The 72,089-nt window shown below is 47.3% G+C and overlaps 1 protein-coding gene and 1 long non-coding RNA gene across 4 annotated transcripts; one reads left to right on the forward strand and one right to left on the reverse strand.

Annotated features, from left to right (window-relative positions):
• The first annotated feature begins 34,318 nt into the window (after positions 1–34,318).
• On the forward strand, positions 34,319–56,670 carry LOC144116314 (uncharacterized). 3 transcript variants are annotated; one of them, XR_013311837.1, is made up of 6 exons: positions 34,319–34,669; positions 41,613–41,733; positions 47,664–47,823; positions 50,501–50,657; positions 51,948–52,105; positions 56,494–56,670. It is a non-coding gene; the product is annotated as an uncharacterized LOC144116314 (long non-coding RNA). The 3 variants fall into 3 exon arrangements; XR_013311838.1 differs by lacking the exon at positions 34,319–34,669 and adding an exon at positions 40,855–41,262; XR_013311839.1 differs by lacking the exon at positions 41,613–41,733.
• On the reverse strand, positions 36,406–39,116 carry LOC144108024 (uncharacterized). Its single transcript, XM_077641297.1, has one exon. The coding sequence runs from the start codon at positions 37,120–37,122 to the stop codon at positions 36,406–36,408; it is 717 nt and encodes a 238-aa protein (XP_077497423.1). The 5' UTR covers positions 37,123–39,116.
• Positions 56,671–72,089: the final 15,419 nt, after the last annotated feature.

The raw sequence follows: 72,089 nt of genomic DNA on the forward strand, positions 1-72,089 counted from the left end.
GTTCTAATCGAAAGAGGCACCGGACACCGGCTAACCAGTTTGGGCGGGCGCTCCCTTCTCCCACGTGACTCTACGTCAGTGCCTTTTTTGTCCCGCGTGGAAACAAAAACGGCGGCGGCGGTGACGGAGTCCGAAGGAGATGCCGAAGGTGCGGTGAAAGTCGTCTGTCCTCTGCTTGAGCGTTGCTTTGCTTGACTATTATCGCAGAAAAAACAGTGTGATCTCGCAAGATATGGCAAAGGCTTGAAGTTAGTCGAATAACTTTGCGCAACTACCAAGTTTTTAAAGCGAAACAACACGCGTACAGTACCAAAGCATATTTATACGAACACTGTAAAAATTATTTCGCTTGACCTTTGGTATAACCATGATTAAACCCCGCCTAAGTTTATTTTTCGTACTGCAAAGTCTATTGATTAGCTTATACTGACTAGCTAGCTTTTTATAAACTTCTTCGCAACAAGGAACCCTCGGAGCAATTTTTTTCTTCAAGCTCTAAGAGATAACGCGAGAAATCCAGACACGCAACAGTGGTTCTGCTTGAGCACAAAAAGAATTGGTTTTGGGGGAAAGAAAATGGCGCAGAATCAGTCTCGCATAACGGCGGACACCTGAACCGCGCAGTTAGGGAAGGGATAACGGAAGGAGTTAAAGAAGAAAGAAAGAGGTGCCGTAGTGGAAGGCTCCTGAATAATTTCTACAACCTGGGGATCTTTAACGTGCACTGACATCGCACAGCATCGCACAGTTCTCCGGTCCCGACCGCGGCGGCCGCGTTTTGATGGAGGCGAAACACAGGAGATGAAAATTCGCTTATCATATATCTTGCGCCCAGTGCAAACCCAAAACTCAGTCAGAGACTCGTTTAGCTGGAACGCCTTGTATATTGCCAAACGAAATAAAACCGTCATCAGCTCTCTGTTCCTTGTCAGCGGGTGCCTTTCGGGGCGCAAGACGCGTGAATCTCCCGAAGGAGAAAAAAATGGTTGTGGTTTAGCTATGGTTAACCATAGTTGAATTGCAAAAGCTTCGTTTTTTCGACGCGTCGTCTACGCAGCGTCTAATTCCGACACTCTCGAGAACTCAAACCGGTCTCTCCCGCAGTTTGAATACCAGCCAGGGAGCCGAGCGGAGCGGACGCGCTTCACAAGGGCTCTGTGAATTTCCTGCTTTATTCTACCAATTACCATTCATAGGGCCAGAAATTCCTACCTCGGGGTTTCGTGAACACCCAAGCGACCTTTACAAGGACTTCTTTGCCCGTGAGTACGCTGTATTCTTCATAAGCAGCTTACGAAGACCTCCGAGGCGGAGTCGCGGCACTAAGCCTAATTTACTTTAGCGGCGCACGAAGGAGCGGAGGGGCGTTCCACGTGAACGCCACCTAGGCGGCGCACGGTGGAGCAGCGTTCCACGTCAACGCATCATATGGTCGACGCAGCTGCCTTGCTATCCAGCCACAGCGGGTCGTGCTCGCTGCTGATGGCACTAGATAGAGTCCACAAACTTGCCGCGATACGTCTACGCGGAGGGTTGACGCTGCTTAAAAACACCGGTAGGTCACTACTTGCTGCTTTGCAATTCAAGCTCAGCCGCCAATTAACACACGATGCCAGGGTCAGAGTCAAGCCGGAGCAAAATATCGCTATTCTGAGCGCCCCAGATCCGGACCGCACTGAACAGATATGTAACATCCAGGCAATCAATCTAGGATTAAAGGAACATTCAATGAATGCCTATGCAGCATCACCAGTCATCTCATGTAGACATCATTACGGGCGCCTTACCGAAGAATTGCTGAACTGCACGGAAACATATCCCCAGCAAATAAAAATCATTCAAGCAAGGCCTTTAGGCACAAAGGGGCCATGTCTATATACCTTTGAAGGCAAAGCAGTACAACGGTTTTTCTACCTCGGCGACATAGAATACAGGTGCAAACAATTCCGACCAGTGATGCAGGTCTGCGGATGCTGCCTAAAAAGAGGACACCGAGCTGACACTTGCCCCACTCCGCAGGAGAAAAGGTGCTACAATTGCGGAATACGCAATCCTCCCCCAGGACATGTCGATTGAAAAAAGCACTGCATCGTCTGTGACACATCCAACCACTCCACCATTGATACGAACTGTCCGGCAAGACAAGAATTACAGCAAAAGAGGAATAAAGACAGCCAAAACTGATGAAACCGCAATCCGACGCCATCCAGATTGAGAAATTGCTGCACAGAGCACTCTTCTAGATGTGCAGAAGAAACAAAAGACTAAGCAGAAGCAAAAGACTGCGCTGAAGCACAAGACTGAGCAGGAGCACAAGACCGAGCATTGACCCAGGAATGAGCATCGGCCCCAATTGAACCAAAGTCCACCGGCCGGGAGAACAGCAAAGATATAGCAGCAGCACCACACTGCCCATGAAAGTGAATCAAACAACCGGTAGAAGCAAGGCGCCCATCGTCCACCCAAAGAAACCTTGGAACCAAAACAGAGAATTATGGCCACCCCTCCCACCGCTGTGGAAGAAGAACCCAGTGGTCACCACGGCCGCCCACACACCTTTGGAGCAGGCCATGGAGATCGAGAACCCAGAACAGTCGCGCGAACATAACAAAAACCAGACGGAAAATCACAGTGTGGACACCGTGAACGCCGGACATAAAGCTTTGGAGCCTAGTGGTACCAAGACGGACGCCACCAAGCCACGGGCTCCTACCTGGAAAGCCAGTGAATCCGCCGCCCGCATCCAGGAGACTAGAGAGGCGCAGTCACTCCGGAACGCTACACTTGAGAAAGGAGCCGGCCCTGCTAAAAAGGATGAGTGGTCCATCCAAGCAGCCTCCCCTAGTACCCCTTATCCAACTCCGGACCACCGTATTAAACCTCAAGAGGCGGTAAAGCAATACATACGTTTGCTGAATTTCGTTCTGAAATCACTAGCATAATCAACACTATAGCTGCTGAACAACTCGGAGCGATGCAGCACCAGCTCATACAAGCCCAGGCACTGCTGATACAGTCCATGACGGAAAGCATAGAAGTTACGATCAACACACGCTTGGAAAAACATGAATCCGGTATCAATAAGCTTTTCGACCCTATACCTCGTGAGGAATTGCCTCGCAAGCAGCGCGCAGTTCTACCCGCTGCCTGTCCTGATTCAGTATCTCCAGACCAGCAACATGGCACAGAACAATAGCACGCGAGAAGGTCGGCGGAGACGCCAGTCCATTACACCAAAAGAAACAATTATACGGCAATGGAACTTTCGCAGCATACGCCGAAAACAAGCGGAACTAGCAGCTTATATCGCAAACTCCCCTAATCCCCCCATGTCATCGCTCTGAAAGAGACGGAAACAAATCGCATCCACATCCGCGGTTATCACACGGCAGCAATAACGCCTCGTACAGCAATCTTGACACTCGCAACCATGCCGGTGCTAGACCGCACACCGACAAACACTCACGCAAGCACGGACACTCAGTATACCGCGATAGAGCTCAGCTCACCCGGCCACACATATAGCCTCACTATTCTTAGCATATACAGCAATCCCAAAGATAAAGGCAGAGTTATTCCGGGCATGCTGGGCTCCTTTCGTTCCTCAAAGCTCCCTGTGGTGGGTGATTTTATTGCACGTCACGCGCATTAGGGATACACCTCGGACACCTTCAAAGGGAACCGCATTTCTACCGCAATGGCTGATTACAACCTTGGCCTGATCACGAACCCCACCTTACCCACTCGCATTCGCACAAATGCCGCCCACGACAGCACACCCGATCTCACATGGGCCACACCGAACATAATCGTTAAATCTCACACGGTGTTCGAAACCAGCCTTGGGAGTGATCACTTTCCAGTCTCCACTACTATTGCTTACGATTCCAAAATTTTCAGCCCTCGTCCACAGCTCCTCACTGACTGGGATAAATTTCGCTCATACTTGGCAGCTGATTCTACCGAACCCCGTACTGTCACCGACTGGACAGACTGTCTGGTGGAGGCTATCCAGGCGAACAGCAAACGCATTAAAAACATCCCTGCGGCACCGCAGGTTGACCCGCATCTGGCTCATCTATGGGAGGCCCGACAGGCACTTCTCAAGCGCTGGCGTCACCAACGACACAATCGTAAATTGAGACTCCGCGTAGCCGCTCTCACTCGTGAGGCAAAAGAATACGCCGACACCCTAGCCCGCGCAAACTGGGCAACCTTTTGTAACGACCTCAAGGGTACATTAAGCAATAAATGCATGTGGTCCCTCCTACGCGCTCTGTAAGATCCAAAAACTACTAAATCTGACACACAAGTAAGCACATAACGTCTAATACAACTAGAGCTTCAAAAGGGCACAGACGTAATTGGCCAATTACGGGACACTTATATACCCCCATGCCTTCAGTCAATAGATCGACCCAATCATTCTCCACCTAACCCGGAACTTGATGCCGACATTATCTTAACGGAAGACCACCGAGCACTTTTTAGTACTCACCGCTTTACGGCGTCGGGGCCGGATGGCATAACATACACGGTACTACTAAATCTGAACGAAGTCTCGCTTCAGGAACTCACGGAGCTCTTTAATAACCACTGGCACGCTGGCACGCTCCCGCAAGCTTGGACACGTGCCAGCATGCGATTTATACCCAAATCGGGCAAACCCCTCACCCTTCAAAATTTGCGCCCCATCTCCTTAACGAGCTGTGTCGGCAAGCTCTTCGACCACGTGATTCTCAATCACCTGCAACCGTTCCTGGAAACAACAGGCTTCCTCCCAAACGTTCAATTTGGCTTCCGTCCAAACATCTCGGCGCAAAGCGTACTTCTCGCCCTTAAAGAGTGTCTCTTTAACACTAAGCGCCGTACAGCCGCTACGTGAGCCATACTGGCCCTGGATATTCATAAGCCATTCGACACAATAAGCCATGACAATATACTGACATTAGCCACCACCAGCTGTGGAACCCGCAATAGGCAATACGTTGAGGCCTTTCTTCAGGGACGCACGGCAAAACTATCTTGGGGATGTCGCCTCTCAGCCTTTCCCCCTGCCTAACCGGGGATCCCCACAATGGGCTGTCCTATCACCTTTACTTTTTAACATTGCCTTAGCACCACTGGAAAAGGCCCTTGCTGCTATCCCAGGGCTCCACACAGCCATATACGCACATGATATAACCCTCTGGACAAAGGGAGGATCCATTGAAACAGCCCAGGATATCCTGCAATATGCCATTGACATCACCACCACCCAATTAGCAAGTACAGGCCTCTGTTGCTCTCCAAATAAATCGGAACTCTTGCAGCTGAAACCCCTGCCCAGTGACCCATCCCATTGAACTGCATAATAATTGGTTTTTTGGGGAAAGGAAATGGCGCAGTATCTGTCTCATATATCGTTGGACACCTGAACCGCGCCGTAAGGGAAGGGATAAGAGAAAGGAAGAATTAGGTGCCGTAGTGGAGGGCTCCGGAATAATTTCGACCACCTGGGGATCTTTAACGTGCACTGACATCGCACAGCACACGGGCGCCTTAGCGTTTTTCCTCCATAAATTGAACTGCACATGTACGGGAATCCAGTGCCCATTGTGTCTCAGGTGAAGACTCTCGGCCTTCTAATTATGAAGGGCCGCATACGGGAGGCCCACGCATTGCTGAAAAGAACTAACCCGGCGAACAGTGCCCAATACATTTTCCTGCCTTCAAATTTATCGACCCAGACATGTCGGCGAGGAGGGAGGTGGGGAATGCGACGGGAGATGCAGAAGACAGACGTGCAAAGACAGCCAGACGGCTAAAGAGGAGAAGCTCCGCGCAGTGCCGACGCAACCGCAGTCTTCCCAGGCTGCTTCGGCTATCCTGTGATCTGCCTCTCTTCCCGGCGTTTCCGCTGGCGGCGCTGTGATGGGTCGAGGCCACAGGGATCTTGGGCGTTTAGGCTGGCGGTGCTGTGATGGGTCGAGACCACATGACTCTTGGTCGTTTCGGCTGGCGGTGCTGTGACGGGGCGAAGCCATAGGACTCTTGGGCGTTTCGGCTGGCGGCCAGTTTGCTGCGGATGCTGAGATCTGGCCTCGCTGACTGTAGACCAGCGCGATCTTGCGTCCGTTCGCCTCGCCTGTCTCTGTTCGACTCTTTTCCTTTGTCTCCGCTGCCGCTTCCGCGTCTCTCCGGAGATTCCCTTTCTCTCTCTCTCTCTGGGTAATCTTCGCCCAATGGTTTTTCGTCGTCGCTGCTCACACAGCCGACCAAGGGCACCCGCCAAATTTCTAGGAACCCGCGGTCGTTACGACGGGAAGGCCGATGGTCTCGTTGGGGATGGGTCGAATGGGATAACGTGTCCCTCGGAGGGTAACGCTTCTGTGCAGTCAGTCTCCTCTCCTCTGCCGACAGCCCGTCTGGTGCCAGCCGCCGACCTCCTCCAACACCTCGATCCGTTACGCAGCCTGTCGTGTCCGCTGCTAGTAAGGTCGCCTGTCGGCTGCACACACAAACGCACAAACGTACCCGTCTGCGCGCCGGTAGGGGGGAGCGGGGGGAGCACCGCACAAACCGCAGGGAAGACGGGGGTTGCGTCGGCACCACGCGCAGCCTCTCCTCTTTACCCGTCTGGCTGTCTTTCCACGTCTGTTTTCTGCATCGCCCGCCACATTCCCCACCACCGTCCTCGCCGACATGTCTGGGTTGATAAATTTGAAGGCAGGCAAAATGTCTTGAGCTCTGGTCGCCGGGTTAGTTCTTTCCAGCAATGCCTGGGCCTCCCGTATGCGGCCCTTCACATCATTAACAATACGCTCGATGCCACTGCCACCCTTCAGCTCTTGTCAAGACAGAACAAACAGGTGGCTGCACTAATCAAGCTGGTGGCAGCACGCAATCGTGGGCTGTCTGAACGCGCGATTCTCAATATGACAAATGCTTTAATCACCAGCCGCATTACATACCACCTCTCATACCACATACTCACTCAGCACCAAACACAAGATGCAGACATGCTAATACGCACGGCTTTCACCCACCTCCGCCCTACGTCTTCCACGGACGGTAAGCACGAAACGCTTCCTGGCCACCGGTACCCACAATACCGTGATGGAATTAATAGAGGCGCAACGCACCAACTAATTATTCCACCTGAGTCGCACGGAAACAGGACAATGACTACTGCGACAGCTCCGTCTCAATCCACCCATTCCCACTCCAACAAGTCCTACACCTTACATGATTTCTCTGCGCACGCAGGATCACATATATCAGAAGTCCCTACCGCGCAATATGAGCGCTAGCCTCCATCAGGGTAGGCGGCAGGCTCGAGCGAGCTATTACACCAAAACATACAGCAACCGCTCCGATATCTTTTATGTCGACGTGGCAGAAAATTCTAAACTAGGATTCTTCACGGCCGTCGCAGCCTATGAAGACGGCACTGTTGGGGCCGCCGCCACTATCCAAACTAATTCACTTGCAGAGGCGGAAAGAGCCGCCATCTCACTTGCGCTGGCCCACTCCACCATTGACAAAAACATAACCGAAATTTGCTGATTCCCAGGCCGCATACCGCCGCTACCTAAAGGGCATGGCGACGCCGGCCACAATCGTATTCTTGCCACGGCCACCTCTCTCGACCGAACAGTTACTCTGTCGTGGATCCCTGGGCATGCGTCGATCCCCGGTAATGAGCGCGTTCATGCGCTGGCCCGAGAACCCTCCTCCTGGACCCCAGACGATCAGGCACCCAACCCTGCGCAAAGGGCCCCATCGGTCCTTTATACATATAATCAAATCATCGCATTCTGCAGACTCAGCCGCATGACATTACCACCTCCCCACAGTACTTTGTCGCCCTTATCCAGCGCCACATGGCGAAAATTACAGACGGGCTGATTTATTTCACCCTACCGTCTCTCATGCTTTCACCCCACCTTTCCACCTCATTGTAACACCTGTGGCGTGCCCAGATCCACACTTTTCCACAACATTCGGGAATGTCCTTCTCCATCGGCAGTACCCCCGTCCCCAATCCCACTCATTCTTCCTGGGAGGCTGCTTTACGGACCGCTCAACCCGCCGGCCAGAAATGGCTGGTGGATCGGGCCTTATGTGAGGCACAAGCCCGTGGACTCCTGGACCAGTAGGAGACCACCCTGGAAGATTTTTTCCTTTCCTTTTTTCTAATAAAAGTTGTTTACATCCATCCATCCCGCAGTTGAACAGTCACTCCGGGACGTGGCACGACTTCTAGCTGAATCTTCGTTACGATGCTTCTCGAGTCGTGCGGCGCGTTCTTCTAGCATCTCTTGTGCGCGTTGTCTCTTCCTCGCTTCTTTCTGTCGTGGTTGTGTCTCTTTCGCTCTCTCCATAACGACTACAATACACTGAGGCGAAGCGCATATATATATATATATACCACCGCGAGGCGAACACTCCTCTCCCTCTACACCAGCGGAGCACATCTGGTGGAGCGAACGGCGATGGCAGCGGCGTTGACGGTGGCGCCATCTGTTGGAGCGCGGCCACGCCATGCGGCATACGACATACGGCATACGGCGCGACGAGCCGATATGGCTCGCTGGTTGGTGTAGTAAAGCTTTCGCTTTAAAAAAGAGGGGGGGGGGGCTTCTTTTTGTAGCGGGAGCTACACTAGGCTACCAGTCAAGCATTTCGCGGTACACGCGAGAGACCAGTTGTGCGCATGCGCCGTTTTCATGGTACATGGGAGAGGTCAGTTTTGCGCATGCGCCGTTACCATGAAAACCGGGGAGGAGTGGGTGCGCCGCGCGCTTCGTCGCCGCCGTTGCCGCTTTCTTCCGGAGTCTCTCCTTTATCCCTTCCTTTATGGAGCGGTTCAGGTGACCGCTGATATGCGAGACAGATACTGTGCCATTTCCTTTCCCAAAAGACCAATTTAACCTTACGGCCGCGGTCCGCGGTGTCGGTCTCCATGGCAGGCGTCGCATGGATCACACCTACCTTGCCGCTGAACGCAGTAAAGTGCACCGGCGTTTAATAATAATAATAATAATAATAATAATAATAATAATAATAATAATAATAATAATAATAATAATAATAATAATAATAATAATAATAATAATAATAATAATAATAATAATAATAATAATAATATAATAATAATAATAATAATAATAATAAAAATAATAATAATAACTGGTTTTTGAGGAAAGAAAATGGCGCAGTATCTGGCTCATATATCGGCGGACACCTGAACCGCGCCGTAAGGGAAGGGATAAAGAAGGTAGTCAAAGAATAAGAAAGGAAGAAAGAGGTGCTGCAGTGGAGGGCTCCGGAATAATTTCGACCACCTGGGGATCTTTAACATGCACTGACATCGCTCAGCGCACGGGTGCCCTAGCGTTTCGCCTCCACATAAACGCACCCGCCGCGGTCGGGTTCGAACCTGGGTACTCCGGATACTGGACCGGAAGGATTGAGACGCCCGTGTGCTGTGCGATGTCAGGGCACGTTAAAGATCCCCAGGTGGTCGAAATTATACCGAAGACCTCCACTACGGCACCTCTTTCTTCCTTTCTTTTTTCACTCCCTCCTTTATTTCTTCCCTTACGGCGCGGTTCAGGTGCCCAAGGATATATGAGACAGATACTGCGCTATTTTCTTTCCCCAAAAAACCAATTATTATTATTATTAAGGATTGACCTTGTGTATCTGAGAAAAAGCAACCAGTCTAAATACTGTGTAGGCAGCATTGAGACAACTGCGTGTTACTTTACCTATTATCGGGCAGGGCTTATCACTGTCAAAACAACTGAATTAATAAACAATGCGTCCCTCCGAATACTTCTTCAATGCTTAACATATTAGTCACAACAACAAAGTCGACAACATGCGTAACCAGCGGAGAACTACAGCTCTCGTTACGTATATCCTGGCACAGCCGAGCTAAGCTATGCCATCAATTTTTTGCGCCCGCGCATCACAGCCGAAGCCGCGACGCTCGCCAGCGCCATCTCTCGCCCGCAGCATACGAGCCGTGGGTCACATGAGGTGAGCTCACGCAGTGACTGGTGCGTTTTTGGGGGCGGGGCTCCGTCGCCGCCGCTCGACGGAAACGTAGAGCAGGGCCCAGCGGCACCGGCCGCCCGATTTGGGGAAAAAACCAGTCAAAAAATTTTTAGGGCGCATAAGCTTCGTCTTCAAGAGTCAGACGCGACAGCGTGTTGCAGCGTTGCCAAGGAGTGCACGGAACGCCATCGCCCGTTCGGCGCGACGCGTGGCCCGTTGGACAATTTAAGAAAAGGACGCCTGTCTCAAATATTTCGGTGGACATCCGAACCCGGCCGTAAGGGAAGGAAAATGAAATGGAAATTGGTTTTAAGGAAAGGAAATGACGCCTGTCTCAATTATCGCTGGACACCGTACCGCGTCGTAAGGAAAATCTCTTCTTTACGGGGTGGTTCAGGTGTCCTCCGAGATGCGCCATTTTTCGCTCACGGCCAATGACGCCGACGGCACCGGCTTTTCCGCGACACGAGCTCCTTAACGCTGTCCCGTTAAAACAGCCCCCTGCGTCGCCTGCGGGCGCGATGGAGAAATGAAAAATCCGGCTGTGAGAATGTGGCCTAAAGCACTGACCGACGGGCGGATGGATGAGTGGGTGAGTGGATGGATGGATGGATGGATGGATGGATGGATGGATGGATGGATGGATGGATGGATGGATGGATGGATGGATGGATGGATGGATGGATGGCTGTATAGATGGTGCTTAGACGTTGCGTTATTTTTCGCCAATTTTTTTTTCAACAATTCGGGCATGGTCGAGCTCAACGTCTGGGACGCTTGGCACGGAATGACCCTAGTCCTTTGCCGTTATTGTGAGTCAATTCTCTTTCTGTATGAGTATTTAAATAACTGAGCAGTACATCTGTTATTGTCCAATTTCCTCAGGCGTTATTCATCAAATACTTACTATGAGCTTCCTATGCTTAGAACGATGCCGAGCCTATATCCCTCTGTACTGGCCCGTTTGTGTTTTTGCCAGGGGGAGGAAAGCAAGGGGATCTTCCGTCCCGGTTAATTAAAGAAACTTTCGCTGAAGCCTTAACTGCGCCACCTACCGCGATGAACATAACTGAAGGAAGAATTGGCGATAGCGTGTGTAGTAAAGAAGATCTAACCAAAAGAAGTTTCTGACAAGAGGAAAGATATCTCTCTCTCTGTACGCCTTTTGAATTTCCGACCCGCTCGGTCGTTGCAACCACCGCGTATCATTTGTGTTTCGCAAACGCGGCCAGTCGCGTTATGTAGGGTACTGTCACCTGCTTTGCGGCGCGAATCACAAATAATTTGGCGGCGTGCACCTTCATGTTTTCTGAAGTCGGTGCTGCGACAGCTACCGTGCTTTGGTTTTGTTCTCGTGACCTTCGAAATTGCGAATAGTGCAGCGAGATTCGCACGGATACGTCGGCAACCGCTACCTGGGTCCGTATTACGAGTTTGTGTCATAATAAAAAGCGCCATAATCTGCCGCAGCGGCCGAACCCTGGCAAAAATTCTGATTGGAGAAACAACTAAAAATCCTATTTGTTTCTCTCTATTGCATTATGAAACTATAGACCTATATGCTTATACAGATTCTTTTGGTCAGTGTGTAGGTATATAGGTTATTGTATTATTGTATAGGTCCTATAAAGCTATATATGGCTTTGTTGGTTGAATCGGAGTACAGGTTCGATTGGATTGCCTTCGACTGATATATATATATATATATATATATATATATATATATATATATATATATATATATATATATATATATATATATATATATATATATATATATATATATATAGGGCTATACGCAAGGTTGATACGATATCCAGCCGAAAAGAAGAACTCGATGCCTTACATTTTGCCCTACCACCGGTAAATACAACGAATTCTTGGTGTCAAAAGATTTGGACAACTTCGCACGAATGTAGCGACTCTGGGAATACTTTTTTGACCAGGCACGGGTTACCGCGGATAGCAGAGAATTCGTCGTTACTAACCACCACTGGACTCCCTATATAGGAAGGGACAAACTCTTGGACATGCACATTAACGCCGTCCAGAAGGACATAATTTACGCCTACAAGAACCACACTCCAGGGAGGCAGAACTTGTCTAAAAACAAACGGGATGCATTGAAGGCTCTCAGCAGAAGGACATATATAATCATAAAGCCAGCGGATAAGGGAGGTGGTATAGTTGTCATTGACGGCGAAAAATACATTGAAGAAGGCTTGAGACAACTCTCTAACATTGGTTTCAATCAACGTCTTGAAGCAGATCCAACTCCGCAATACCAACATTTTGTAGCGGAGACTCTGGATAAACTTGCGAAGAATGGGTACATATCTCTACAGTTATCTAAAGCCCTCACCGCACCACACCCGTCGCAAGGCCGATTCTACATGTTACCGAAAATCTACAAAAAGAATAATCCTGGCAGCCCTATAGGATGTTTCAACAGGACTTGTCGGGCTAGTTGGTTGATCATAATGCAAAAAAAGACGAACTGCGCAACAAGAACACGGACGAAAGGGAGGCAGACACACGTTAGTGTGTGTCTGCCTCCCTTTCGTCCGTGTTCTTGTTGCGCAGTTCGTCTTTTTTTTAGCCCTATAGGATCCGGCATCGGCACGATTACGGAACCAATTTCCAGTTACATTGACACACGAATTAGACATATTCCAACAACACATGCATCCTACATACGTGACACAAACCATTTTCTTCGCGCAATAGCAGGTCTCAAACTCCCGGAAAGAGCCTTCCTGGCAACACTAGATGTAGTCTCTCTCTACATAAACATTCCCCATTCCGATGGCATCAAATCTCTGATCGAAGCGTATGAACAAACAGAAAGGAGGAATCCCCTACCCCACGTGTTTTAGAAATACTGGCGAAAATCGTACTCGAATATAACAACTTCGAATTTAACAATGAACACTATTTGCAAATTAACGGCACAGCCATGGGCACAAGCATGGCACCCACCTACGCCAATATCTTCATGCATAGTATTGAATCCAAATTTCTGAAAGATGGCCCCATTAGGCCCACTCTATACAAACGCTACTTGAATGACATCTTTTTAAAATGAACGGACACAGAACTAGAACTCATATGTTTTATTGAAAACTTCATCCTCGTCCACCCCAACATATCTTTCACTTACACGTCCTCCAACACCAAAATGAACTTTCTAGATGTTGAGATTTCGGTAAATGAAGGCTCACTTACTACCGGTGTATAACAAAACCGGCGGACCGCCAAAAATACCTACACTTCTAAAGCTGCCATTCTCGTTACTCTAAAACAAGCATCCCAAACTCTCCGACACATCGATTTAAATGAATATGTTCCCAAGACAAAGACTTCGTAAAAAATTCCAAACGCATGCGAGAAGTCCACATTAAGCAACGATACCCACCTGCCATTGTCGACGATGCCATTGAAAGGGCCTATAAACTCAACCGAGAGCAAATACCGGAGGGACGTCGCTACAGCGAGGAAACAGATCACCGGGCAAATATCGTACCTACCTTCACCAGTAACCCGCCTAACGTAAACAAAATACTCAGAAAACATTTCAACATTCTCGAACAAAGCGAGCGCCTCACCAGAATTTTCACCGCTCTGCCTCACGCAGTCTACAGACGACCAAAAACATTCAAAACATTCTAGTACACCCAAAACAAATAACCAGCCGGTTTTGCGGTGCCGGCCCTGTGAAAAAAGTAGATGCCAGGTCTGCAGCTGTGCAGTAAGCACAGCTTCAGGCTTCAAATAAAAAATTAATGGCAACTGTGATTCCTGCAACGTAATATACCTCCTAGAATGCAGTGTGTGCAGTATGCAGTACATTGGACAGACCGTCAAACCTCTATGAATTCGCTTTAATAACCACCGCGCGCATATCTTCCCCTACCCAAACTTCTCTGGTCAAAACACATTAATGAGAGAAACCACCCATTTGATGCAATTAAGGTAACAGTCCTACAGGGTGGGTTCCACAACACCCGGGAAAGAGAACAACGCGAGTCGTACTTTATTTACAAATTTGGAACAATTCCTCACGGCATTAATGAAAGTCCAGGTGTATTGTCCTCCATGCGCCCCTTGCAGGGCCGTTGCTGACCTTACGAGTGCCAGCTTGACATACCTCGGTCGTTTCTCGCCAGCGACATCTTTTTCAAGCTCACATAAATTTCTTCATCCCCCACCTCATCCCACCCCTATCTTCCCAGTTCGACTACCTTGCCGAGCGGGGGGCAACTGAACAACCATTGCCTAAGTGCTCGCCATTCAAATTTACCTCGCCCACGACACTTGCCCGAACGCGGATGTTTTGCCACCTTTTTCTTTTTCTTTTGTGTATGTCTGGGCATTTTCAGGCACAGTGCACGTGTGTCTAGTTAAGCTCACGGCGCCGCTGATTCTGCTTTGATTCGGGCTGCAGTAGAGGTTCCAGATGACGGAAGTCGCCTCTCCTGTCGGCATTTGATTCTGTTTATTTGCTTACTCTTTATGGCCGGGGCACGCGAGTGCGCGCGTCTCTAATTTTTATCTGTTGGAAGATCCCGCCACCGTATGTTTCTCTGCACCTTACTCGCCGCCGCTCTGTTGCCTTGAGGGGTGGCCGTCATCCCCTCCCGCTTCACGTTTTTCTTTCTTTTTTCTCGTCCCGGGTCGGCTCCCCGCGGCTGCGGGGTGGGAGGCGGGGGCAGGGCGTCTTTTGTTTTTATTTTCCCCTTTTTCTTTCTCTCTCTTTTCTAGTATTCTTTCCTTTGTGCCCATCTTCTTTCAAGCCTCCGTTTGTTTTGTTCATCTGTCGTACATGTGTGCCAATGCCAACTCCTTAAGAAGAGGAAGAAGATCGCTGTAGCTGCAGTCTTAAGAAAAGACAGGCTGTGTCCGAAACGTCGACTCAAAATAAATCTATGGCTAAATGAAGCGTTTCACACCTTTGCATATATATTGTCACGGTGTTGGTCACAAGACAGGCACTCAGCAAGAGAAGGTTCGGCAGAACGTCCTTCGGTGGGAGAAACGGCGAACTTCAACTTCCTTCAATTCGCGCGCCAGCAGCGTCAACGTCTTTTTTGCTCTAGCGCCACCTGGCATTCCTCCCCTCTTAAAAAGTGCGCGCAGATGTGCGCACGAACACAAGCACACACAAGCACACTGTACCACACAAGAAAAGCTCGAAGTATCTGGGGGGTCACTGTGCAAAATACGGCTTCATGCGTAGAACATGGACTTTCTCTGGACGAGGTAGTCGACGGCTTCTCTGCTGGGAAAGTGCCGCGTCCGGTAGTACTTCGTAATTAACATCGCTGACGCGCCGCAAGACTTTATAATAACTGAAATAACGGCAAAGTAGTTTTTCGGACAAGCCTCGCCGTCGAACAGGTATCCATACAGAAACCTGGTCGCCGGGATTGTAGAAGACTTGTCTGTGCCGGAGGTTGTATCGGTGTGAGTCTTTATCTTGTTGCTGTATGATGCGAACACGTGCTAGCTGACGAGCCTGCTCGGCTTCGTGGGCAAACTCCTCAGCGTCAGCAGAAAGCTGGTCACCAGTCGGGCAAGGGAGCGTTGCGTCGAGCATCGTCTCAACCTCTCTGCCGTAGAGGAGGCGGAACGGTGTGAAACCGGTCGTCTCTTGAACTGCTGTGTTATAGGCGAATGTCACGTACGGTATGATCATGTCCCATGTCCTGTGTTGCAGATCCACGTACATCGCCAGCATGTTCGCCATGGTCTTATTAAACCGCTCTGTCAGCCCATTTGCCTGCGGGTGGTAAGCAGTAGTTTTACGGTGGGTCGTACCGCTTAGCTGAAAAATTTCGGCCATCAGCTGGGAATTAAAGGAGGTCCCTCGGTCGGTAATGACGCAGGTCGGGGCGCCGTACCGAAGGACGATCTGATTCATGAAGAAATCCGCAACCTCGGACGCTGTGCCACGAGGTAAGGCTCTGGCCCCGGCGTATCGAGTGAGGTAGTCTGTGGCAATGATGACGAACCGGTTGCCACCCGAGGACAAAGAGATAGGCTCTGGCCTCGGCGTATCGAGTGAGGTAGTCTGTGGCAATGATGGTGAACCGGTTGCCACCCGACGACAAAGGAAAAGGGCCCAGAAGGTCCATGCCGACCTGATCCAAAGGAGCACGTGGTGGTGCAATAGGTTGGAGGAACCCCGGAGGCTTGGTGGCCGGGGCCTTACGGCGCTGACATTGAAGACAGCTCCGCACATAGCGTTTAACAACAGTGGCAAGTTTGGGCCAGTAGAACAGCTGGCGTATTCTGGAAAGCATGCGAGAGTATCCCAAATGGCCAGAGGTTGGTTCATCGTGGAACGCAGAAAGTATTTCCTCTTGAAGTGTTGTCGGCACGACGAGGAGGTACGCTCGCGAACTGGAACCAGGGTTCTTCTTAAAGAGCACGCCTCGTTGCAGAGAAAACGACGACAAGTGTCGAGAAAAACGTTTAGGTACGGTGGCCGACTGACCTTCCAGATAATCAATGAGGGGTCGTAACACTGGATCGGCGCGCTGTTGAGTTGACAAATCAGAAGAATCGATTACCCCAAGGAAACTGACGTCATCATCCGTGTCAGGTGTAGCGAGTTCGACATGCGCACGAGAGAGGGTGTCGGCGTCTTCATGCTTATGTCCGGACTTATAGACAATGGTGATGTCAAACTTCTGCAGGCGAAGGCTCCATCGCGCCAGGCGTCCAGACGGGTCACGCTGGTTGGCGAACCAACACAAGGAGTGTTGATCAGTGACCCCTTTGAAAGGGCGACCATAAAGATAAGGACGAAATTTCGCAGCGGCCCAAATACTGGCGAGGCATTCTTTTTCTGTCGTGGAATAGTTAACCTCTGCACGCGACAGAGCGCGGCTTGCATAACCGATGACTCGTTCAACGCCATCCTGGCGCTGCACGAGAACCGCGCCGAGGCCGATGTTGCTGGCGTCGGTGTGTATTTCAGTGTCACCCCGCACATCAAAATGGACAAGAACGGGCGGCGTTTGAAGACGCAGGCGGAGCTCGGCGAAAGCCACGTCTTGCTCGCGGGACACAACAAAAGGTGTGGCGTCGCGGGTGAGGCGAGTCAGCGGTTCTGTGAGGTAGCGAAATTTTCGATAAAACGCCGGTAGTAACTGCAGAGCCCTAGGAAACGCCGAACAGCTTTGTTGTCACGAGGGAGTGGAAATTCCGCAACCGCTGCAAGCTTGTCGGGGTCGGGCTTCACACCGGCGGCGCTGACGACACGGCCGAGAAATTGCAGCTCCTGGTAACCGAAATGGCATTTCTGGGGCTTGAGTGTGAGGTTAGCTGAACGAAGGGCTTCGAGGACCGTACGCAGGCGTTCAAGATGTTGACTAAATGAGTCTGCGAAAACCACCACGTCGTCGAGATAGACTAGGCAACACTGCCATTTAAGACCGGCAAGGACAGTGTCCGTCATACGCTGAAAGGTGGCAGGCACAGAACAAAGACCGAAAGGTAGAACCTTAAATTTATAAAGACCGTCTGGAGTGACAAAGGCCGTTTTCTCACGATCCCGTTCATCGACCTCAATTTGCCAGTAGCCACTTTTTAGGTCGATGGACGAAAAATACCGAGCGCGCCGAAGGCGGTCGAGAGAGTCGTCAATACGTGGCAATGGGTAAACGTCCTTCTTCGTGACTGCGTTCAGCTTCCGGTAGTCGGCGAAAAAACGCAGTGCCGTCTTTCTTTTTAACAAGGACGACCGGCGAGGACCATGGGCTGTTGGAAGGCTGGATAACATCATCTTCGAGCATCTCTTTAACTTGGGACTTAATGACTTCGCGCTCTGTAGACGATACGCGATAGGCGTGCTGACGGATTGGGTGTACGTCCTCGTATGTCACGATGTGGTGCTTGACTATGGTAGTTTGACGCACTTTCGACGAGGAGGCGAAACACTCTCTGAATTCGAGCAATAGCGCACACAGCTTTTCCCGTTGGCTTGTTGACAGCTCGGAGTTGACATCGAGGCTCTCGAGGGAGAAAGGAGACTGCACTGGTTCTGAGGAGAAGTACTCGGAAATATCGGGAAAGGCTACGGAAGTGCCGCGAAAAAGATGCCGATGCTCGTGCGTAAAATTGGTAGCAAGTACCTGTGACTGGCCACTATTAAGATGGATCAGACTGCGGGCCACGCACATGCCTTGCGTAAGTAGTAAGGAAAGGTTGGTTTCGGCGATGGCGTCATCGTCCTGAAATGATTCGCACTCAACCGTAATGAAGGCGCTGCTTCGAGGCGGCAGGGTGACAGTGTCCGCAGAAATTCGAAGCGTCTGGCTTGGTTGCGGTGCATTGCTGAGGACGACAGCATTCTCAGTTGAAAACGTGACCTTGTTATCGCGTAGGTCAATAATCGCTTCATATTCAAGCAGAAAATCGACACCTAAGATGAGGTCTCGCGAACAGTTATTCAGAACAAAGCAGCAGACGACAAATGTGGACCCCTGGATTTGAACTCGGGCGGTGCACATGCCGAGAGGTGCAATCAGATGAGCGCCCGCAGTGCGAACGTGTGCCAGCCCATGGCGTGAGAATCTTTGAGAATGGTGGCGAGCTGGCTGCTTAGAATCGAATAATCAGCACCAGTATCTAATAACGCTCGAACGTGGTGACCATCCATTATCACAGGTATGTCTAAGGAAAGACGCTCGCGAATTCGAGGCTCCGGAGGGGATGATCGGGCACAGGCGTCGTTGTCTGCAGGCTTTGGCACCGGGAACTCGTCGGCAAGGTGTGTGCTTTCTGATGGCGTCAGTGCGTCAGAGGGACCGGAGAGCGCAGGCGTCGTAATTTTCGAGGCGCCGTCATGTGTCAGCGGCGATGTGTCGAAGCGAGCGGGTACTGCGGACTTCGAAACCGTCGAAGTTTCGTTCTGTCGAGGAAGCGTTGCTCTGTCGGAGTAAACGATGACCGCGGACTTCGGAACCGTCAAGGCGTCGGCATGTCGTATCCGCGTCGATGGGGGGTCGCACGCACAACGATGTCCAGCGAGCCCACCCCCTAAGGTCGCTGGCTGCAGTTTTCCTGGCGTGGGCTGGGCGAGCGGCCTTGCGCCGCCCGGGAAAAACTCGCGGTAGATGGTGAAGGACGACCCCTGGGGGATGGAGATCGGGCCTGCTGGCGACGAGACTGAAGCCAACGTTGGTCCTCAAGGAAATCTGCGGTGGCCCGGGGTCGTTCGCCATAGCGGGGTCAAGGAGAATCGGCGGAAAAGCCTTCGAGGCCCAGACGGCGGTAGAGGCAGTGCCGATACAGGTGACCTGGTTCGCCGCAGTGAAAGCATAGGGGGCGTCGGTCGGATGTGCGCCACACGTCGGCTTTGCGCGCGGATGGTCGGGGGGCTTCCACGTACTGCAGCACGGGTGCCGGCGGCCCCGGCACTTCAGCAGGAGTCTGAACGAAGGATGCCGAAGCCGGAACAGGGCACCGCAGGGCTTCGGCATAGGTGAGAGGACGGTCAGGCGAGGCAGGAGGATGGGATAGACGAGGCTCATCGGCAGGAAAGGACGGCCGGAGCGCTTGCTGCACCTCCTAGCGGACAACGGTCACTATGGAGCTTGGAGCTGTGGGAGGGCCCCCGTACAGCTGGCGGAGTTCGTCGCGCACAATCGAACGTACGAGATAGCGTAGTGGGGAGGCGTCGGTGTCGTGGAATGGTAACTCGCCGGAAACGGAGGCGGCGGACACGGGTCGATCGTACGCGGACGCTCTTTGCTGAAGAACCCTTTCAATCGTGGAGGACTCAGTGAGAAATTCGGAGACAGTCTTCGGAGGGCTGCGGACAAGGCCAGCAAAAAGTTGCTCCTTGACACAACGCATGAGATGGCGTACCTTCTTGTCCTCGGGCATTGCAGGGTCCGCGTGCCTGAAAAGGCGCGTCATGTCCTCTACATACACTGCAACGTTTTCATTTGGAAGCTTCACGCGAGATTGCAAAGCGCGTTCTGCCCGTTCGCGACGATCCGAGCTGCCGTATGTTTCAAGGAGACGACGCCGGAACTCACTCCAAGAGGACAATTGATCTTCACGGTTCTCAAACCAGGTCCAAGCGCCGTCGTCTAAACTGAAGTAGACGTTTCTCAGGTGGGCGGCGTCGTCCCACTGGTTGAATGCGGCAGCTCGCTCGTAGTGCTGCAACCAGTCTTCCACGTCCTTAAAGATATCACCGTGGAAGGACTTCGGGGTGCGGGGGTTCTGGAGCGTGAAGTAGGGTGTGGGTGCCCCAGGCATTGGAGTGGTTGCGCCAGGCATTGAGGAGGCGCCAAGTTGCTCTGAGGACATTCCCGATGATTCAGGCTCTGGTGGTAAGCCTAGAATCTGGCGGCGAGCACGGTGGACGGGCGTCTTGACGGGTATGGGACTAGAGCGCCGGCTAACCGTTGGGGTACGTGACATGAGATCGATCCCACCTCCACCAGATTTGTCACGGTGTTGGTCACAAGACTATGGACTCAGAACGTCCTTCGGTGGGAGAAACGGCGAACTTCAACTTCCTTCAATTCGCGCGCCAGCAGCGTCAACGCGTGAAAAACTTATGAAGGGAGCCAACAGTCTCCGAAACCCGGGTGCATAGGGGAATGTTAATTTTTTTATTAGCGTGTTGTGCTGATCAGTGCGATAATAATACTTATATTAATCTATCGCTTAAAGAAAAAACTTATAAAGCAGCAGAAAAACATCCATGCCGCCGGAGGTATGCGAACCCACAACCTCCGAAGGTCGCGTCCGGTGCTCTACCAACTGAGCTATGGCAACGGCTGTCCAATCTGCTGCTCTCGGGGGTGTTTATGTTTGTTTGGTGTAAGCGAACCTGGAGAGTGTTCACCAGCGCCACCCCCGTCCATAGTGGCGGACGTAGCACGTCTTGTAATACCGTGAGTGTGACGTGGAATGTCAACTGACGGCGAGGGCGGAAACTGTGGGATAGCCCTCTTATGCTACCTATGGCATCAAGGCTGCCAGAACCGAGACCCTCGTTAAGCTATTAGCAGGTAAGGTAAAGTAAATGAGGGGCCCGTTTGGAAAATCTGAAGGGAGCCAACAGTCTCCGAAACCAAGGTGCATAGGGGAATGTTAATTTTTTTATTAATATGTTTATATATACCAGTTTATATATTTTTATATATACCAGTCAAATGCAATCGAATGAGAACTACTACACACACACTCCCGCTAAGCAGAATGTGCTTGCCATATATGCATACCTGTAAGGATACATACATGCATACATGTATGCATATATGTATGGCAAGCCCATTCTATATATTGTGAGTGTGTAGTTCTTATAACGTTAAAACAAAACTGCACACAGCTGCGTATTATATTATGGTGTATTTTAAAAATTTAAAGCAAACTGGACATACTTCTACAGGCAGGATGAAAACTCAGTCAAATTTTCACAATATTACAGCAATATTTAGCTCACTCAGAGGCACAGCTGACACCAAAAAGCAGCACACCTTGGCGGTAGACTTATAAGAGGTACAAATATATCACAGCGCAGCTTCTCTGGCTCGCTCATAAAAGGTACAAAAATATCAAGCACAGCCTGACTGATTGGCTCATAACAGGTACAAAAACGTCACAGCACAGTTTACACATTTCTGGAAAAGCTCTAGGGAATTAAGTCACAGTCATTGTATACACTGCAGTAATTGCAGCATGATTAAAATTAGACCTTGAAACTGTTGTTCACATATTTACCAATATCAGAGCAAATGTTATCTCGCACAGAACTGCAGTGAACACCAAACAGTAAATGTTACAAAGCTTTGTCTGATTTCTCTAAATAGCTACAAAAATAGCACAGAATGAGGAAAATTTGGTTTGAAAATAATTGCTAATATAACATTAAAGAAATAAAAGCTAAAACTCAAGGCGCATATCAGACTGAGGAAGATTATAGTGCTTAAGCGGCTAAGATAGCGGCGGATAGGCAAGAACAGGATATGCAGCATAAGATACAAAAGAACTTAAAGATAACTAAGGCAGTGACTTGAAATTAAGAGTCTGAAATGACCGCAGCCAAATGTATTGAAAATAAGAACCAAAAAACTAAAAACTACAAGTAGTCCAGGTAGACCTACACTGCTTGCTGCAGGCTGATGAAAGGTGGCATGAGATAATTATGCATAAAATATAAAAAACGAAAGGTAAGGCAATGAGCAGAACAAAGAGTGCAAGCTGCCAACCACTTCAAAATGAAAAAAGGTAGACAGCACAATTATAACTACAATTAAGCAATGAGCACACCATATACAGATGAAGCACAGTGACTAGTGTACATTGGCTAATGGTGGCACAAGCCATCAAACAAGGAAAGGAAAAGCAATGTCTAGAACAGAACTTAATGGACTGCTACCAATCAATGTATAAACAAAAACGATGTAGACAATCTAGTAAGAGCTACAACTGAGCAATGAACGCACCGTTGATTAAACAGACCGTGGCAGAATTAAAGAAATAGAAAGAGTTAAGGTAATGCCTACAAAAGGCATCACAAATCGACTTATCACTCATTTTAAAAATCTAGTTAGCATCTCAACATAGTAAACAAAGGATGACATGATGCTAGCAAACTGGCACAAGTAACGTATATGCAATAAAATACAAAATGTGCACAAAAATGTGAGACTTTCATAAAAGCGAAATGGCTTGAAAAAATCTACTTAGGGGGACTAACATCGGCCAGTTTTGATGCAAGATGCTGTCGAAACTTATTCATTCTTTCACCGCAGCTTCACCTCTGGCGGGCAGTGCTCCAGACTTGAGAAAGTGAAGGAATAAGGCGGAAAAGATGATCAAAAATGATTGTATCACAATGTGCAAATAAGATGATTTGTTTCTGTTTCCTATTCGCAAACCTTGACCTTGTGGCAACAAAAACTATGCCCTACCAGCCTAACACTCCAGTCAGCAACAAGCCGACCCAAGCAGTCTCATGTGGGGAGGTATTTTTATCAAAAAAGCTTAGCCAGAACGGCAACCTCCTGAGGCCAAAATTGAAAAAGAAATCATATTTCTCATACTCATTGAATATAAGCAGTAGTATATCGTGCTGTGCCTTATTCTCCACCAAATTTGCAGCTCCACTTGTAAGTTTTCATTCATCATCGTTATCAGCCTGACTACGCCCACTGAAAGGCAGACCTCTCCCATGTCTCACATACCTTTCAAAGCTTGAAGTTTTTCCTTGTCCAAACCTGCCTTTGGTGGGCCCTTGGTCCTGTTTGATGCCTTCCCTGTCACACTTCTGTTTACAAGATCGTTGGACACCTGAACCGCGCCGTAAGGGAAGGGTAAAGGAGGGAGTGAAAGAAGAAAGGAAGAGAGAGGTGCCGTAGTGGAGGGCTCCGGAATAATTTCAACCACCTGGGGATCTTTAACGTACACTGACATCGCACAGCACACGAGCGCCTTGGCGTTTTTCCTCCGTAAAAACGCAGCCGCCGCGGTCGGGTTCGAACCCGGGAACTGCGGATCAGTAGTCGAGCGGCCTAACCACTGAGCCACCGCGGCGGGATGCAGCAAAAGCACAGAAAGCAGATTTGGAAAACAATGTAGTCAAAGATAAAATACGGTTGTGTTGCAAAAGACGCAGAAGGTGCGGCCGAGCGCGGTCTTGCGTTTTCGTGAAGAAGCACAATTTGGCGACCGCTACTTTAGAAGTGACAATCTGCAACAATATGTAGAAAATAAAAAGGCCCAAGTGCGCACAAGAGCAACTTTGCCATTCACAGTTTAAAATATCAAACCTTTATCATGGAGCACGTGCACTGCCGGAGACAATGCCTGCTGCTAGTTAGGGGCACATAAAGCTGGCAGAACTTTATCTTTTCGTGGCCAAAGGTACCTGAGAGCGGTTCGCATTCACAATCGTTGGTCCAAAACATGGAAACTCGGCACCGAGGCGCCTGCATGACAATGCATACGCACGAAAGCGAGGCCATTGCATGGACCGAGAAATGATATGCTAGCAATGAGAAAACTTGAAAAAGCAGCTAGGATATGTATCTATAACGTTATATCAATCGGAATTGCAAAACAGTTCCAAAATGTGGGCCCGGAAATACCCGTCTTGAACGCTGTCCATCCAGTTCACGTGATAGAGTTTCCCCGGAGTGAAGTCTTTAACCGAAGGTGATGGAAGAAAGCAAGAAATATCTTCAATTGGAACAATGTGCCGCTCGTTGTCGTCTGAGAACTTCACATAAGCATGCATGACCGTGCTAGCGGCCATCCGACAAAAAAAAAAAGAAACTACAAAGCACCTCACAGTAGAAACAAATGCCACACCAACAGCACATCTCGATTAAGTACGGAACGTTCAGGAACTAATTGTAAGGCCCCTAAATTGCCGCCTCAAAGGCAATGCGCAGCATCCGCAGTTTCGGATCTGTCATTTCAGGAGCGACTTTAACCGCAAATGATTCTTTATGTTAAAATGTAAAAAAAATTCTATACGAAAACGCAAAAGTAAATATTAACTTCACAGCAGCAAATTATTTCAGTCGCACCACGAAACAGTACATGTTTGGCGCAAGCAAAGCCGCCGCTGGAAACAATGAGCAGGACGAGCGTGGCGCGCATGGACAAAAAATGTTGGCGTGCAGTTAGCGCAGTCCGATTCTTTCCAAAGCCGCACCACGCTGCTAGCAGCTCCTTCTGTATCGCTAACTGCTTGAAAAAGAATCGGCAATTTCGTCGTGGTTTGCAGAGAGCAACCAAAAATGCATCGCACAGTACAGCAGGTATGAACACTTCTCTCCAGCCAGCAGCCGTCACACACCAAAAAACTTAGGTGATTAAGGTTTTTTCGCTTCTCCTCGTGTGCTACATCAGCGCTGCAATGGCCAGTATGAAATATACTACTAGCGACACGTCTGCCGTTCTGTCGAAAAGACGGAAGCTGTACCTCGAGCCTGATGCAGACTTCAGTGTGCCGCGGTCGACGAAATGGCGAATGAACTCGCGATCGCCGCTTGTGTCACAACCTGGTGGAAACGCAGCAACTGTTCCTGCAACTCCTACGGAATCAACCGCGGATTGTCACTGCCGTGAGACATGCAACAGTTCCAATTAGGACACCCGCGACCCGACGTGCTGCAGCTACCCGTGCGATGAGCTGACGAGCGGGACGTACGACCTTTTTCTGAGCCATGTCTTTCTTTCTTATGGGGCAGAAGGTAGTTTTCTTGAAGGACAGTCGAGAGCGGAAGCGCATGGGACCCCAGATAAAAAAAAAGGAAGTACCAACTACCCAAATTATTATTTCATTCTGCTGCTGTTCAGTCACTCGGGTACGCATTTGAGCACAATTTGCAAATGTTTAGTGCAGTGTTAGGTAGAGCCTAAATTTTTGTTTTGGTGTAACTGTACATGTTTTGTGCAGCTCTTAAAGGGCTCGCAATGAAGAGCACTCAAGTCGAGTCGCAGTTTTGGCATTGATTTATAAATAGGGTCAGGCTTTTGTTATTTTTGATTAGTGCGTGTATGTATCTATGCATATTTTTATTAGTTAAATACCACGAAGCGGTAGTGTTTTGCAGGTGACGAAAACTGTCCAAGTGTGGGTGACAGTACAGCGGTGGACAGCACAACTGATGACACCTTAACTGATGACAGCTCTGTTAGTGATGCTGACGGTGTACCTGCTGTGGAAAGGACTTCAAGCGGTATCAAGGAAGATGAAGGAAAAGCTCGGCACTCTCATGGCACTGTGAATGGAGTGAAGGCCGTACATATTGGTCGTCAGCTCATCGCACGGCTAGCTGCAGCACGCCCGGTCGTGGGTGTCCTAATTGGAAAATTTGCATGTCTCACGGCAGTGACAATCCGCGGTTGATGCCGTAGGAGTTGCAGGAACAGTTGCTGCGTTGCCACCAGGCTGTGACACAAGCGGCGATCGCGAGTTCATTTGCCATTTCGTCGACCGCGGCACACTGAAGTCTGCATCAGTCACCAGGCACAGCTTCCGTCTTTTCGACAGAACGGCACACGTGTCGCAAGTAGCATATTTCTGAGTGGCCATTGCAGCGCTGATGTAGCACACGTGCAGAAGCGAAGAAACCTTAATCACCTGCAGTTTTTTGTGTGTGACTGCGGCTGGCTGGAGACAAGTGTTCATAACCGCTGTACTGTGCGATGCGTTTTTGGTTGCCAGAAGGCGTTGCCAAAAAATTTTGTGCTCTGTGTTTGCAGTCCTCGGGTTTTTAATATCATATAGGCTCGAAATCAACTGTCGCATATTTGAACAACAGGCTTTTGTCAATCACGCCACCAAATTGGTTTAACTGCAAAAGGGAGGATTGTTGGGCCAGTTGGTTCATGATTCAAGACTGAAAAATGCGCGAAAAACGGGACAAGATGGAGAGAAGCAACACACACAGCACCGAACTTACAACTGAGTGCATTTCATGCGAGAGCGCAATAAATACAGGAAGTACACAGAAAACTAAAAGAACACCATGATATAAGATTGATACAATTGCAGGTCAGTATCTAAAAAGGCTACCTCTTTTCTCGATCAGCGAAGAGACGGCACGCTCAAGCACTTGTCACCTCTCGTGTGGATGACGAAAGCTTCCTATAGTTCTCGTTTTTGTTTACTTGCGTACGTGCGCAACACTTTGCTTTTGTTGAACTTGGGAGTGCATTTGCATGTTCTCACATGCTTGGCGAGTGTAATCCCTCTGCCTACACTGACATCATTAGCGTGCTCTCTTAATCTGTTATTTAAGCAGCGACCAGTCTGGCCAACATAAGTGGCACCGCATGACAGAGGGATTTCATAGATCACCTTGCTTTGGCAGTCAACATATTGTGTCACGTGCTTAGTGCTGCAGGATCCTCGCTTTTCCTCTGCCCCGTTTATTTTCCTGCACAAACTGCGCAATTTGTTTGGTGCCGAAAACACTACACGCACATCGCCTCGTCCAGCAATCTTTTTCAGCCGATGGCTGACGCCATGGACATAAGGGATGGCCGCTGTCGTGAAAAAACTTCGCTCAGGCTGCTTAGAGTCGGCAGGTCTGCGCAGTTCATTCAAAGATGGTGGACAATGCTGTTGATGATGGCCTTCGGATAACCAGCAGCACTCAGTCTTTGAGCTTGCGCCTCAACACTCCCGAAAATGCGGTGCTGACAGGACCTGTTAAGGGCATTCCTTAGAGCACGCACAGATATTCCACGCTTCAAAACTTTGGAGTGCGCTGAAGAATAGGATAGAAAACCCTCCTGCGAACGTGGAGCGTACTTCCGACAAAAGTGCCTGTCTTCCAAAATGAACCTTGCATCGAGGAACTGCAGCTCGTTCTCCTCAGGCACTTCTTTGGTGACCTCAAAGTCACCCAAAATGGTTGTAAACAGGGTATGAAGGTCCTAAACTTCCCTTGAGAAGCCGGCACTTGAATGCCTGAAGATTATCAAGTACTCGTCAACGAACTGAAAAACACGCTCGACATTTCTGTCACAAAGGGCCTCGTTCAATCTTCTGCAAGCTCGTGCAAGCTTATCAAGGGCAAAATACAGGATCCTATACAGACCCCTTTTCGCTGGACGTACAGCTCTCCCTCAAACTCAACGAACGTAGACCGCAGGTAGAAGGACAGCTGCTCGAGAAAGTTTTCGGTGCTGACGCCGCAGGAATTTTGAAAGCGAATGGTTCCTTCATCTCCAATGCATTCTCTGACAACATCACACATGGCGTCGTGTGGCAGTGAGTAATACATATCCTTCAGGTCAACCGAAAAACCACCTACTCTCTTCAGAGACTTGCTTCTGAGGAAATTTGTGACTTCACGAGTACTTCGAACGAGAAACGGGTCGTTCACATTTAGCATCAATAACGACCGTTGCAAGAATAGTTCGACAGAGTGCTTTCATGTGCCGTGCTCAGAAACTATCGTCCTGAAGGGGCACTCAGTTTTGTGGGTTTTTGCTGAAAAGAAAACTGCCAAGCTGAGGCTGTCGCTTTTCTTAACTGATGCAGCCAGTTTGCACAATTGAAGCGCGTTGCACCGCTTCTCAGCTTCACCTTCTTAATCTTCACGATTTTAAAGCACGGATGTTTTCCGCAATGGCCCTGCGCGCCTTTTGGTTGTAGGTGTCCGAGTCCATTAAAGCGAAACCACCTTCTTTGTGAGATAAGACAAGCTGGAGCCCCGCTGCTCGGAGACAAGCAATCGTCTTACCAATGCTGACTTGAGGCTTATTTTGCTTAGATGCCTTCAGGACGTCAACGCCTTCGCTGATTCAATGGACAAGCTCCTCTGCATTAACCTTCTCAGTGCTATCCCTCACAAGCGATAGCAGCTCCACTCTGTCAAGTTGAGAGTGTATGCAAAACTTTGGTCCTAGAGTAAGCGCTTTGTTTTACTCTGTAGGAACATGGGGTTCCCCACGGTGTGGACGGCTTGCTTGGGTGGAGAACTATGAGGCCTCGTTGGGATTAAGGTGACCAATTTTCGCCACATGCAGTCAGCGACTAGGGTAGCGGTCTAAAAGGCTTGACAAAAGCGTTTCTCGCATTCCCCCTGGAGGTGCTTCTCTAAAGCAAGCCACCTTTAGGCAAACCTCGAAGTAGATAACTTGATTCCAGGCTTCGGAGCGCAAAATCCTGCAGAGCCGGACGGCGTGCTTGCTGGAGGGCGGTAAAGGGCCCACCACCCAGCTGAGTTCCTGTGGAACAAAGTAGTTCTTGACTGAATACGCAAACATGCGCGCCCGACAGGTCGCAGAAGCCAGAAGTGTGATGTAAATGGACGATTGTTGAAGAACACACAAGAGAAAAGAACTGCCCGATGTAAGAGGAATTAAATGCAAAAGGGAGGATTGTTGGGCCAGTTTGTTGATGATTCAAGACTGAAAACGGGGCGCAAAACGGGACAAGATAGAGAGAAGCAACACACACAACACCAAGCTTACAACTAAGTGTATTTCATGCGAGACGACAATAAATACAGCAAGTACACAGAAAACTAAAAGAACACCATGCTATAAGATTGGTACTATTGCAGGTCAATATCTAAACAGGCTATATCTTTTCGCGAAAAGCGAAGAGACGGCATGCTCAAGCACTTGTCACCTCTCGTCTGGATGACGAAAGCTTCGTATAGTTCTCGTTTTTGTTTGCTTCCGTACGTGCGCAACACTTTGCTTTTGTTGAACTGGGGAGTGCATTTGAATGTTGGCACATGCTTGGCGTGTGTGATCCCTCTGCCTACGCTGACATCATTAGCGCGCTCTCTTAATCTGTCATTCAAGCAGCCGCCAGTCTGGCCCACATAAGTGACACTGCATGAGAGAGGGACTTCATAGATCACCTTGCCTTGGCAGTCAACATATTGCGTCACGTTCTTAGTGCTGCAGGATCCTCGCTTTTCCTCTTCCCCGTTTACTTTGCTGCACAAATTGCGCAATTTGTTGGGTGCCGAAATCATTACAGGCACACCGCCTCGTCCAGCAATCTTTTTCAGCCGGTGGCTGACGACATGGACATAAGGGATGGCCGCTGTCGACAAAACTTCGCTCAGGCTGGTTGGAGTCGGCCGGTCTACGCAGTTCATTCAAAAGATGATGGACAATGCTGTTAATGATAGCCTTCGGATAACCAGCAGCACTCAGTCTTTGAGCTTGTGCTTCTACACTTTCGAAAATGCGGTGGTGACAGGACCTGTTGAGGGCATTCCTTAGTGCACTCACAGCTATACCACGCCTCACCACTTTGGTGTGCGCCGAAGATTAGGGTAGAAAGCCCTTTGCGAACGTGCAGCGTACTTCCAACAATGGTGCCTGTCTTCCAAAAAGAGCCTTGTATCGAGGAACTGCAGCTCGTTCTCCTCAGGCACTTCTTTTGTGAGTTCAAAGTCACCCAAGATGCTTGTAAACAGGGTATGAAGGTCCTCAACTTCCTTCCAAGCCGCCACTTGAATGCCTGAAGATTATCAAGTAGTCGTCAACGAACCAAAAAAAACCCGCTCGACATTTCTGTCATGAAGGGCCTCGTTCAATCTTCTGTCAGCTCGTGCAAGCAAAACGTCACTTATCAAGCGCGCAATACAGGATCCTATGCAGACCCCTTTTTGCTGGACGTACAGCTCTCCCTCAAACTCAACGAAGGTAGACCGCAGGTAGAAGGACCGCCGCTCGAGAAAGTTTTCTGTGTTGACGCCGCAGGAATTTTGAAAGCGAAGTGTTCCTTTCTCTTCAATGCATTCTCTGACACAACGCAAGCAAACAGAAACGAGAACTATACGAAGCTTTCGTCATCCACACGAGAGGTGACAAGTGCTCGAGCGTGCCGTCTCTTCGCTTAACGAGAAAAGAGATAGCCTTTTTAGATATCGACCTGCAATTGCATCAATCTTATATCATAGTGTTCTTTTAGTTTTCTGTGTACTTCCTGTATTTATAGCGGTCTCGCGTAAAATACACTCAGCTGTAAGTTCGGTGCTGTGTGTGTTGCTTCTCTCTACCTTGTCCCGTTTTTCGCGCCATTTTCAGTCTTGAAAATGGCGCGACCAACCAACTGGCCCAACAATCCTCCCTTTTGCATTTAATTTCTCTTACATCGGGCACTTTTCAACAGTGTGTTCTTCAACATTCGTCCACTTACATCACACTCCTGGTTTCTGCGACCTGTCGGGTACGCATGTTTGCGTATTCAGTCAAGAACGACATTGCTCCACGGGAACTCAGCTGGGTGGTGGGTCCTTTACCGCGCTCCACCAAGCAAGCCGTCCGGCTCTGCAGGATTTTGCGCTCCGAAGCCTGGAATAAATTTACCTACTTCAAGGACTGTGTAAAGGTCGCTTGCTTTAGAGAAGCACCTCCGGGGGGAGGCGAGAAACGCGTTTGTCAAGCCTTTTAGACCGCTACCCAAGTCGCTGACTGCATGTGGCGAAAATTGGTCGCCTTAATCCCAATGAGGCCTCATAGTTCTCCACCCAAGCAAGCCGTCCACACCGTGGGGAACCCCCATGTTCCTACAGCGTAAAACAAAGCGCTTACTCTAGGACCAAAGTTTTGCATACACTCTCAACTTGACAGAGTGGAGCTGCTATCGCTTGTGAGGGATAGCACTGCGAAGGTTAATGCAGAGGAGCTTGGCCATTGAATCAGCGAAGGCGTTGACGTCCTGAAGGCATCTAAGCAAAAGAAGCCTCAAGTCAGCATTGGTAAGACGATTGCTTGTCTCCGAGCAGCGGGGCTCCGGCTTGTCTTATCTCACAAAGAGGGTGGTTTCGCTTTAATGGACTCGGACACCTGCAACCAAAAGGCGCACAAGGCCATTGCGGAAAACGTCCGTGCTTTAAAAAATGTCACTCGGCGAAGCTGATAAGCGGTGCAACGCGCTTCACTTGTGCAAACTGGCTGCATCAGTTAAGAAAAAGCGACAGCCTCAGCTTGGCAGTTTACTTTTCCGAAAAAACGCACAAAAACTGAGTTCCCCTTCAGTGTGGTAGTTTCTGAGCGCTGCACATGGCAGAACTCTGTCGGACTATTCTTGCAACGGTCGTTATTAATGCTAAATGTGAACAACCCGTTTCTCGTTCGAAGTAGTCGTGAAGTCACAGATTTCCACAGAAGCATGTCTCTGAAGGGAATAGGTGCTTTTTCGGTTGACCTGAAGGATATGTATTACCACTGCCACACGACGCCCTGTGTGATGTTGTCAGAGAATGCATTGAAGAGGACGGAGCCATTCCCTATCAAAATTCCTGCGGCGTCAGCACCGAGAAGTTTCTCGACCTGCTGTCATTCTACCTGCGGTCTACCTTCTTTGAGTTTGAGGGAGAGCTGTACGTCCAGCGAAAAGGGTCTGCTTAGGATCCTGCATTGCGCCTTTGCTAACCCCAGTAGCACAAGGTGGCGGGCCCATGCGGGACCGACATGGGCAATGCGGGCTGGTGGCTGCCGGCAATAAACCTACATGGGTCCCTCGTGGGCGCAGTGCTGGCAAAAAAGTTTTGGGCTGCTCATTATATGACTGAATGGGCCCCTCGTCAGCTACGCATGGGCTTAAAAAGAGCGGTCAGCCCACCTGGGTCCCACCACAGATACATGCGGGCAACAGTGCGGGCTCTATCATGGCGAAGTGTGGGCAGCCCCTCTTGGGGCTGCCCGTGCAGCGCCTTGAGGGAGCCACGGTGGTTTTGTGTGGGTCCTGTGTGGAAAATACAAGGGCTAAACTTTGGGCTGCACAGCGGCGAAGCGTTGTAGGCATCCAGTTTGGGCTGTCTGAGCAACGCCTACGTTGGTCCCGCATGGGCTAGGCGTGGGCACATTTGTCATTTCCGCATCTTCCCCGCCTCTATCCTAAACAGGGTATGAAAGGGCTAAGTATGGGCTGTATGCATGCCACCACAGATACATGCGGGCAACAGTGAAGGGCTCTGTCATGGTTCAGTGTGGACAGCCCGTCTTGGGGCTGCCCGCCCAGCGCCTTGAGGGAGCCATGGTGGTTTTGAGTGGGCAGAGAGATAGTATTCCCGCCTTCGGCTTACATGTGTCCTGTGTGGAAAATACAGGGGCTAATATTTGGGCTGCTCAGCGGCGAAGCGTTGTAGGCATGCAGTTTGGGCTCTCTGAGCAACGCCTACGTTGGTCCCGCATGGGCAAGGCGTGGGCACGTTTGTCATTTCCGCATCTTTCCCACCTTTATCCTAACCAGGGTATGAAAGGGCTAAGCATGGGCTGGATGCAGTTCGTGTGCATAAAATATTGGGTTACATGGTGGATAAGTGCGGGCAAACCCAATAGAGGCGGCCCCTGCAGCACCCTCAAGGATCCAAGGAGGCTAGCTGCGTGTGGGCAAACATACAATATTCCCGCCTAGAGCGTGCAAAGGCACTGCATAGAAAATACGTGGGCGGCGCATGGGCATATATCAGGCATTCCCACACCTTCCCCGCCTACATATCTGGTAGAAAAGGGCTACGTGTGGACTATGCAGTGGCAAAATGTGTGTGCGTGAACCTGGGCTTTACGATGGTGAATTTAGGGCAACCGCGATGAGGGCTTGCCGTGCATCACTCTGACGACACTGTGTGTGGAAGCAGGAGTATATTTCAGCCTGTAGCCTTCGTAAGGCCTGCGTCGATTATTCTGTAGTTTGCAGTGCAGAAACATCACGCGTAATGTTACCGATCGTTGCCCGGCGACACCTATGGACATGTAGTTCCATTTACATTAACATGGCTGCATATCCTACATTACATGTAAAAGGGCGGCATGGGTACCACAGCGATGGAGCATGGGCGCATGGGTGAAGTGCGGGCATATATATATATATATATATATATATATATATATATATATATATATATATATATATATATATATATATATATATATATATATATATATATATATATATATATATATATATATATGCTCAGTATATGGGCTGCCACTCAGCACGTTGATGAAGCCAGACGAATGTGGGCAAATAGCTTGCATTCCCGCGTTCAAGCTAAATATATTCTGCATAGAATATGCAATTAAGCATGTAATTTAAGTTATATGCGCTTCAATATGGCAAAGCATATAGGTAGACGAATTCCGGCTGCCAGCAATAACTGAGGCGGTTCCCTCTTCCGACCTATACCCTGGTACAAATGGTTCTTGTCAGTTTTGTTCGGGGTCATTTGATAATTTGAACTTTTTATGGTCCCTTGATGTTCGATTTATTGTGATTTTGCAGTAATACACATTTTGTTCAAATCTACAATAGCACCTTTGAGATTAACTTTTTTTTTTTGAAGTTGAGTAAAGCAGACTTGTTCTGCAGATCATATCTTCGTAGCATAAGGCGAAATGTGGTTTACGAGAAACTTGGTGCCGTGCTAAAAAATATGCAGTGAAAGCTCGTTAATCCGGTCGGCAAAAGACCAGAAAGAAAAGAGAAAAGCTAAGAAAACAATTTGTAAAGTTGTTCTGCAAGGAGCTGAAACATTGTCGCCTGCTTTTGACATGAAAACTGCACGGCAATGATGCACGGAGGCGCGGAGCGCCTTAGTCTAACTGCAGTTTTGTAACAGATCGCAGTATATGCTTACCATGACGCTAATAGCCACGCTAATAGCCACGCGCCAGCGCCTAGCGTGCTTCCCAACGCCGTTCAAATCCAGCGCGCTTCTGCCAGGTCACGTGGCAGGACGCAGAACACCCTCCTCCCCTCCTCTCCCTCGGTGCATTCCGGAGTGATATCCGGCTAGGCCTTACGCCGCGCCGTGCCGTGTTCCGTGCTGCTGCTGTTCGTGTGCTGTTTGTGTCTCATTTCAAAATCGTTCCTTCAAACTTCCGTTTGGATTTCCTGCTTATCGTAGCTTGCGCCGCGTGTCAGCAATGCAGCTGTTCGCGTACTTTGTGAAAAGTGACCACGCCGAGAAGCATGGAACCGTTTCATATTGACAACACGTTCGGCTTCAACCGTAGCAACCGCGCAGCAAGAGAAGAAAGCGGTTACTGGAATGCGTCGAGTCTTCGTTTCCACAACACGTTCGACTTCAACCATAGCAGCCACGAAGCAAGAGAAGAAAGCGGTTACTGGAATGCGTAGAGTCTTCGTTTCCAGGTCAGACCCATAGTGTAGCGCAAAAGTGCGTGGAATTTGCGACCGCGAAAATAAACGAGCGAGCGCAAAGGCGAGAAGAAGCGGAAGGGACGAGGCTCTGTCAGCTCTGTCCTGTTTGTTTCCCTTCGACATTGTGCGTGAGTCACTGGTTGTTTCCGCGGCAGCAAAGTGCATTCCACATCGAATCATCAAACTGCTGGTCCGTCAGTGTTCACAGCGTATGCGTTGCGACGCGAGCGATGAGGTGTATGCATAGATGCGTTTGCTGAAGGCAGGCACGCGGGCAGCGACCCGGCTGGCGTAACTTAAATGGCGGCCAGGCTGCGGTACCAATGTTGCCAGACTGCACGCTAGACGTCTACAGACGAGTTCGACGGGCACAGTGTTGCCACTTTCTCTCCATCCTCCTCCTCATACATACGCCCCCCCACACCCTCTCCATCCCCTTTCAGATACCGTATTTCACGCTACGTAAGGCGCGCGCTGTAGCGTGTTCGCCGCTGGGCTTTCAGATGCCGTGGATAATTCTAGCACCCTTCGCGAAGGGTGCGGTCGCTATAGCCGGCACGCTTCCGACGGTCTCTGGGCAGGCGTTGCATAATTCCTGCACGCTTCCGACGGTCTCGGGAACTCCCAATTTAAGCTGCACTGCTCTGGCGCGACCGAAACTTTCGCTCTGCGCGGCCGCTATAGCCGGAATGCACACGAATCCGGCAGGCGTTGCATAATTCCTGCACGCTTCCGACGGTATCGGGAACTCCCAATTTAAGCTCGACTGCTCTGGCGCGACCGAAACTTTCGCTCTGCGCGGCCGCTATAGCCGGCATGCACACGAATCCGGCAGGCGTTGCATAATTCATGCACGCTTCCGACGGTCTCGGGAACTCCCAATTTAAGCTCGACTGCTCTGGCGCGACCGAAACTTTCGCTCTGCGCGGCCGCTATAGCCGGCATGCACACGAATCCGGTAGGCGTTGCATAATTCCTGCACGCTTCCGACGGTCTCGGGAACTCCCAATTTAAGCTGCACTGCTCTGGCGCGACCGAAACTTTCGCTCTGCGCGGCCGCTATAGCCGGCATGCACACGAATCCGGCAGGCGTTGCATAATTCCTGCACGCTTCCGACAGTCTCGGGAACTCCCAATTTAAGCCTGAGCCGGTGAGCCGCTAGGCGGTGTACGCATACTGGTGTGGCTTACTTCAAGAAAACTGATATTTGAGCTAGTTGGTGCACACTTCTGGGAATAACAGCGCTGAGACGAGGGACAAAGAAAGAAGACAACAGGACCGGCGCTCAGAAGCTCAATTCCCAGAACCTCAATTACTACAGCATTTTAATCACTTTTAAAATGCAGGAAATTTTGTATGTGCTACCTTTTTCGTGGATGGTTATTAAAGATTGCATACATTAGACGAATCGGTGATCTTATAATGTTTTTGTCCGTGCATACCCACTGCGCTCTAACGAGCCTGCAAGGCACTGAGAGTAAAATGATTGTCTTTTACTCGCCTCTGATGTGAGATTGCATAATTGAGACCGGCAAGAAATTGCCACTGTGGCGTGAGAGAATTCGGGCGGAGTGGGCAGCAGCGCCTCTGCCTAGGCAGCTCTTGGTGGCTCCGAGAGGAGCCGGTAAAAAAAATAGCGACAGCGGGTGCTGTCGCTTAAGTCGGCGTTGCAGAGTCGACTTCAATGGGGAGTGTAGATCGGCGACAGCGGCTGCGTGGCGATGGTTTAGAGCGGGTAGCGCCATGCAATCGCCTCCGTCAGCCGCAGAAACGGGTCCTGGCACTTGGTACGACCGTTGATGGATTGCCACCACTGCCAGGATAGGTGCGACTGCAGCAGGGCCCGGGAGGTCTTCTGCACGTTCCGCACAAGCTTACGCTTCACCTTCTGCCACGCACTCTCGATCCTCTGAGTGTTGGCCCCTGTGAGCGGGTCGACGAAATTGGTGGTGTGGTTGACTGTGTGCCAGTCTAAGTTTAAGGAAGTTCCGTTCCCGTCTTGCAGGCTGGGGATGCAGTTGTAGGCGGCCCATTCGTCGCTGTAGACAGTGGTGCATGGCTGGATGTTGGCGGCGATGATTGGGCCCAACGTTGCGGCGTCCCTTTTCTCCACTTGGAAAAGTCTTAGCTCTCCAGTCTGTGACCACACCATCCCGAACACCCACGGGCCCTTGTCGGCCACACCACCGTAATTGTTGCGGTGCCTCGGGGGTACTGCATCGCCGGTCAGGAGCCGACCTCTGTTCGCCTTTCGCTTCCCCCGCAAAAGTGTCTCGTCTATCTGCACCTCCTGGCCGACTCCTCCCATGGGGGGCCGCGCTTGGAGCTCTTGCTCGAGAACTTCTCGGATGTAGTTCCGCCAGTCGCTCCTGGCGTCGTTCCTCAGCTTGAAATCCTTCAACACGAGCTCCCGTGTCTGGGTAGAAGTGAGGCCCTTCGCCATACAATATGTTATCCATATTATTTTTCTCGTTGCCAACTTGACATTGGGGCGTCCGAGGCGGTCTTTGCATGCAAAAAAGAGCCGTCGCCTTGTGCGCCTTGCAAAACGGCGGTGCCGTTTAGCTGGGATAGCTGCCTTCTGCACTTGCTGCAGCGGAAGCTGGGTCGCTTCCCTTTCGCAGATTTCCTATTAAAGTCACCACTTCGCCTTCGCAGCTAGGACTCTTGGGGTTAAAACCAAGGTCCTTGCAGACACCCCAAAACTCCGATGTCGCAGGCCGGCCTCGCTGGTTGTTCGATGGTCGAGCAAGGGTCGACTCCGGCGTCAGCTTCAGTTCCCGGAGGAACGCTTGCTCCGACTCGAAGCTTCTGATGACCAGATGGCCCTCGCCAACCGATGGGTCGATTCTTGCACTCGCCATATAGCTCTGATGCTAGTGCCAAAAGGAGCGGTGCAGGATGACACGAATGAACGCTGAAAACTCGCAGACTGAGCTATATATACATATATGTTATGGTTGGCACCTGGCCCCACATGCAGAAAGGAATTCCTGCTGCCTTCTTCTGCACCTGACACCACCTGCTGAAAGGAATTTCACCCAGCCTTTTCTCACCATTCTCTCACACACGTGTGTGTGTGTCGCTTGACTGACGGCCGAAGAATCCCGGCTTTGTTAAGCGCACTAGAAGGCATGCGATTCGCACACAACGAGCACGTGGCGCCGCTTGGTCGTGGGCAGCATTCCCACGGCAGTATCCCCGTGCTGCCCAAGCTGTGCGTCTGGGCAAATATGCCAACCACCTCACATTCCGCGTGGGCCTTCTTTTTCTTTCGCTGGTATTCTCGACTTCGCCGAAGCGTCGCGGGCCTCTGCATTCTGTCCTGCGAATAGCCAGCGGATTAGTGGTCCCGCCAATTAGCTTAAGAATTTGTCATCCTTCAAGGGGCGACGGGCAGGTGCGGCGGGGAAGGGAAAGGGAAAGTACCAAACGATAAGGGCGAGAACTCCTGCGGGGAGAGGGTTTTCAGAATGTTTCTTTATGTGTTTCTTTTTCTTCTTCGCTAATCCCTGGGCTCAGAGTTGGGCCTAACCTTGAGCGGCTCTGGCTACCTCCATTGGTTAATCGAAGCTCAGGGCGGGCCTCGATATATGACCGCCCTAAGAGACAGGACTTGACTATAGTGACTATAGTGCTGAGCACGATCATAAGAAACGGAAAGGGAAGCGCACAACGCTAAGATTTTTTTGGATGCCCCTGAAAATGCCGGCATTTACCCGCAAGCGCAGCCGCCCGTATGCTTCTAGAAACCTGGAGCAGTACCACTACGAAACAGAGGAAATAAGATTGGCAGCACATGTGACACTCGTTAATAACGAGTCGGGAAAATTGCTGACCACAGGCTGTGCTGTACAGGATGCTGGTGGTAAATGTGATGCATTCAGAGCCGAAAGTTTAGCACCAAAACAGCAACAGACAGGCTCACAGGTCTGAAACAATACTGCACTGATAGAAGAATATTTCTTCATTTCGTGTGCAGATGCCGTTCTTAGGCTTTTGCCGTTGTTAGGCTTTTACAAACATGTATAACGTTTTTCGCAAAGCTAAAATGGTGGAAAGCAAACGTAGTGTGCGATAAGACTTTCAGTGCTGCAGAACCTGAGAGGTTTTCGGAGAAAGCAGACACAGAGTGATACAGCTTGATACAGTTACAGTTACAGAGTAATACAGGTGCTGTTTCGCGTGATTTTTTTTTTGCTTTTTCTGCACTTCCTTCTTTTCTTTTTGCGTGCTCAACATATCACACGGCATATTACCGAAAATGAGAAAATTTACACTCCGGAATTAGTTGAAAACGCGCTGTTTTGTCCAACCCCTGAGAACATAAAAAGCGGGCGTTCAGAGAAAGTATCCGTTCACTACATAGGCTCGAACACTGCCAACATACAGCCAGGCACCACTGTTTACAGCGACGAATGGGCCGCCTACAACTGCATCCCCAGCCTGCAAGACGGGAACGGAGCTCCCTTAAACTTAGACTGGCACACAGTCAACCACGCCACCAATTTCGTCGACCCGTTCACAGGGGCCAACACTCAGAGGATCGAGAGTGCGTGGCAGAAGGTGAAGCGTAAGCTTGTGCGGAACGCGCAGAAGACCTCCCGGGCCCTGCTGCAGTCGCACCTATCCTGGCAGTGGTGGCATCCATCAACGGTCGCACCAAGTGCCAGGACCCGTTTCTGCGGCTGATGGAGGCGATTGCACGGCGCTACCCGCTCTAAACCATCGCCACGCAGCCGCTGTCGCCGATCTGCACTCCCCATTGAAGTCGACTCTGCAACACCGACTTCAGCGACAGCACCCGCTGTCGCTATTTTTTTTACCGGCTCCTCTCGGAGCCACCAAGAGCTGCCTAGGCAGAGGCGCTGCTGCCCGCTCCGCCCGAATTCTCTCTCATGCCACAGTGGCAATTTCTTGCCGGTCTCAATTATGCAATCTCACATCAGAGGCGAGTAAAACACAATCATTTTACTCTCAGTGCCTTGCAGGCTCGTTAGAGCGCAGTGGGTATGCACGGACAAAAACATTATAAGATCACCGATTCGTCTAATGTATGCAATCTTTCATAACCATCCACGAAAGAAGCTAGCACCTACAAAATTTCCTGCATTTTAAAAAGTGGTTAAAATGCTGTAGTAATTGAGGTTCTGGGAATTGAGCTTCTGAGCGCCGGTCCTGTTGTCTTCTTTCTTTGTCCCTCGTCTCAACGCTGTTATTCCCAGAAGTGTGCACCAACTAGCTCAAATATCAGTTTTTTCTAAGTAAGCCACACCAGTATGCGTACACCGCCTAGCGGCTCACCGGCTCAGGCTTAAATTGGGAGTTCCCGAGACTGTCGGTAGCGTGCAGGAATTATGCAACGCCTGCCGGATTCGTGTGCATGCTGGCTATAGCGGCCGCGCAGAGCGAAAGTTTCGGTCGTGTCAGAGCAGTGGAGCTTAAATTGTGAGTTCCCGAGACTGGCGGAAACGAGCAGGAATTATGCGACGCTTGCCGGATTCGTGTGCATGCCGGCTATTGCGGCCGCGGCGAGCGAAAGTTTCGGTCGCGTCAGAGCAGTGGAGCTTAAATTGGGAGTTCTCGAGACCGTCGGAAGCCTGCAGGAATTATGCAACGCCTGCCGGATTCGTGTGCATGCCGGCTATAGCGGCCGCGCAGAGCGAAAGTTTCGGTCGCGCCAGAGCAGTCGAGCTTAAATTGGGAGTTCCCGAGACCGTCGGAAGCGTGCAGGAATTATGCTACGCCTGCCGGATTCGTGTGCATGCCGGCTATAGCGGCCGCGCAGAGCGAAAGTTTCGGTCGCGCCAGAGCAGTGCAGCTTAAATTGGGAGTTCCCGAGACCGTCGGAAGCGTGCAGGAATTATGCAACGCCTGCCCAGAGACCGTCGGAAGCGTGCCGGCTATAGCGACCGCACCCTTCGCGAAGAGTGCTAGAATTATCCACGGCATCTGAAAGCCCAGCGGCGAACACGCTACAGCGCGCGCCTTACGTAGCGTGAAATACGGTATCTGAAAGGGGATGGAGAGGGTGTGTGAGGGGGCGTGTGTATGAGGAGGAGGATGGAGAGAAAGTGGCAACACTGTGCCCGTCGAACTCGTCTGTAGACGTCTAGCGTGCAGTCTGGCAACATTAGTACCGCAGCCTGGCCGCCATTTAAGTTACGCCAGCCGGATCGCTGCCGGCACGCGTCGGTGTCCTAAATGTAAATGTGGCAATTGTATACCGCCCAGCAAGGCGCGTGACTATGTTTTGGGCTTTCGTTAAGGTAGTTGCCCGACTTCCTGTTCATTATTCGACGTGGGACGTGATCGTGCACTGCCTGCACGCGTGTTTTTGACGCCACTACCGGTCCGTTGCGGACTGCCGATAGCGTGCGCCGCTCGGTCTGTTTAGCGTTCTGTTATTTGCTACGCGTATGTGCGTCTTTATAGTTATCTGATGTGGCGTGTAAAGGTTAGAACACACCCCTACGAGCCGATTACACCAGCTGTCAAGCTCAGAGTGGGAGGGGTGTGACGCGTCAAGGCATGTAAGCGACTGAGTGAATTGAAGCGAAGCGTCACTGCGATACCACATCAGGTAGGTGCCTGCTCGATTACTTTTGTAACATTGGTAACGTTGCCTGCAGCTGTAAAGTTCTTTTAGTTGCTGGCGGCCGTCAATAAAAATTATTGCTAAATGATGACGAAGAAGTATCCCTAGAAAAAGAGCGCTTTGTAGCCCTTTCAAATTAAGTGGTTTTGAATAACCTCAGTAGTACAGAGCTTATCATAAAAACTAGTGTGAGCAAGTGTCGTTATGTATTTGAAGTTTGGGTGTTTAAACATTTTCTTGTGGTTGTGTGAAATGCCAACAATACAAATAATTATCAGGAAGTGCCAGGCATTGTGGGTGCAAAATACACAGCTGGAAATTATGATGTTATGCAGGTGAAGTGCCTTCTCTTCAGTAGTGAAGAGGTCTGAAAAGAGCTTCACCGGAGATGTCTCCACTGTCCAGATTTGAGGCTCTTCTTGTCTGTGCCCGTTCAGCGTACTTTGCAGAGCACAAGTATGTGTCGAGTTTTCTCAGATCTTTTTTTTTCACCTCTGCATTGAGATCAGTGTGTTGCAACGTCTGCTTTGGACCAGAACGTTGATGGCATGTATTGGCATTCCCCTATTCAAAATAACGTGTCTCTTCTCAATAGGTCATCATCAGATAGCGCCAGTTTCATGCTCAGAAAGAAGCAGTGGTTAAATACAGGGGGTCTCGGCTGGCCTCGGAACCCTTAAAAAACTAGCGAGGAATCTGAGACTCCCTGTACTAGAATGTAGGGAGCGTATGAATCCGAAGCAAGCAACCAATTTTCTTTTTCTTGTTAGTGGTTGTTGGAACTTTTCTACTGTCATTTCTAAAATTTCGTGGTGATTTTTAGCAAGAATCATTAACACGTTTTCTTACGTTGACAGCACAACACAAAGGGTGGAAGAAAAAGGGAAGCCCGCACCCTCATACCATGATTGAGGCCAGAGCTGGCCGCTCAGCTCCAAGGCTACACAGCAACAACGAGCACACTGGCATAGCCTCAGCACAGCCGCTTTCTCTCTCCCTCTCTAGTTCCCTCCCCACCTGTTCTCGAGTCACTAGAGACCCCCTTCAATGCAGCCAGGCTTTAAAAAATGCCAATATGAAGTAATGGGCTACAGGGCAGCATTCTAAGGTGATATTACAGCATGAGAGCAATGCTTTTATTCTTTTTTTCCTCTAGTATCCATCTCCCTTGGCACTCCTCATAGACAATCATAGTAGAAGGATAACCATGTCAAGCTTCTGCAGTAAAGCCGGTGTCACATGGCACTCCTCAGGGACTGGTCCAGCAAATACGTCTTATTTCACTTGATGAAAAGAATATGAATGGTGTTATATAGTGCAGCTATGAATGCACCTCAAAGATGAGAAACATTAATTGGTCTTGACAGCTTCTCTTCTATGGCCTCTCACTCTATAACGAAAGTAAAAACAGCGCTAATTTTTACACAGACCACACAGAAAGAACAGACAGGACAGCGCCCGTCCTGTCTGTTATTTCTGTGTTGTTTATGTAAACCTTAGCGCTGTGTTTAGTTTTCTTACACAATGTTACACCAACTAGTCCAGCAAGAGGTACTGTTAAATGAACTTTTCACCGTAGTTGCAATATTTTTACTGCCTCTAGATCTGAGTGGAAAATAAGCACCGTCTACTGCAAACTACTTCAAGGTCTGTTGAATTATAGCCTGTGCACAAAAAAGCTAAAAGTGCTAAATGAAAAAAAGGTGATTTTTCATCATAAATTGTTACCTCTGTAATTTTCTTGGTAAATTTTGATTTTTTTTGCCATTTCACTTGCTTGGTAATGACACTGTGCAAGTTCATTGAATATACTTGCTCTAATACACTTACAGGAAATTAGGAGCTTGTAGTGACCTGTTTGACTCAGCCTTTCGGCATGCTACCTGATATCATAGTTCAGCAAAACTTGAAAGAAACTGCATATACTATGGACACCAGATGTTTGCTTGCGTCTTTTTTCAAATGCCTTAGACATTAATGTGCAGGCGCGGACAGAAGTAAACGGAGCGCGCCGCACAAGAAGGAACTGCTTTTCAGCGCCGCCTAGCAAAACCACACGTAAGCTCAAAATCGCGACACGCATATGCAGGCCCCCTACCAGCGCAACCCTCTCATTGCTCCGCTCGCCTCGCGTTCGGCCGTAGTCAGCGTCACAATGATGATGATTATGGTCGGATGGTTGCGCCCTTAGTAGCGAGCGGGCATTTCGGAGCGCATAGACCACTGCCTTGATGCCACAAATCCCGCGGGGGCGACGCTATCATTATGTCGTTTCATCTGTGACAGCTGTAGGCGCGTTTCCATCGCAAATAGCGCGCGTCCTTCGAACTTTAGTTGCCTCTGGGATTCATTTCCATCTCGCTATAGACCAAATAAACTCAAAAACACTCGATCCACCACCGCAGTTTCGGGTTCTTTTAGTACAGTTACCGTTCATTTTCGGCTTGCTCCTACGAGGAACCGACGGAGCGGCAAAGCATGCGCCCTGTGTGTCTGAACTGCACCACAGTGCTCCTGCATTGGAACCTCGCCTAGGAGGTCAGCTTAAAATGAGATGAAACCGCCGCTCTTGGCGCTTTTTGCAGCGCGATCCAGCGTCTCAAGGATAGTGACTGCTTCCAAATGTGCTGGATGCAGCTGTTGGGTTTCCACACCTATATTCTCAAACAGACCAATGCCTATATGTAACCGGTAGCAGTGAAGTAATACAGCTCGCACAGAAGAGTTTGGATCACTTGCCAGGTTCTGTCGTGGCTCATACTCTGATCAGTGGGCGATCACAGGTTCTTATATGCCGAATTTCGCACGCGGGGCACGCAACAGTGACGCACTGCTGCCGCGGCATTCGTGTGGGTGAGACAGCGGGTGCTTGTAGTCATCCTAAGATCCGAAGGTGCATGCAAAGTGATTACCATGAGCTCTGCTCCGCACATGACAGCGCGATACTCAGCGCACTTTCTCAGTGGTGATAAGAGCAGGATCCAGTATAGGGGCAGTTTGTTTCGGGGGAGACAGGCAGGGTGCATGCACTAGTGCTGCGTCAGCGCCTGGTAGGGACAAGGCGAATCATCAGTGATAACTGTAGAAAATTAACACAAATCTGCGGTAGTATGCCGAGCGTTTCGAGCGCGTTTGCTTGCAAGTGAGACGCAGCAGAGTCCCAGCGGCAGCAAAAGTTCGAAACACGCGGGTTGTTTGCGGCGCAAACACGCCTCCAGCTGTCTCAAACAAAGCGGCTTAATGGTTGAGCCGTCCCCGCGCAATTTGCCTTATCAAGACAGCGGTCTTTGTTTTCCGAAATGTTCGCTAGCTACACAGAGCACGACCATCTGATCATGATCATCATCAGCACGACACAGACGCCGGACGAATGCGAGGCAAGCGGAGCATTGAGAGGGTCGCGCCGGAAGCGGGCCTGCACATGCGCGTGGCGATTTCCAGCTTTCGTCTGGTTTGGCTAGGCGGCGCTGACACGCAGTTCTTGTGCGGCGCGCTCCGTTTACTTCTCTCCGCACCTGTACATGGACCACTCCGTGATATTTGCTCTATGACTGGTAAATAATTTATAAATGTCTTTCTCCTTGTTGTTTCAGTATTATCAACCGAACGATGGCTGCGACGTGTAGTTGGTTTTCAGGTCATGTCAAAAGCAAAAAAACTGGTAATATATCTGCTGCTATGGCATTTGTTGTCATTCCAGCTTTTAAAACAGGCTGTTTTAGGTGTTGTAGTGAATTAAAACTGCATATAAACATTTATATTGTAGCCTTTTCCATGCCTCAGCAGACCTAAAGGCCAACTAGGCATCACAGCCATCATTCGGCTGATCAAGCCTAAACAACATCAGAGAAGGAAATGGAATTATAAATTATTTAATGGTAGGCAAATACCACTTGGGGATTCATGTATTCTAATGTTAATTGCAGCGTTTAAAAAATATGTGACCAAAGTTATGTTTTTATAGTCCTTGAAACTTATTTTTTAGGTGTTGTCTGTTTCACTGTTCTCAATTTGCAGTGGTTGCAGTGTTCAGTACTGCTTACCTTCTTTTTGTTGTTCTCTTTTCATTCATTGGTTGGGCCCTGTTTTCCTGTGTTATTTTGTGTTCTGTAATCGCATAGTGCATCCCTTCTTTTTTGTTTGTGCACCACTTCTGTTCAGTGTTTCTTTTTTGTGGCAGGCCTCATGAGAGCTGGCAGCTTTCCTTTCATCTTTGCCTTCTCGTCTGACGGTGCTCATGGTACTAGACAAAATATAGTTTACTGAAAGGCTGAATTCTAAATTGTACAGCATCATTAAGGTGCCCTCTTCCTTTTTAGCACTGTTGCCAAGAATCTTACATTGACACAAATTTGTTTCACAAGTGCAGGGCATGCTTTGCTCTCGTGTAGAGTTTGTGCATTTACAGTGTATAGTTTGTACATGGTCTCTTAGTTGGTGACTGACACAGTGGCCTCATTGGCTGACTTTTATATAATTATGAAGGTTAGAATTTGTTTTTCTCACTGCTTATGAGCTTTACAGGAGCTTATGGTGCCTTCAACAGTCATGTCTTTTTTATTGCTTTAATTAGGATGTTGAGACTCAAATGAGGGAGCGTCTGAGGCCAAAATACCAGTATAACTTCGTGCCGTTCGTCAGCTTTCTTTATGATGTGCATAACTGTTCAAGTAGGAAATAATTTCAGGTCTTAGTGGTCCTTCATTTGCTTTTGCTATTCAGCCTTTATGCCAGATGTCAGATTTTGGAGGATAGTTTGCCACATCCTTCATCATTGAAGTAGGTAGCACAATGTACCAGCCGTGACAATTGGTCATTATAACTAAGCATCCCACACTCCCTTTATGAGCACACCAAAGCTGAGATCTGATGGCAACTTTGATGAGTATTGACACCTGAAGTTGTCTTGTTAAGCATAATGTTACGGACCACTTTAAAATTTTCTTATGGTATTGGGTTCAAATCATGTTTTTGCTTGCTGTCAAACTCGCTCAACGGCACTTTCATTGTGAAAATTAGTATAACACTTGGAAAAGGCAACCAGGTCCTTCATTGAATGTGAGTGGTGCACACTGGAATCCTGCTTCTGCAGCAAATCATGTGGGTCATATTGGAGGTTGTGTTAAAAAGTAATGAAGCATAGATATGAAAATGGTGATACACAGTTCTTACCATTTTGTGGCAATTGACCAATTTCTGTCTTTTAAAGGCACTGTACTAAAAAGAAACTGAAGTGCACTGGAGCCGCTGGAAACCTTTTGTGTGAAGAAAATGCATACTGACTGTGCACATCACAATTTGATGATTGTGCAAAATTTCAAAATGACCATTTTACTACTTTATGAGCATGTACTCTCTAGTGTCACATAAGGTGTAATGACAGAACTTGTCTCTAATTTTTCTTTGCACTTCAGTTTTGTTTCTATTTATATTTTGTATTTCTTAGCATGAACACCACAGGCCATGCACTCCTGTATTACTTTGTATAAGGAAACAGTGGCAAGTCAAGAGTCTGCCTGTGGGCCCCTCGTTGAACACTATTCTAAGGCACTAAGTTTTTTGCCTTGGACTATATCAATAGCTCATGCGCTTCTAGCTGAAAAAATAAGTAATGTTACGTTCAATTTTGACTACAAGAACTTTGCTAACTAGGCAGCATGTAAAGGACACATTAGGTTTACTGCAGGTCAACCGGCCTTGCTTGACAAAGGCATTGGCAAGAACTGCAATTAGAAAATTGCTCTTACCAGTCATTGCAAAGCCGCCGCGGTGGCTGAGTGGTTATGGCACTCGGCTGCTGGCCCGAAAGACGCGAATTCAATCCCGGCCGCGGCGGTCAAATTCCGATGAAGGCGAAATTCTTGAGGCCTGTATACTGTGCGGTGTCAGAGCACTCTAAAGAACCCCAGGTGGTCGCAACTTCTGGAGCCCTTCATAACGGTGTCTCTCATAGCCTGAGTCGCTTTGGGACGTTAAACCCATATAAACCAAACCATAAACCAAACCAGTCACTCGTGTTTATTTAAACACTGGCAGTGCTCCCACTATTTTTATTTTCAGTATTTGCTACCACACATACTAATCTGCGATTTTCAAGGATGAAGTCAATTATTTTCAATAATTGTGCAGTTAAAGTTGCATGTTCTAAAATTCGAAGCAAGCAGTTGCCTTTTGTACTTCACACTGCTATCAGAACTCACCACTATTGCATGACACCATCAACGTCAAGGTGGAAGTCTTGTGTTGGTAATAAACGAATGATTTCTTGCTTCAACAGGCATTAAAGCACAATGCTGTTGTTGCTGTGAAGCGTACAAATACAATTATTATATTCCTGGCTGCAAATATGGCTAAGAATTTTTATATGCGTGTTCTTTTTCCTTTAGGTGTATCTGAATTCAAGGTAGAGAAGGCAATGTATGACACCGTGAAGGGAATCCCAAAGGATGCAGTATTTCACAAGAGAACTGCCATTCCCATCTGGTCAACAGAAGCAGTTGTACTATGCAGTTCCAGTGGCAAGTGTTCAGGAGGTGACAGCGGAAGGCAAGGAAAAGGTTCTCCACAAGGCTAAGCATAGAGGGCTGGGATAGTCGGTTCTGGGAAGAATTATGAGACATCATTCCAGCGCACAAAAAATATGTCCGGTGTCCGTGGTGTCTATCCTCTTCGTGTATTTTTGTGCGCTGGAGTGTGATAAATGGATGCAATGAGAGGTAATTGCTAGCTGTAGCTGGATTTATCTCAGGGGCATATACTCACTCCATCAGTGTATGTGAGAATTACGACTCAGGTTTGTTAGTGGTTTATAATATGAAAGCGCCAAACAAAGGATAATGCCAAACATACAAGACGAGATCAAATAATTGTAGATGTTGTCTTCATGTGAAAGTTTATTTACAGGAGGTTAATTAATGGGTTCAGTTAGCTCGTGTGAGAATAAAAGCAGCTTAAAAGCCTAGGCTGTATGTGCAGTGCGGCAGTGCATAATCAGTGAAATTACTCATAATGCACAACTTTTAGTGAATATGTACTTCTGATGCTATGGAAACAGAAGACGGATGGTACTTAGCAGTCATTTGCCCTGAAGCTTGGATTTTAGGTACTGAGGCCTAAGTGATGCTGATTCAGTATAGGCATTCGTGGGTGCCGCCATATTTGCCATCGTCCATGAATCCTCGGGTTGCCTCTACTTAACAACGAAAATTTGTATGTTATAACTTGTAGCTTTCACTGAAAGCATTTTACGTGAAAATAAGCTTTACTTGAATGCTAGCTGGCCTATTGTTTAACTGTCAGATTCCATGATGGAAGTGACTGTTAGAGTTTATCATGTAGCCCATAATGAGCCCCTGTTTGCCCTTACCTTCTCTGCCCTCTTGTCTAGCTGTTATGCATACAGTTTTACAAGTCACGTTCTAACTTCGGCTACTTCAGTTTACATGTAAAAATATTTTGGCTACTTTTTACTCAAGCATAGGTGTGCTTGAGCACTCTTTCGCTAGCTTTGCTGCATGCTTTGTAAAAATAGTTTGTAGCATTGAATATAACAAAGCATATCTTAGACACTTTTTTTCACACTTAGCACGGACGGCCCAGTGGGGCCTGTAGAGATGGCTCGAAGCGGTTTGAATACTTTGTTGCATACATGTTGGGAGGAATCATGCGACTTGTGAGTTACGTATATGTGTGGCAGCAAACATTGCTACTTTGGAAAAGGCGCCGGTCTGCCATACAATGTCAGCGAAGCTTAACGAACACCACTTTGTGGAAACTAATTTGGAGCCTTGCACTACAGTGTCCTGAAGCCATTATTGTTTTCTGCCTTGCTGTGAGAAGTGGCTCTTGCAAGTGATCTGCCTGCTTAGAACCAGTCAACTTGTTAAGCTTATTCACTTAACTCATAATCAACTCGGTCATTTTTTATAACTGGAACCCTAATGCCTGGATGCACCAAAAGAAGTGCATCTCACTGGAAGACAGGGCGTGCTAGGCACTATAGTGGGCAATGCACAGTACGCAGAATCTAGTGGGTTTTGTATGTGTGCAAGTGTCTGCAGGTACTCTGCAGTCAACTGCACCAGAGGCTCAGGATGTGTATAGCAAGCTATACCTAAACAAAACTCATGTGCGCTCAGGCAGCTTTGGTTTTAATACATTCAGCAGGAAAAATAATCTGGCAGCTTTTTTTGCACATCTGTTGGGGTTTTACCAGTGCCAGAGTTCATCGCATCTTGTTTAAGGTTTCCTTTCAAATCATTAACATTCCGCCCTTGTTATTTTGTATGTGGCATTCAGCTGAAAATAAATTTCAGCAGTCGGCTTTTTATGCTTTGCTGCCACTTTTTTGGAAGAAATGAAGAGGAATGGTCTTTTAAATAGAAGCAGCCAGCCATGCAGTGCTTTACAGTTCTGCACCCTGTGCGCATAAAAAGTCTGAATACATGGATTTTGTCACCCAGAAATATACTCGCATCAGATATTTTTTTTAGTCGAACTACATCTTATCTCCTTTTTGTGCCCATCTTTATGGGCATCTTGAATCATTTCTGTAATTCCTTAATTTCTCTTATTTTTGTTTTCTGCAGCAGTAGAATTTCCGTGTCAATTTATTTCTCTAGGCTACAAAGTATTAGTATCTCTGAGCCTGGTAATGAATCAAATTACCGGAGATGCTACAGTGCTGTTGGTTGTCTCAGAAAGCCCGACTGTGTTAGGACTGTCATGCTCAATATCAGCTTCAATGCCAAATTATGATAGGAATTCAGATTATGATGCAGGCGTACCCTACTGTGTTGTAAATATATGCACTTAGCTATGAATACAAAAGAAAAACACAACGCAATAATTCACATTTTCATTCACACAGCGTGGTGATGAACAGGGGCAAGGGAGGAGGCACCTCAAAGTGTTTTTCGGTGTCTTCCCCCTTGTCCGTGTTCATCGTTGTACTGTGTGAATGAAAGTGTGAAATACTTGCTCATCCAGACACTGATTTCAAGCAAATTAATGCAAGTGGGGTGCTTTATGTGAGCAGCATTGATTTACTATAAAGCAGAAGACAGTTGATTTACTGCAGAGGCATTGCAAGTCGTATTGAATGTGTACTGTATGTTTGCACCACTGAGCTAAATTTAATAGCAGTATTTGCTGGTTGTCTTTGCACTGGGATTATTATAGTGTATTTCACACAAATTCGTGATTTTGTTCTGTTGTTCTTCAGGCATTGTGGCTACACAGCTGGAGTCAAGCTGCTATCAGGGAAATTCAACCTATTCGACTTTGTCAGAAAAGATGCACGCTATGATGCTAGGGGCCTACATCTTGACTATACTGCCAATTTTGTCTACCAATGAAGCTAAGGATGCTTTTGTGCAAATGTGAGCATTTTTTCTTTGTTTACGGTACGTGCTTGCTCTTCGTCTTCGGCGAGAACAGAAATGATGTGGTTATGTGCATGCTCCAGTGTACAATCATGTGAAAAATTATGACGCTGCGAATGTGTGCCACACTATGCCTAACTGCGTGCAGGTGCCATGTGATGAAATGCTCGTGCCATCAAGGCCGGCGCAGCGAGATTGATGGATGTTAGTGCACCTGACTCGAAATCAGGAGTGCTTGCCGTTTTACATCATTTGGCATGCATTCGCTGGGATCTCTTAATTTTTCTCACGATAGTATGTCCAAACTCACAGCATCTCAATCAAGACATTCTACGGTATACCAACCACACCAAATCGAATAGTACATCGACCACACCAGGAAACACCAAACAAAACAACACCAGAGCCGGTATCAGACAACCGGGTCACAGCATAGAAAACCAGGCCACAACACTCTAAAGCACACCACACTACGCCACATCAGGACCCGTGTCTGAAAATCCTGGTCTGGTCGGAACACCAGACGCGGTCACACCAGAACCCGTGTCTAAAAAAGCCAGTTTGGTGAAAACACCAGAAATGGGCTGGTGTTTTTTTCGACTGGGTATATGGCATTTCTTTCAATTGTGCCTATGAGCTACTGGCAACGTATTCATTCCTTTTAATATAATTTTGATGCATAGTGTTTTGTTCAGCTGTAGTTTAATTTGAGCCCTCTAGATATGGTGAGTCTACTTCAGATTAAGTTGGGACTTCGAAAATGCCTCATGTTGCATTTGGATTTGTAGACCTGAAAGCTTCATTTTGTACAAGTGTATTTGAAAGAGGATTAGCTGTATATAATATCTAGCCTACTACAGGAAATTAGCACAAGCATTAGCCTTGCTGTTCATAGTGGCAGCTGACGGTTATCTTCTTACATCACTCATTTAGCTCCAGACTACAATTTTGTCATGGTTCAAGGTGGCCTTAAAGTAATGGCTTCACTTTTTCCCCCTTATCTTATTGTTCGGGAAGCGTATGCCGTTGAGTCGTGCATAAAAGGAAGTTAATATGATGATGCAAAGATGGGCGTTTAGAAGACAACAGAGAATTCTGTTATCATTAAGCTGAGTCACACCACTGTGATCATAGGTCTCTTTGAGTCCTCTCTATTATCCTGTTCTACATCCTTCTGATTTTTTGTTGACTTGCACATGGTTCCTTGAAGAGGGTGTTTTATGAATGGTTCAATGTATGCTTTTCATGGCATAGTTCACTTTGTATAATCTATATATTCTATTTCAGATCAAAAAGCTAGCACTCATTGGGAGTGAGCCAGCTGATGAGGCTAAAAAACTTATTATGAAGACTAGTGAAGACTCCTGTGGCCCTTATGTACACATTGAAGGGGCAGGGTGAAAAAGAAGCATTTAAGAACCCACGGCTGTACAGCGAAATTTTTGGTGAGTACATGTGAATTTTCTGAAGATTATAGACAATTTGTGAACACACCATCTAATTGCAGGAAAAAGCTACTTTCAATCTACGTGGTGTGGTTTTCAGCACTTCCGTTATCAATTACTGAGTAGCCATCCAAATTTAAAGGACTATAGGTACCAAATGTTTGCTTGTGCGTTTTCTTCTTTCAAACCATGCGTTAGACATTCTATACATGTACGACCACTAAATAATTTATTATTTAATTTCTTAGAGGTGGTTCAAAAGTGCAAACACACACGGACCAAGAGACGGGACACACAAACCAGCACTGATCTTACAACTGATTTTTGTATTAGGAAGAAGCACGTGATATATATATATACACACAGAAAAACAGCGCACATGTGCGATGTCAACAAGACTCCTAGTGCTAGTAGAAGGTAAAACCCGCTTTAAAAGCATGTGTGTATTTGCATAACCGCTACCCACTATGTAGCATATTGATTTCTCGAAGCGATAATGTAACAGATGGCGTACTCACGCACCCATTACTTTTTCTGATAATATGAAACGCCTCAGCTACTTCTCTAGTGCGCTGGTCAGAATGAGCGAACAAGACATCAGTATCGTCAAAAAATGGCGTACATTTGCACGTGAAACAATGCTTATCTAGGTTAGTTTCTTTCTTAAAGAATTAGCGTGCTCCATGAGCCGTACGTTAACGCATTGCCCAATCTGGCCTATTTAAGTAAGGCCACAGGACAGGGATTTGATACACTACGCCAGTGCTACAGGGAACATATCGATTTTCATGATTTATGTTGCAAGCATTTCTTCTGCGCCCTTCATGCTTTCTTATAACTGCCGCCCCCACTCTTTCGAGCTTGTTAGGTGCAGGGTACAGAACCTTTACCCTATGCTTGCTCCCCACTCTTTTTAATCCGGTGCGACAGCGTGTGGACATATGGCATAACCACCACCTTTCTTCTCCCTTCTTCCGAACCCTTTTCCAGCCCCGAGGTACTTGCAGTCGATTTCAGCTCATGGAGGACTTTGTCTGCACTCGAAACGAGAACTGAGTCCCGGAAACCAGCTTCCCTACATCTGTCTGTTTGGGCTAAGAGACTGGGCATCATTTTATTATAAGATTTCTTTACTGTCATGCCTAAGCATCCCTTAACGATGCCACTTTATACAAGCTTTTAATGAAAGGGCCTGTAATTCAAAAGGCGCTTTTCACTACTAAGGGAATGCTGCCAACAGACATGGTTGGGTTCGCAAGAGAATTTTAAATCAAGGAATTGCAAGACTCTTTCTTGAGGGACTTCATGTGTGAACCTCAGCCCCGACCAATTACGTGCAAAACAATGAACATTTGACACAAATTCCGGATTCACGGACCTAGCCAGCACCAGGTAATCATCCACATAACAGAAAATGCATATGCAATAACCGGCTAGATCAGTCTTAACTTTCATATCAACCCTGCTTAGATAAATATTACTGAGAATGGGAGCTACCTTGGCACCTATGCACACACACGATTTTTGCATATAAAGACGACCATCCCACTCAACAAACGTGTTACTCAGGTAGTAAGATAACAGTTAAAGAAAGGATCCTGTTGTGATTCCACACTCATTTTGGAATACGCATTCATCGCTCTCATCCGTAATACAATGCTGAACATACTGGCTTAGTTCAAAGTGTGGATGAGAATAAAACAAATCAACCACGTCTATGCTTAAACCATCACATAGTGCCAGGCTCTCATTTCGGCGGAAATCAGCTACTGCCTAAGAATTAGGTGCGAGAAACGGATCCTTTACGCGAAGTGACGACAAATGTTTGCAAAGATAGGTAGACACAACCAATTGCCAAGAATTGTGCTCAGAGACGATTGCGCGGAAAGGAACGTTAGGCTTGTGCGTCTTAACACTAAAGAAAATTTCTAACACCGATGTTCAGAGAAGGCGATGACTTTACTTCGGAAGTTTTAAGTATGAAGGTATAGCAAAGGAAGTGAAGGAAGCTGAACAATCGGTGCTAGAAATTTTCTTTAGTGCTAAGATGCACAAGCCTAAAGTTCCTTTCCGGGCAAGCGTATCTGAGCACAATTCTTGGCAGTTGTTTGTGTCTACTTATCTTCGCAAACATTTGTCGTCACTTCACGTAAAGGATCCGTTTCTCGTACCTAATTCTGAGGCAGTAGCGGATTTCCTCCGAAATGAGAGCCGGGCACTATGTGATGGTTTTAGCGTAGATGTGGTTGATTTGTTTTATTCTCTTCCACACTTTGAACTAATCCAGTATGTTCAGCATTGTATTACGGATGAGAACGATGAATGCGTTTTACAAAATGAGTGTGGATTCACAACAGGATCCTTTCTTTAACAGTTATCTTACTACCTGAGTAACACGTTGAGTGGGATGGTCGTCTTTATATGCACAAATCAGGTGTGTGCATAGGTGCCAAGGTAACTCCCATTCTCAGTAACATTTATCTAAGCAGGGTTTATATGAAAGTTAAGACTGATCTAGCCGGTTATTGCATATGCATTTTCTGTTATGTGGATGATTACCTGGTGCTGGCTAGGTCCGTCAATCCCGAATTTGTGTCAAATGTTCATTGTTTTGCAAGTAATTGGTCGGGGCTGAGGTTCACACATGAAGTCCCTCAAGACAGAGTCTTGCAATTCCTTGATTTAAAATTCTCTTGCGAACCCAACCATGTATGTTGGCAGTATTCCCCTAGAAGTGAAAAGTCCCTTTTGAATTACAGGTCCTTTCATTCAAAGCTTGCAAGAAGTGGCATCGTAACGGCATGCTTAGGCATGGCAGTAAGGAAATCTTATCATAAAATGATGCCTAGTCTCTTAGCCCAAATAGACAGATGTAGGGAAGCTGGTTTCTGGGACTCAGTTCTCATTTCGAGTGCAGACAAAGTCCTCCATGAGCTGAAATCGTCTGCAAGTACCTCGGGGCTGGAAAAAGGTTGGGAAGAAGGGAGAAGAAAGGTAGTGGGTTATGCCATATGTCCACACGCTATCGCACCGGATTAAAGAGTGGGAAGCAAGCATGGGGTAAAGGTTCTGTTCCCTGCACCTAACAAGCTAGAGAGTGGGGCGGCAGTTCAAAGAAAGCATGAAGGGCGCAGAAGAAATGCTTGCAACATAAATCATGAAAATAGATATGTTTCCTGTAAGACGCGAAGCGTATCAAATCCCTCAGTCCTGTGGCCTTACCTACATAGGTCAAATTGGCTACTGCTTTTACGTGCGGCTCATGGAGCACGCTAAATCTTTAGGAAAGAAACTAACCTAGCTAAGCATTGTTTCACGTACAAATGTACGCCATTTTTGTGACAATACTGATGTCTTGTTCGCTCATTCTGACCAGCGCACTAGAGAAGTAGCTGAGGCGTTTCATATTATCAGAAAAAGAAATGGGTGCGTGAGTATGCCATCTGTTACATTATCGCTTCGAGAAATCAATATGCTACTTAGTGGGTAGTGCTTCTGCAGATATTCACGTGCTTTTAAAGCAGTTTTTCCTTTTACCAGCACTAGGAGTCTTGACTTCGCACATGTGCGCTGTTTTTCCGTGTGTATATATATGGCGTGCTTCTTCCTAATAAAAAAATCAGTTGTAAGATCAGTGCTGGTTTGTGTGTCTCGTCTCTTACATGGTCCGTGTGTGTTTGCGCTTTTGAACCACCACTATACATCAACACCAACTAGTGCAATGTACAGTGTTTCTGCAATTTAATTTCTTCTTGACGCTGTTTCGGTTTCATCAGTCGAACGATGATTGTGACGTGTAGTTGGTGTTTAATTCACGATGCATAAAAAGTCGGTTATACTATTGCTGACAGGTCATTTTTTGTCATTCCAGGTCTTGGAAGAGGCTGGAATAAATGTCGTAGTCAATTAAAGCTACACATCAGCGATTGTATTAGTTTTTCTAGTTGCATCATGCGACCAAAACATCAACTTGACGACAGTCGGCATTCGGTCGATGAAACCAAAACAGCATGAGAGAAGAAATTCGATTATAAATTATTTAGCACTGTTGTAGGCGAGTACTACCTGGTAATCCATGTATTTTATTATCTAGTGCATCATTTGACAGAAGAAAACAAGCAATAAATTTAGGTGTCTATATTCCTTTAATGGCTCATGCACCTTTTGGTTATTCTTATTATGGATATTCATGTTTATTATGGTTACGGATATTAACAGCAAACGAAATTTGCTGATATTTCAAGCATTGCGCATTGTAGCATTGCATACGGCTATGAAGCATTTCCTGTAAGATGTGACTGTAATACTTTGGAAAGTGATTTTTATCCACCATACTGAATATCAATTTGATGTGTGTTTATTTGTGTACTTTTACATCTGCTATGCAGCGCAGAATCCCAACAGCCACCATGGAAAGCAACAACAGAGTGGCTGCGTTTGTGCTGGGGGCGAGAGACTGGGATGGCGGTCGGAATGTTCGGATGAAGGGGGAGGACCCTTCACCCCAGTAATTGGGGCTTGTATGCAAGAATGCCCAAAATGTCTTGCAAAAACAAATAAATAAATAAGAAGAATTCTTACTTGCATTGTACTTTCAGTAGTAACATGTACACAAAAAATACTAATGAAGTGAAGAAAGCCTCTCTGGGTTGTCAAGGTGGGCCTTAAGTCTAATTGGGTCGGTGGGCCCAAAGGCATATAGCTATTGGTTCTATATGGGTTACCTTTGTTGACTTCCTGCAAGTTGTCACCTAAGAAGCCTACTGGGACCAGAACGGCTAGACCACAGGGGCCCAGTACGGGCTAGCCCACGGAGGCCCGTCACGGGCCAGCCCACGTAGGCCCGGCACGGGCTAACCCACGGCGGCCCGGCACGGGCCTGCCCAAGGGCATCCAGCGCGGAGCCTTGTGGGGCTATGCAGTAAGCCCACTGGGCAGCCCTTGAGGATCCCCCCCGATGCCGAGTTGCAAATCCCGCACATATCCCACGTCGGGCCCCTATGGGCAGCCCGTGCCGGGCCCACAAGGGCCCGCAGTTCAGAGCCCCATTTGTGCTACTGGGGAAGTTACCTTTTGCTTGCACGAGCTGACAGAAGATTGAACGAGGCCCTTCGTGACAGAAATGTCGAGCGGGTTTTTCGGTTCATTGGCAACTACTTGATAATCTCCAGACATTCAAGTGGCGGCTTCTCGAGGGAAGCTGAGGACCTTCATACCCTGTTTACAAGCATCTTGGGTGACTTTGAAGTCACCAAAGAAGTACCTGAGGGGAACGAGCGGCAGTTCCTCGATACAAGGCTCATTTTGGAAGACAGGCACCTTTGTTGGAAGTACGCTCCACGTTCGCAGAAGGGATTTGTACCCTATTCTTCGGCGCACTCCAAAGTGTTGAAGCGTGGAATAGCTGTGAGTACTCTCAGGAATGCCCTCAACAGGTCCTGTCACCACCGCATTTTCGAAAGTGTAGAGGCGCAAGCTCAAATTCTGAGTGCTGCCGGTTATCCGAAGACCATCACCAACAGCATTGCCCACCATATTTTGAATGAACTGCGTAGACCGGCCGACTCCAAGCAGCCTGAGCGAAGTTTGGTCAAGACAGCGGCCATCTCTTATGTCCATGGCGTCAGCCATCAGCTGAAAAAGATTGCTGGACAGAGGCGGTGTGCGTGTAGTTTTTTTGGTACCCAACAATTTGCGCAGGTTGTGCAGGAAAGTAAACGGGGAAGAGGAAAAGCTAGGGTCCAGCAGCACTAAGCACGTGACGCAATATGTTGACTGCCAAAGCAAGGTGGTCTATGAAATCCCTCTGTCATGCGGTGCCACTTATGTTGGCCAGACTGGTCGCTGCTTAAATGACAGATTAAGAGAGAACGCTAATGATGTCAGTGTAGGCAGAGGGATCACACTCGCCAAGCATGTGAGAACATGCAAATGCACTCCCCAGTTCAACAAAAGCAAAGTGTTGCGCACGTACGGAAGCAAACAAATACGAGAACTATACGAGGCTTTCGTCATCCACACGAGAAGTGACGAGTGCTTGAGTTTGCCGTCTGTTCGCTTATCGAGAAGAGATAGCCTTTTTAGATATTGACCTGCAATTGTATCAGTCTTATATCAGTGTTCATTTAGTTGTCTGTGTACTTCTTGTATTTATTGCGCTCTCGCATGAAATACACTCAGTTGTAAGTTCGGTGCTGTGTGTTGCTTTTCTCTATGTTGTCCTGTTTTTCGCGCCGTTTTCAGTCTTGAAATTGGTTTACTTGCTTGCCTCGCAGTTTGGAGTATCGAAAGACTACTGACTTTGGAGTATGGAAAGCTAGCGAATGGAAATGGTGGGTCTTGCAGAATTCCTTAGAATGTCTTGATGGTATTTTTCCAGAGCGATACCTGAAGCAGATCAGTTTTCTTGTGGAAGGAATTTACATTCTTCTGAAAGACCGCATAACTAAATATGACATTTTGAGATCGTCAGATTGTTTTGCCAGAGTTTATAGCACTCACAGAGACTCTCAATGGCTGTGGTGCAAGGACGTACAGTGTCCATCAGCTACTACATTTGTCTAAAAGCGTTTCAAAACTTCACATTCACATTCCTATTTCATTTTCGAAGATGGAAATGTGCCCTCGTAAAATTAGTTGCTGGAAGGAAATGTGTTCCTTTGCAAATTCTAGAGCACTATGTGCTTCTTCAGAAATTGAAACTATGAACACTAGCATTGTTTTTCACCACAGGCAACCGCATTTCTGGGAACACAAAGAAAGAAAACTAATAAGAGAACTTTATTACTAGGAACAGGCAAACCTTGCAGAAATTTAGATTTGCATAAAAGGCAAATGATTGCAGAGAGGCTGGTATGTGAAACAGCCAATCTGAATATCACTGGGTAATTATTAATCGACAAACATTTCACTCTGCCACTCTGCACAGTACACAAGGCCTTTCAAGATATGCAATTCAGTTTTCATTAGTTCGTCAGGCACTTTCTTCCTGATTACCAGAACTTTCAGTGCAGGGGACTGTCGCATCATTTTGCAATTTCAAGCGTTGGTTTGTGCTGGTATTCTGCGTGAATCACACCTTACTGTTAGTGTTAAAAAGACGGGGCCGCACGACCTTGTGTGCCTTAGTGAAATTTTTCACCTTTGTTTATTAATGGAAAAAGGAAGCACTAAATTTGGGTCAACAATACCCAACCTCTACGAGAAAGACTAACACTTGGAGAATCGGTGCACATGTTATGAACATCGGAATCTTAAATGCTAGATGTGCAATAGTCTGAGTGGTACGTTTTGTTACAGAACAGCCAAAGAAGTCAATGTGCGCATATTTGTGCATCTATCTTACTTTGGAGAGAGAAAATTCGATTCCTAATCTTCTGTCGTATGCTTGAGTTCAAAATGGTATAAAAGCTTTTTGCACAGGTTGTTTCTCTAAAGGTGAAACCAAACAAAAAGTGTGCACATTCAGTTTCTCTTTGCTGTTAATAATGTTGCTGATAATCACAAGTAGATTTTAACGTAATGCGCGGTAAACCAATGTGAAACTACACAGTCAAATGTAGACTTACACAGGCATGTACCATTTGAAGACTGCAGTATTTCTTTTCAAAATTGTTCATAGAACCGACAAAAGGTTTGGTTCAGGCATCTTTCATGTGTTTGCAATGCATATTAGCACTTAATGTTTAATGAGAGGTTTGATTGTGTATCAGCCCACTAGAGGCATGCCCTTTTTGCTTCGAAGTGTGATGCTTTCTGGCTGCGAATATGAGATTTTTTAATATATTGCACTCAGCAACAACTTCCTGAGGCACTTTCTAGAAGCTACGGGCACAAGGCGACATCATCCACAAGTGTGCTGTCTTCACACACTGGTTAGGTAATCGCAGAAGTCTAAAAGCTAGTGATTTGCACTGGTAGCTTCTGCTGATGTCGCAGATATTTGTTTTCAAGTGTATTTTCGTTTTGACAGAGCCTGGCTGGATTTTACTATTTTCAAAATCTGTGGCAACACTGCCAACGCGTAAAAAATGAAGCAGCTAACCTCCGATAAGGTGCTTGTCACCAGCATTCGTAAAAGTACTGAAACCTCTTGCAGAATGACATGCTCTGAAATGGAGTGCTTGCTTCTATTTCTCTGCATGTAAGTTGATGCTATGCTTCTCATTGTATTGTTCAGGCTGTGTAGAGGTTTGTAAACTTGCATTGAGCTATTTGTGCACTCGCACATTTGCACCAATTATCACTATTCTTTCCAAAGGTATGGCTGTATTTCCAAATGTTAAGGTGCTCAGCATGTGCGCAGCTACTGTAATATGCTGGTATTTACTCATGCAATACTAGTAAAACAGTTGGACCACAGTTTATACAACATGCGCTCGTTCGAAAGAAGTTTCGTGTATTTTCTTGGGAAACTTTTAATTACCATCAGATATGAAAAGTGCATGGTGTCATAATCTTTTTATATCATGCATCAAAATTGACATGCAAGTTCACTGAGTAACAGTGAATTTTTTGTGCAGAAATTGTAAAAATGGCAAGAATGAGGACTTTCGGGATTTTATCAATCAGGACTTTTAAAACCAGCTCTACAAACACTGCAAAACTACAGACAAATATATTTAAAAATGTCAAATATATGTACTAAATTCTGCCAAATACACCTGTACACTTAGAGTTATTGGCCAATAAAACTTCATTCAGTCTGATAAAAACCTTATGGGACCTAATACACATGCTCCTGAGGGCAATAGAATATCTATGGGTGAAATTGAGAGAGGTATTAGACCTGTAGAACCACCTATAAGACCTATAGAGATTCCTACGGGACCCACAGAATTTCCTATAGGACCTGTAGAAATCTCTATCAGAATTTTTGCTAGGGCACCTGATTGATTGAAACGCTGGAAGCGAATGTGGTGTTTCGGATGCAGCGAAAAGGGTCGAAGACACCGGACGGCGACGTCAAACACGTAGCATCAGATAATCGAGGACAGCCAACATGGTGGCGCGCTCTGAAGCGGTGCCTCTCGCTTTCAAGTGAGCTCGTCGGTGTTACTGTGTTTTTCGGCTCGTGAACTCCCTATAAACTGGGTACGGGGCTTTCGATTCGTCTTATCTTACCTATAACAAATTCGATGGAGGATAAATTTGGCCTGTTTTTTAGTTCGTTGGATGATTCGGTAGCTCCTAGGCCTAACGAGCGCCAGTTTGTTACAGAAACCGTTCTCTTTATTCAAGCGGGATGGCGCCTCTATCACCGGATACATCTCTGCGTACGTTGAATGATGTAACTTAAACCATAATGTCTTGAGGAATGCTTGCATTTACTATACGCAAACGTGCATTTCCTATTCTAGAACTCTCTATTAGCTGTTGAAGCGTCCTGCATCATGATCGTGTGTAATGCCTGGCAGCGTGAAACCGCCCACGTGCACGGATGGTCAGTCGCCAGCGACGCGCTACTACACCGACGCGTCTGACATGACAGAGGTGGTTTTTCGGCTTCGCTTAGTGCTCTCGATAGCCGCGATGGTGTGGCTCTGCACTGGCCTGGCGAGTTAGCTTGCAAGCTAGTTTCCAGGCGTCAGTGTGGGCATGCGTGCGCTTCGTACCATGCTGGACCTATGAAAACTTCGTCTACGAAGTCTCCCAATGCATCGATGAAAAAAAGCACAGGAAGACTTTTACAGCTCATCGCTTTTACTTATTTGCTGCAGAAAAATTTAAAACCCAACAGCGGGATCTCGCGGTTCTTGCAGTCCTTGCATAAAAAAATGAGAAACGTAAATTGCCATCTGCAGAATCGTCCGATCACAGTACCAACATACGTTCAGCGATGTTGCAGACGGCAAGTCGTCACGGCACGGAGCGCGCATTGTGCAGCGAGTGAGTGCATGGCACACATTTTCCTCTCCGTTCTCTTTTACCCTCAAGATAAATGTAAAACGCCGTATTGTGCGAACAAGCTGGCTGCCTTGTATTTACCATCGGCAGAGTGAACTGGAACCTTCGGCGATCGGCGGCTGTAGCGGCCGCCTTCTGTCACTGCAACGCCATGCGTAGTTGCCTAAAATATTTTCTTTTTAAGTACGTCTCCAGCCTTTATGGTGCAGAAAAGAATATCTAAACTATTGTTTCTATTTGTTGAAACCCATAAGGAAATATAAAGCAGCTTACATATTACCACTTTACAGTGCAGTACGATTTGCAAGTATGTGGCTGAATTTTTTTCCTGTCGCATTGGTCGAGTTCTATTTCTTGGCAAAGAGCAATAGCGCCGCTGCGCGTTACACTGCGGCAACCTCAATGGAGTGACATCCTGCCGCCGCCCACTGTAGCGACCGAGCCGACATCCGCTTCCGGCGTTTCGGCCAATCAGGTGCGGCCGCTGCGGCAGATTATGACGCTTTTTATTATGACCCAAACTCGGAATGCGGCCCATGGGCTCCCTTCTCGGGAGCCACCGCTCATTTCGGCGGCGTGGATTATGAACTATGATTCAGTCACTGTACCTAACAAAGCCGTCATTTTGTCTGGTCCTCACAAGAGTCGGCACATCGTGGGAACTGATTGTGCGACCGTAGGTTAATTGTTTCTATTGCTGTCACATATATTAGCATCGACAGTGAAGGCTATTGCGTCATAGTGGTGTGCTTCCACACGCATGCATAAATACGAAATTTTTTTTTAAATATAGAATTGTAAGGTACATCGTGCATACATTAAATTGCATGCACTCAACTGTGCAAAAAACAGGTTTTCTCTAATGCGTGAACGGTGTGCAGGTGTGATCACACATGTATGGCGTGAATGATGCACGAAGGGATGTACTGAAAATGTCAGCTGCGCAGTTTAAGGAGAACTGAACACGTGTGGTGCGTCGACACAGATGATCTGTATTGTATGGATTGCAATAACACACACATATATAGTGTATTTTGAGAAATATTCCTTTTAGGCTGAAAGAAGGAACGAGAAGGATGGACGTGTCAATAAAACTATGGAAAACGTGTTCTCTGTTCTCCGCATATCTGCCAGCTCTGCGGCTACTATTGTTGCCGAGCGGCACAAACAATTCGAACATATCACAACAGCAAAGAAATTGCGTACAAAACCCCATGCAAAGCGCGGCGCACGGCAGCGCGCGTACCAGGCAGACAACAATATACTTGGCCAGCTCCCCTAGTGGACCCGTTTTTGGACCAGTCCGCGCGTGAACAGATGCCATGCGAACACCGCCCGCGCACACGCAATTCGGTCGTCCGTGGTCATTAAGACTAATACGTCGTAACAGCGCCACCACCCCCCAAGAATGTAAGTGAAAGAGCAATTGGGGCTAGCGTCTGTAAGTCTTGGGCGCTGGGGGTATAGGAAGTTTCACCTCCCTAGTTTTGCCCTGTGCACCAAGGGCTGATCCTCCAACAGCTCTCTGGTTTATTTTTAGTCTGCACTGAACTTTAGCCCCTAGGCACAAGAACGTATTCCCGTAAGGCCTGCACTATTATTACTTTCCAAATACCTCTCTGCACTTCATAATTGCTGCGCCCCCATAATGCCCTATGTTCCATTACCGAGACATGTCTTCGCCTTTTTTCTTAACAGAGTGCTCGCTTGCTTTCACGTGGATATTTGCCCTTCATTTACCCATACCCAGGTATATTTTTATTCAGACTCTAGGTATTTCATGATTATGTATTGTATTGTATGGTATTGTATTGTATAGTATTGTTTACGGTGGCTGCAGCTGGCAAAGGACGCGGCTAACTGTAGAGACATGCTAGATGACATAAATTTGCCCTGCAGTGGGCGTAGTTAGGCTGATGATGATGCATTGTAAGCACCTGATCAGTTAAATTGTTGAAAATCAACAGACCGGACATGTTTGAAACAGAAGCCCAGGACAACAATTATCCACAGTTTGCAAATCATTCTGGCTATTTGCTAACAGTACAATATCGTCCTCATACATTTAACTGGAGAGCCGCTGCTATGCCATCCTTCCGCCTAATCTGTATGACACGTTAGAACCGTAATTACTTTCTTGAAGCCTTCTGTTCATTTTTAACATGTAAAGCATTAAATGTTGCGGTGATAGGTCATAACCTTGTCTTAATCCTTTGCAAACCTCTACAGTTGTTGAACTCATCTCTTGCCTTGTAATTTCAGCTTTATTATCACGGCATATTTCATTTATTAAATCAATTATGTCCTGACCGATACCTTCATTTTTTAGCATGATCCACAGAAATTCCCTGAGTCGAGTTTAGTTGAGGTGTTGAATGGTACAGGTGGGGTTAGCCTTGCTTATTCTGCCGGCAATTGCTCCGACGTAGCGCCCCTTCTATATTAATGATGTCCTAAAGCCTGTCACATATACCCCGCTGTGCGCACAGTCTCTTATAATAGCACACATTCCTCTCCCGCAGTCACCATCTATGCACACAATCACTCCACACATTCCACTTCACAGTCCACTCCAGAAGCCATCTATGCATATATTGAGTCAAAGTAGAACATAGGCCATTGTAGTGCCACAATCCATATACACATTCACTCACGGTATAACGTAGTCCACTTCAGAAGACACCATATACGCACATATTCAATCACAGTAGGCCATAGTCCGTTACTGCTGTCACCATTTAGAAGCAAGATCAGTGTAATGCAGAAATATTAAAGGAAGGCGTGCAGCCTCCCTTCTACATGTCTGGTTTCCATGCGGGCAGACGATGTTCTGAACTGTACTGTGATGGGCTCCTGTCTTCTTGAAGGAAACGAGCATCACATACCTTTCCGCGTTGTACTCTGGGCAGTACATTATATAATGTTCGATATCCCCGCACACACCACATAAAGAGCAGAGCGGAGACGATGCTATGTCGGTCTTATGCATCCATGCAGAAGTGCGAGCAGAAGCCGTGCGAATTCGATGTAGAAGGGTCACCTGAGATCTCAGTCCCTTGGTCACACATGGCTTGTGAGGCGCACACCACAGGGTACTGAAATGATCGAGCACCGTTTTCCTGTAGGGACTTTTTCCATCTTGAGGTACTTTTTGATTGATTCCTTGAGAGAGCTTTATGGGCGACATTGTCTGCCACCTCATTACAGGTGACTCCTATGTGAGAGGGCACCGATTGGAAATATAGAGTAAAGCCTCTGCTGTGCAGATTCTGCACCAAGCGCAGAGTGCTTATAGACAAGGCATCAGTTGGGAATCCGCGCTCTAACCTCTGTAGGGCAGATTTTAAATCAGTTAGGATGACAACAGGTTGAGCCGGACAAGACCCTAACTTCCGTAAAGCCGCCTCAATAGCAAGACTTTCAGCCGCTGTGGAGGATACGACAGCAGTAAAGCGTACAGACCGCTTGCAGTCCAAAGAAGGAATGCAAAAAGCCGCTGCGCTAGCTTGTCTGACCTGTTCCACAGAACCACCCGTGAAAATTTGAAGATAGCGGGCATAATCTGTTTCCAAATGTTCACGTACGAACGAACGCATTGGTACCAAAGGAGTGTTGCTTTTTGTGCTCACATGGGGAATTGTGACCTTACAGTGTAGGGTCATGAAAGAGCAGGGGTGTTTCAAACATTTCATTTGCCTTCGAACATTAACGCCTAAAGAACTAAGAGTATTGAGTGCCAAGTAAACCTTCGACTCATATCTCTTCCAGAGCCGCTGAAGAAGGGATCGCCCAGCTACCGTCTCTCCTAGACGGCCAAGATGCATTAGTAGTCTCTGAGAAGCGGCAAGGGTAAGAGGTTTTGACAGAGACTCATGAAGTACTGCCTTATTCGCAGCCACCTGAAGAACTCCAATGGCTCCTCTTAGGTCCTTTCTGTGGAAAACTTCGAGACTTTCAAGCTGTGATGCCGAGGGAGAAATTAAAGATAATTGATACATTATGCGACTGACCAGCAGCGCTTCATGAAGTTTTATCGTTGAAGAAGGATGGTTTCCCCATTGCTCGCGTGCAATTCTACGGATCACACTGGGACACGAAGATATAGATAAACAATCGCGTCTACAGCTTTTCGCCACTGTAGACGGGAGTCAATAATGACTCCTAGAAAACGCGTGTGTTAGAATTGACGGATGCAAGAGTGCCCGAGATCTATCTTTAACAGCGCCTGACGTCTTCCTAAACCTGGAAACAGAACAAAGCCGGATTTTTCCACTACAGAGACAATCTCACACCTTCCAGGTAAGTTTGCACCGAAAGTAGAGCCTGTCGAGCTATCAGGGATAATCGCTTGTGTTGGTAGCCAGTAATCCAAATACAAATGTCGTCAGCATATATTGACATACTGACTCGGCTGCTATTTTTTTTTGTAACGAATTGGGAAACCCAGCCATTACAACGTTAAAGAGCGTGGGGGAAAGAGCACTTCCTTGACACACACCTCGTGATAGAACTCTTTCGGTGTTTAAGGTACTCCCTAACCGCACCCGAACCGCGCGGTCACTTATAAACTTGTAAATGATTCTTAAAACATGGCCCTGTATGCCCATGCCTTGCAAACTGTTTAGAATTTAACTCTGAAGCTCGTTGTCGTAGGCATTCGCAACGTCAATAAAATTGGCTAAGGAGGAAAGGCCAAATGCTCTCTGGTCTTCAATGTGACTGACTAAGTCTAAGATGCTATATTGGGGACTAATACCTTGGCGGAATCCTGTCATGCATGTCAGTGCATTGTTGTCCTCAAGCCACCACGATAAGCGCTCGTTTACCAGCTTCTGCATCAACTTAGCCACACAGGAGGTCAATGACACAGGGCAATACCAGGCAAGGTCCGTCGTGTGTTTGCCAGGCTTCAGTACTGGAACTACATATACCACCTTCCATGACTGAGCAACATGGCCAGTCTACCAAACTCGATTGATGAAGTTGATAAACTCCTTCCTGAGTTCTAAGAGCAGAATATTCAGCATTTTAATTCAATTCAATTCAATTAAGTTTATTTTAACAGAAGTTTGGGAGGATATCTGGGCTAAAAGCTGTGAAATCACAGCTTGACATGGCCCAGACAACCTCTACAAGACAGTGCCGACATAGTTATTAACAATAGTTAAGAGAAACAATAGATAGATCTAGAATAGCAGATATTATACAATATAAACTTAGAGTAGTATTCAAAACACAAACAAGCTTAGTTTCCAAATAATATCGGAAATAACCCAACAATAAATCATACATTCATATTTGAATAAAACTGTAGATTTGTACAATCATAACTGAAATCAAGATAGCTTACAGGTACGAGAAATAATAGGTCAGTGAAGCAAACATATATCATAAACGCGACTACTTATAGTTTTGAAAATGATTCTTGAAGTAGTTTAAATGAAATTATCTTGGCACATTGATGTTGATTGAGTATTTGTGGGAGGTTGTGCTGCAATGTCTGAAATTTGTAGATTGTGCGGAAATGCGGAGTATGCCATAATTCAGTACTACGAGTAGGTATAACTGTTTTTTTGGGTGTAAGACATGCAGTTTGTACCAAAAAATTCTTCTGCTCAGTAGTTGAGAAGAAGAAAGAATGCAAAATACGAAAATCATATATGTTATTAGCTCTGACGATTTAGTAGGAGGGAAATAGCATTTGGGTCGAGTGTAGGAACGAAACATTGGCAATATTGCAAATGACCTTTTTTTGTAGTGCAAATATTTTTTGAATGTTTGTTTTTGTTGTGTCAAGCCAAATAAGGCTACAATAATTTGAATGAGATGAAAATAGAGCATAATATATTTGCAGCTTTATTTTCGTAGGGAGAAGTGTTCGGCAACGAGAGAGTGTTCCAATTATTGCAGAGTTTTCTACAGAGGCTATGGACTTGCGAATCCCAGCTAAGATGAGATGAAAAAATAACTCCTAGGATCTTATGTTCAAGCAAAATATAAATTTGTTGTCCAGCATATTTAACAATATGATTAAATTTAGGTGGCTTGTTTCTTGCCCTGAAAATAACTGGTTTAGTTTTGTTGCGTTAACTTTTAGTTTATTCGACTGGGACCAAATATTGAGTTTTCAAGTGTTTCATTGGTATTGTTATTCAATTCACCTTGTGACTAGAGAATAGAATCCTGCAGTCATCCGCATAAATGACAAATTTCGCTGTTTGATTAATTGTAACAATATCATTTATGTAAGCATTAGGAATAAGAGGTCCCAAAACACTGTCTTGTGGGACACCGCATGTAATAGGCAGAAAGGATGACCGTGCAGTGCCTATGCATACACATTGGCTTCTTCATGTTAAATATGATGTTATCAATTCTAACGGCTTCCCGCGTATACCATACGACGATAGTTTGGATAATATCTTGTGGTCTAAGGAATCAAAAGCCTTCGTGAAATGAATAGAGTGCTAACGTGTAAGTATTATTTTTAGTTCTTTCTACAATTGTCTCTTTTATTGTCAATAATGCTGTTTCGGATGATTTGTTTTTCCTGAATCCAAACTAGGCTTCAGTCAAATTGTTGTGTTTGTCTAAAAACCGCGTGATGCGACAGGAGATAAGCTTTTATAGTCCCATGAAGAATATGGGTATAATCGATATCGGCCTGTAGTTTGATGTTAAGTTCCTGTCACCACTTTTATATATTGCTGTCACTCTAGACTGCTTCATGCCTACTAGATACACACCGGTTTCGAGCACATTATAGATGTGGACAAGTACCGAGACAATAAATTCTAAAACATACTTTACTGGCCCCACTTGCATATTGTTAACATTTAACGCAGTGCTATTACTTAAGTTCATAATGGTCATATAAGTTTCTGTTTCGCTTGGTGGCACCAAATATAGGCTTTCCCTAGTGCTATTTATTTGTGAGCGCAGAATCGGAGTGGTGCTGTCCTGTGATACTATGTTAACAAAGTATTTGTTAAAGAGAAGCTGAAGCACTTTTCGGAAAAAGTGAGTTCCATGCAGCATTTTATAGTTTTCACTCCTCTGAAGAAGTATATCGGAAATAAACGCAAGAAGTTGTTTTTTGGAATAAAACGGGCACCAGCGTCTCAGGGCGCCGAGCAAACGCCGCGAATGGCCGGGATCCTCGTGACGTCATCTACGGGGATCTCCGGGCAGCACCGACTGTGTTGCTGCGTAGCGCGTTGCTTCGGCTGGCTTGAGAACTGTGTTTTGCAAATTGTGGATCCGTCGTTCACCAAAGCGCGGGCCGAAAAGCGGCAAGCAAAGCAGGACGGCCAGCAGACTACCCGTGAATGGCGTCACTTCCGCCAGTTCCGTCCCCCCATTCGGCGCTTCCGGAAGCGAAGAGGGCCTTTCGGCGGCGGGTTTTTAACAAGCGATTGCGGCTCATTTTGCGAACGGAATCGAGAAAAAATTTACAGAAATAATTTTCAAAGTCCCTTCTTCCCAACAACATCGTTTCATGCAATTTGAAAACCGTTTCAGCTTCCCTTTAAAGTGTTCTGCTAAGGTTTTGCCGGTTATTTTCTTATCTTGGTGGCTTATTTTTTCGGGCGAACGGCAGGTATTTCCGCGGCTGAGGACGGTATTGATAACTTTCCAAGTGGTATCTGGGTTACGGCGAGCAATATCAGAGAACACAACTTGATAGTAAGTTTTCTTTGCTCGCTTTAGTTCGGCATTTAATCTGTTTCTTTTCATCTTAAATTCCTGTAGTGCAGTAGACAGGCGTGTGCGAAGAAAACCATGGTATAGTTTTTCTTTTTTATCATAGCCAGATGGGCACATGTTATCCATGGTTTCCTGGCTTTTCTCGAAGGTTTAACGATTTTAAGAGGAAAGTTCGCCTCATACAGTTGTAAAATATTGCCATGAACTGTGGATACGAATTGTGTGCATTTGTTATAAAGAATATTGGTGACCAATCTTATAAAATAATAGTATGTTTAAATGATTCCAAGGCTTTAGTTGTTATGCTGTGCAAAGTGATCAACTTTGGAGGAACAGATTTACGTTGCGTGTTTAAATGGTAAAGCAAAATGACCGGAAAATGATCGCTTATATCAGAAGTAATTTTTCCGGTATTGATTAGTGATGTCGTCGGGAGCTGGTGCACACCAGTGCCGCAGGCCACTGAGTGCAGTCTGAAGCTCACGAAGCGTGAACGGGATGTTGTCACATATATTAAGGAGCCTAAATTAAATTTTAAAGGAAAGAGGTGTGAACAAGACGATGTGGATTAACGGAAGAAGAAAGAAGATGAGGAAGAAGCATTCGGTGAGGTGGAGAGAGATGATTGGTGTAGAAGCATTCGGTGAGGTGGAGAGAGATGATTGGTGGAGAAGAGAAGGAGAAGATGACGACAAGGCTTACGTGGACTAACGCCAAGGCTATAAAAGGGCGAGGAAGAGCCAGGCACCGAGGAGAACAGCAGAGAAGCGGAGGCTCCGGCGGGTCAGGGACACATTGGCTGGAAGAGAGCGACGCCGGCTACTGCTCCGGTGAGCTCGCGTTCTACGGCTTCGCATCGTGGACTTCCTGCCGTGCCTGAGCCCGTTCCGGGGAGTCAACGGAGGACGCTACCACCTGCTACGGCCAGGGGTGTCTCCAGCGCTGTTGCCACCCATCCGGGTGGTGCCCCAACGACAAAAACACCGGCGTCACCTCCATGGGCGCTTGGACCTGCAGCTTAAACGGCGCAGCCAGCGACGCCAGCCCAAGCACGTCGAATTCCGCCTCAACGCCGGCTACTGGATCTATACAACGCTGCAGCCGCGCCGAACCAACCGTGAGCACGAACGCCGACCACTAACAGTAGAACGCTAGTAGTAGACGCTGGTAGCACTGTTCCCGGGTCGTGTGTATTTATAGTCTTTGTGTTTTGTGTTAGTTTTGCTAGTTTTGTGTTCTAGTGTGTGCGTCACGTAGAGTGTATTAAATGTGCGTTTGTGTGGGTACACCTGTCGCCTAGTCCATTCTTTCGGTCCGAGTGTTATTCGGGGAGATCCGTGACAGATATCCATAATAGACCTGAAGGAAGCAGGGGGTCTATATATATATATATATATATATATATATATATATATATATATATATATATATATATATATATATATGTTCCAGAATTAGCACGTACGAGTACGTCTGCAAGTTCCTCTGCCAAGCACGCAATAGGTTTTCCTTGCGTATTGCAAGAGCTTCACAAGGCTTCGAAGGGCAAGAATCTCCAGCAAGGCTGCCAATAACTCGCCATATTCTCGTCATTGGTGCGAACACAGTCAAACTAGCGCAGAATTAGGCCCATTGTGACCTGTTCAGCTTGTTCGTGTGTCGTCTAATGGCAGAATTCAGCCTATTGAAGGTCGTCTTCAGTTCCCCCTCGTCCTTCTTCCGCATGAGTTGGCGCTCCGCCCTTCGCGCTGCGCAAAGGTTCACGTGTTTTAAATCTGGGGCCTAAAATGATCAAATAATTTGACCGCCGTAGTTGCTTCCAGCTTATCAAAAATAATGTTGTCAATAACATCACCAGAAACACGTCCTAGGTGCTCTCTGTACTTGTGCCAGTTGACCACATTGGTAATTGTAGGACCATGCATACGAAAGTCGGCAGCAAGCACGAAAATCGGATAGTGATCACTTCCCATGCGGTCAGGCGCTGTTGAGCACCTCACGCGGACGTCAGGTGAATGCAGTGTCAGGTTTATAGCTGTCGCGGAGGCTCGAGACCGAAAGAAAGTGGGGCTTCCGTCATGGCAACACACAGGTCCAAACTGTCAATAACGTCTACGAGCTTGCGGCGCGGGAATCCGTGTTCCTCTCACCCCAGATAGCATGATGGGCGTTGAAATCACCGCAGATGATTCGAGGAGCTGGGCAGCGGTCGCCGAGCTGCTATAAAAACAAATACATTGCTACCTTCTTCCGCGGGACACGTGCACGAATGAAATAGAAAGGGTTCGAAAGCCGAGCTGTATTCTCACAGCCGCTACCTCAGTGTCATCCGTGAAAAGATCAGCAACGCTTAGAGAAACATATGGAATTT

Source organism: Amblyomma americanum, chromosome 1, assembly GCF_052857255.1.
Source record: "Amblyomma americanum isolate KBUSLIRL-KWMA chromosome 1, ASM5285725v1, whole genome shotgun sequence".
In the NCBI taxonomy this organism is placed as follows: domain Eukaryota; kingdom Metazoa; phylum Arthropoda; class Arachnida; order Ixodida; family Ixodidae; genus Amblyomma; species Amblyomma americanum.

Bases quoted from the DNA above. Each gene is read 5' to 3' on its own strand.
- LOC144108024 (XM_077641297.1), bottom strand. From the start codon at position 37,122: ATGGCGAAGGGCCTCACTTCTACCCAGACACGGGAGCTCGTGTTGAAG.